The sequence below is a fragment of the Lycorma delicatula genome, chromosome 5 (genome assembly GCF_047948215.1).
Source record: "Lycorma delicatula isolate Av1 chromosome 5, ASM4794821v1, whole genome shotgun sequence".
In the NCBI taxonomy this organism is placed as follows: domain Eukaryota; kingdom Metazoa; phylum Arthropoda; class Insecta; order Hemiptera; family Fulgoridae; genus Lycorma; species Lycorma delicatula.
Genome location: NC_134459.1, coordinates 150,501,449 through 150,573,537, shown reverse-complemented (window position 1 = coordinate 150,573,537; position 72,089 = coordinate 150,501,449). Strand labels below are relative to the sequence as shown.

Genomic DNA, 72,089 nt, shown 5'->3' with positions numbered 1-72,089 from the left:
GCTTAAGCTTGTTAAGCTTGTTTTTTTTTATAGATTTAAATCCCTAAACAAGTCGTTTAATTCACCTTGTGATATGAGATGTGGCTTATTGGAAGATAACCAAAATCATTGTTGTCTTCTTCAGTACTACATGATTCTTCATCACTGTTTTTGAAACATACATTTACAGGTGGCTAAGGAACTGGAATAATTTCACTGTGAGGTACAGGCCTGACTGCAGATTGCAATGAAGGATATTTTACTATATGTTTAGATTGTTTAGAAATTCCAGACACACTTGTTAAACAAAAGTAACAATTGGTTACATGATCCTGTGGCTCATGCTAAACCAACGACAAGGCCTTCTGTGTACCTTTCAGCCATCCTCTTAAATATACAAAACAATTAATGCATATTATATAAGGAGCCCACATCTTACCCTGATCACCAATTTTACAATGAAAGTACAAATGATATGCTTTTTTAATTAAAGGTGTAATGTTTTTTGTATTTGATTTTGTGGTAAACTCACCACATACATAACAAAAGGCATCCACATCATTTACACAATTTAGAGGCATTATGACACTGCACTGTTAACAAACTTAAGACAGTCATAAGACTGAGCAAAATTAATTCATTCCTAAATCCAGTGTTTAATACAAACAACACAGCTTTGTTTTCAGCTACATGTTTTGACCTGCACAGACATGATTAATTCTTTGTCTAGTATTGTTTATTTATAGCTTACAAATTATGTTAACAAAGTTAAACAGTAGAAAATGAGCTAACAAAATACAGTGTAGGAGCTATATAACTATATGTTGAAAAAAGAAAAAATCCTTTAATTAAAAGTTAAAAATTTTTTTAAAAATAGTGGGTGATGGCAAGATTCTGAGTTCTTATTCGTTTTCAGCATCATAAAAAGAAATTAAAATCAAGTATAAGATGTTAGGAAACAATGATTATGTTTGTCAGTGTTATCAGTACAAATAATCACAGTACCATCTGCAGTCATCTATATCTCCATTTTATTTTAATTATTGACCTCAGACCTGAAATGCAGAAAAGTTTTTTTAAAGATTTTTTTCTTATTTGACTTGAATGGCAAAGCCAGTAAAGTCATGCAATAATACTTTTTAGTTTTTTAAATTGAAAATTATACAATTATAACTTTATCAAAGGAGACATAAAATTTTATTAAGATAAAATTCTTAGATTCTTTCTTAAAAATCTTTATTTTAAAATAATAAAACATTGTTTATTAATGTTTAATATATAAAGAATTTTGTAAAACATTTTCAATAGAGAAAAACTTTCTGAACTCCAAAATAGTCTATAAAACTCTTAGTGGAAAAAATTGTGGAATTATATCAATTTTTTTGTATACATCTGGTTCCATTTTTAATTTAAAACATTTATAAAAGTTGATAAAGAGATACTAGCCTAATCAACTCTAAACAATTATACTGCTTAATTTGAACTGTGTACAAAGACTGAGGGAAAAGTGCAAGGAAGCAGTTGAAACTATTAACTTCCAACACATTAAAAAAAAGCAACCATCGATCCAAATAATATTTCTATTATGCTTGTCTGTATGACTAAATTCAAGGGAAATAAATTTTTTAGTAGGAAAATCAGACAGGAAGTAACCTCGAAATAAATTCTGTGCTGCTCAGAGAATGCAATTCTCAGCACCCTTTGAGATGGAGATGATGATGAGCAATTGTATGTCAAGACATGTAAAGCCACCGGTCCAGATGAAATCTATTCTGAATTCTTGAAAAATTGATGGCTAAAACTAGAGAATGATTGAAGGCTTTCTATAATAGCATATTGACATCTGTGAAATTACCATCCTTCATGAAAAATAGGAAGATAATAGCAGCATTAAAATCAGGCAAACCCATGACAGATATTGTTAGCTATCATTGCTGAGCATATGTCATAAATTGTTGGAGAGGCTATTATACAATATTATAAGAACAATAATTTACAATGCTCTGCCAGTTGAGTAGGTTGGCTTTAGAGAAGGTAGGAATTGATGCAGATCAGGTATTTGTGCTTATCTCTAGCGCTGTAGAAGGAATCCAGAAAAGATTAAAAACAGGAACAGCATTCATAGATTATCTTCAGCATATAATACCATTTTGAGGCACAGACTACTAAATTAACTAATAGAGGTAATGAAGTGCAAAACCTTTGCCGGCCTCCATGGCATGAGTGATACCATCACAACCTTTCATCCAGAAGTCCCAGGTTCGTATCCCGGTCAGGCATGGCATTTTCACACATGCTACAAATCATTCATCTCATCCTCTGCAGCAATACCTAACGTTGATCCCAGAGGTCAAAACAAAATAAAAAATGCAAAACCTTTAATAACATCATGAATGAAATGCTGACAAATAGACCATGGTATGGTATATCTTGGTGAGGCTCAGAGTAGGCCAATAATGTTAAACAATGGCTTGTTTCAGGGATCTGTATGTGCACCTTTGTTGTTCAATCTTTACATAAATGACATACCACGTACTAGATCCGAAGTTCATAAATGCAGATGATATAGCTCTCGTTGCACAATGTAAAAGATTCAGGGAGTGTGAGGTTGGGTAGTGATTGAGGAGGATCTGAGATGGCTTGATATGTACTTCGATAATTAGAGTCTGTAATCTAACCCAATTAAAACCGAAATAAGCTGTTTCCATTTAAGCAGTAGAGACTTCAGAAAGTGGCTAAAGGTCTCATTTGTGGGGAAAGAACTGTGATACAATCCAACTCCAAACCATCTCAGCATGATGCTTGACAAAACACCTGCAAGCAACATATGAATATTGCTACAAAATCGAGAAGGTAACATAATTCATAAGCTGGCTGGAAGCACCCGGGGAACAAATGCATGCATAGTTTGAACATCAGCATTAGCCTTGGCCTATTTAGCCTGTGGCTGAGTACTGTGCACCTATATGGCTGAATAGCCACCTTACTGGTAATGTGGATATTGAGTTAAATAAAATCATGAAAACAATTACTGGTACAGTCTGCTGTACTCCAGTTAAATAGCTTCCAATATTAATTAATATACCTCCATTACTTCTCAGGTATCAGAATGTCTTTGTTTACTCTGGAAATAAATTACCGATACAGTGACACCAATCAATATGGCTGTCAGTGGTCAAAACTAATCTTGAAAACCTGCTTGGGAACTGGTCCAAAAGTTTATAGAGGAGGATTTTAATATCAAATAACAGTGGCAGATCTTATGAGATGAAGACTATGGCTGCCAGTAGGTAGAGACAGTCTATGCACAAGTGTAGGCTTTAGTCTACCAAGACAATTGTAGTGCAGACTTAATCGCATAAGAACTGGACATGGGAGATGTCATTACTTTTTTAATAAACGGGGTGTGTCACCTATGGCTGGTTGTGAGTATAGTGAGCCACTCCAAACTGTTGAACATCAATTAAGTACTTTCCACAGTGAGCATACAAGGGAGATTCACAACATGCATATCATGCTACCCCCAGCTGGAGTTGAATGGCTGAAAAAAACTGGATGTCAGTTTGTAGCTATACTGAAATTTATAATTATATCTATATAAATAACTCTGCTGGTATAATTGTTTAAATATTTAGTTGTAATATTTTGGACACAGCATAACTGTGTACTATATGATAAATAAAATGAATAGTGCACATTCATTCTGATGCATTAAATAATGACAAATTATTCTATTTGATAGTGAGATTTTAATTCCCAAAGGTATAGTAATTTAATATAACAAAGGTATAAGTCTCAAATTAATTTCTGTATCTCTTTCTTTTTTTCTGTTCAGCCTACATATATTTCTGTATCTGTTATGTATTAAGATAATGTTGTGTACAGTTAATGTTCATTACAGGATAGTTTCAGTGCAGCTGTGATACCATTAAGTAAAGATACTGCCCTTCAAAATAAATATGTCAATTTCATGGGTTCAGTACGTCTAGGTAGACTAATGGAGGATCTTGATATGTTTGCAGATGAATGTTTTATATAGTTGTTAATTATTTTTTTCTAAGTTGATGTGTTAATCTGTGTATACTGTAACCACCTTGCATGTTTGATGTAAGTAAGTAAAAAAAATGCTATCACCATAACTTGAAATGAAATGTTTCTGGACATAGATATGTTTTTGATTATATTCACATCCCAAATCAGCTTCCAAAATATTCTTGTGAAATTTTGCCTCACTTTATATATTGTATTTTATTACTTTCAATTACAATATTATCAAGTTGTAAAGTACATTAAAAGTTGTAAAAGTTTGTCTTTATAAATTTTTAATACAAAATTCAGGGTGAACATACAGGATGACCTTGAATGAACATGCCGGTATGTAATGATAGTAGGGGATCAGTCAGTTGAGTATTGGCTACCATACAGCAGAAAGGAATGATACTACAGTTTCATGAAAGTGGATCTATTATTACTGTTTGTAAATGTTTTTGTTTAGAGTACGGCCATACCTAATACAGATACTATCAGACCAAACCCTAAAAAAACTCTATTAAAGATTGGTATCAGCTGTTTAAGGATACAGGAAGTGTAGCACATAAAAAAGGTGCTGGCAGACTTCCCATCTCTGAGGAAGTTGTGGATCGAGTAAGAGAAACTTTTCAAAGAGGCTTGGGTAAATTGACTCGTGCAGTCTAGAACTGGGAATTCCGCAATAGACAATTGTGAAAGATCTACTCAACACCTAAAACTTCATGCATACAAAATTCAATTGCTGCATCCAATTTAAGATTATGATAAACCATGCAGTTACAATTTTACCATGGACATTCTTGATAAAGTGAACAAAGATAATGTGTTTTTAGAAAAAGTAATCTTTGATGAAGTTCCATGTTTCTAGTCACATTAACTGTCATGTAATTGTTGGATTTGGGGTAACAAGAACCCTCATTACATTCAATAAACACAGTGTGATAGCCCGAAAATTTACATTTAGTGTGCGTTGATTGCTTATGAAGAGATCAGACAATTCTTATTCGCCGAGCCAATGGTTGCTAGCACAATATATTTAGACATGTTACATGAGTATGCAGTAACACAAAGTCAACATCGGTAACCCAGCATTTACTTCCAACAAGATAGTGCACCACCACATGGGTTTATGTATTAGGGACTATCTACATGAAGAATTTCCTCAACATCGGGTTGGCTGTGATGGACCATTTCCCTGGCCACCTCAATCACATGACGCTATGCCACTCGATTTCTTTCTTTGAGGGTTTGTCAAAGACAGGGTGTATGCAATAAAGGTTGTCAAAATCAGTGAACTAAAAAGAAGAATCAAAAGTGTAATTAATGGAAAGATTCCGGATATTCTTCATAATGTGTAGTGTGAAACTGAATGTTACCTAGACATTTTATACACCACAGAAGGTGCTTATGTGGATCTTGTTTGAAGGTGTTTAAACAAAATTGTTTGAAATGTCTTCAATAAAAAATATGCATGTAGGACCATTGTTATTTTTTAATTAACATCTAAAATTAGCTGAATAATTTATGATCATTCTGTATATTTTATGATAATTGCTGCAAATTGTTAAAAAGTACTCTTTTGCAAGATTGATCTGTGTGAAAATTTTTCTTCTGACTTCGATGAAAAAAAAATACAGCTAACAGGTGGGTTATTCTTTAAAGTATGTATTCTTCAGTTTTTCATTTTGTAATCACATAAAAAATTGAGGATGTACAGTTTAATTTTTTGACTTCTTTTGGCTATATCTCTAGAAATATTTCAGTAATCATTGTATAAGTTATATATGTGAAAGATATTAAAAATTGTACAACTTTTGTGTAAATAATGCTGTTCCATTATGTGTCGAGCTGCCCAGTGCTGCGATGTAGTGGGTACTAACGCTTGCCGGAAAGTTAGCTCGTACTAGCATTCTACGTCATAATCCGATCCAGAGTGGTCTTATGCACTTTCAGTCCGGATGGACATGTTCGGATGAACGTTTAGTTGATTAGCATAAGTTATATGTTATTTAATTTAATTATATACGTAAAGATACTTTATGTTACAATTCATTTCATTAACTGTTAAGACGACAATTCATTAAACCATTATTCAACAAGCAACAAGGCGTTGTCTTCATTCATCACCTATGAACATACAGTCCAGCCTCGCTCTAATAAAATCTACCAAATGCCTTAAATTATTGCAACCTAGTGTGCTGCTTGCCACAAAAAATGAATATATTTATCACTTTTTAGTAATACTGTTCAACTCGGATTTTGAAACTGAAGAGAAAATGGATATTATGAGGGTAAATGAAATTTAAATGGTAATTTTGCTATTCTACACAGCAAGCAGTTCTGAGCTGTATGGCGGAGTAGGGGGTTAATTTTTGGTGTGTTAGAGAGGGGGAACCAGCTTTGTTAGCAACTTCACTCCGTTCTGTTGTTATTACAGTCATGATTGAGCAAGATGTTCCATCGTCTGTTGCACAACATATCAAAACCGCAGAAATTTTAACTTGTTTAAAGATATAGTTTGAGGATGCTACACTGTCCCAGATCCAAGTGTATACATGGGCCAGACAATTTAAGGGCATGCAAGAAAGTGTAGAAAACAAAAGTCATGATGGACACCCCAAGTCAAGTCTCACAGCTGACAACATCTGTGCCGTTCGAGAGCTTATCAAAGGTGATCATTGGTTCACTGTTGAAGAAATCACATCAGAAGTGGGTATCAGCTATGGGAGTGCTCAATCCATTATCACTGATCATCTTGGGTTTAGAAAAATTAGTACTGGATGGGTTTCGAGGTTGTTGACTGAAAATCAAAAACAGATGAAGTTTGAGATCTGTAAGAGACTTCTGAATCAATTTTAGCAAGAAGGGGACAATTTTTTGAGCTGCATCAACAGATGTATTTTCTCCACAATCAACAAACGGTGAATGGGGTTTACTGTTGCCAGTTGTTGCAGTCAACAAAAGTCACCTACTGAAATAAAAGATGGCATATGCCCAACAGAGATGTCATGCTTCCTCATGACAATGCCAGGCCACACACTCCAATTTTGACAAGGGATAAATTGGAAAAAATGGACTGAGAAACCCTCAACCACCCTCCCTACAGTCCAGACTTGTCCCCCTGTGACTATTTTTTTGTTTGTGCCCTTGAAAGAATCACTTGGAGGGGAACAATTTGAAAACAATGAAGCCATTGAGCAGCGCGTGCGCAATTGGTTGACAACTAGTCCTCAAACTTTTTATGAACAAGGAATATTCTAGCTTCTAAATCGTTGGCAAAAGTGTTTAGATATGCAGGAGACTATATAGAGAAATGATGAAGGTATGAATTCTGTATATTATTAATCAATAAATTTATAAAAAACCATTACTGTTTATAGTTGATTCACCCTTGTATATAGAATATTTCATGCTGTTCCAAACCACTCAATCACAACACATTTTTAAGTTATCACTGCGTAAAGTTTATTTGTAATATTATAAAAATTTTAGTACATAAAAAAATACAAATGTATTAGTTTATTCAGGTCTAATTTCCTGTATGACTAATATTGTAGACCTAAGTTGACTAGTAGATATTTTTACATACTTTGTAAAAATAAAGTTGCAGTATCAACTCAACATGTATTGGTAAAACAAAGAGGCATTTTACTTTATTAAATTTCTTTCAGTGTGACTTCAGCTATTAAACTTTTTCATACTGAAAATGTTTTCAGAATTTGTACATTGTAATTTGTATGTGATATATATATGACAGTATTTTTTTTGTATACCAAAGCCAAAGAATTTTATTAAATCTATTCATAAATAATGCAATATATGTAAATTTATTTTACTTTGTTAAAACTTTCAGGAATTTACAATGTAAGTAGAAATGACCTTTATTCTCCTAATATTGTTTGTTATGTTTATAGAAAATTCATCACAAAACAACACAAACTAATATCAATACTGCTGAAGTCTGCTTATAAACTTTAACGTGATTGTCTTTTGGTAGACTAATTTAAAATCTGGTCTCCACATGTAGTATGTGTCAGACATTATGTTAAACTAATCTGCTAGTTACAAGGAAAAAGTGAACATTTGTCTTTTGGAGACTAATGATTTGGCAAGAGCCATTAAAACATTATGATAATTGCTATTTTTATTTAACCGATGTCACTGCTTTTATTTTAAAAAAATTATGTAATATTGTGTATCCAAATTTTCCATCTGCTATGAGACCAGCACTTTGTGGTGAAGACTTAATCAATTCCAACAGCACCAGCATTTTGCAAGAAATTTCTGACTTTTGAAGATATTTCTAATATCATTGCAGAAGCATCAATTGCTGTCATTAATGAGCTGATGTTAACTTAGAGATTATATATGCTGTTGATAATAAGCATTTATTTATAGTCAAAATAAAACTGTTATGTATTTATGAATACTTATGATGAATCTGTGGTGATATGAATGTCATTAGGCTTCTCCTTTATAAAACTACACAGGTAAAACCACAAGCTACCCAAGATAGCTTCATAAAATATCATTTCTTGTGTTTATGGGTAGTCATGCCATCCATTATTACTTAGCTAAAAACTGTCCAAAAAAAAGATAATTTCTCTCTAAGACAGAAATATTTTAAGAACGTCTCTTGTTGACCCTCACAGAATTATTTTACCTATTTACATATAAAACTAAGCCTAAGAATTTTGTGAAAGTATTGAATAAAGATAAGGCTTTATTCAATAAAGCCTTCAGATTGAAGCTCTGATGAATAGAGCTACTGCTGGCGTTAACAAAAAAAGACTTCTGCGCAAAAGAAAAAACTAATTTCTTAGTTGCATGACACTATTTAAATAAAATTCAAGTTAAAATTTACATTTTATTTATTTTTGTGACTTCTGAAATTATGGTTATTACAGACAAATGTTTAAAACGTAATATACTTATTATATGTAATAAGTGATTGAGGTTGTACAGTCATTTTGTATTTTGGTTTATGTTATGTATGAAAGAATACTTGTTTGAGAATTGTTATAATTTTTATGATTGCTTGTATTATATTCCATGTAAAGCTTCTGGAATGGCATTAGTCAGGTTTTCTTTGATAGTATGATGTATATTACATGGCCAATCCCTTTGTTGAACTGAGTAAAGATATCACATGAGGAGCTGAATGTCATCTCATCTTGGTTTGTTTGATATGTTGTTATGCAGCAGTATATTTGGCTTAGGAAAAATGGGAACAGAAAATCACTTTACTAAATTTCCATAGTAAACCTAACATATAATTTTCTTTTTTGTTTGGGAGTGACTTTGTCATGTTGCTGTCTATTATCATTGAAGCTATAACACATAAAATATACACAGTATATACAAATATCTCCTACAAGTAAGCTCCAAAGCAAAAAAGGAGTATTATTTCACGAATAATCACTTTTGAATGCATATTCAAATTAGCCATAATGAAAAATGAGAATTATTATTTGCAAATATTTTTATGCTAGGGTATTACAGTATCTCTTTAGGTTTTCCCATTTCTCCTATTTGTACTGACAATACTTTATTTCATAGCAAAGATGATTGTTTTGTAAATGCTTGACCTAATAAATCTCATAATTTATCCTGTTAATTTAATTTTTTTTTGATATTTGAAGTCTATTTAGTGCAGCACAACTTGTTTGATGAGTTCTTTTCTAGAACTTCTCTTATCTGTGTCCTTTCTGTAGTCTCTGAGTTGTACATAAGGATTTGTATTTATTCATAGGAGGGAGGTGATATGAAAATCTGATTGTTTCTTCAAATCGGCTTGTGGAACAATCACATTATCATACTTCTAATCATTTTAAGGAATTGGAAAACTCATTTATCTGAAAGCTTTCTCATATCCAAAATTTCATGAATAATGTAACCAGCCCATTTTTTAGATATTGCCAGAATTCTTAAATTTATAGTGAATATTTTTTCCAGCTTTCAAATATAAAATCATTGTTATGTATAGTTTTTGGATTATCACTTTAGTTGATTTTCATTTCCAGTAATCATACATCTCAGACAGACTTAAAGATTACAGACATAAATAATGAAATTTAAGTTAAGATACATAAAATCCATAACTGAAAAAATTTATCAGTCAGGGTATGAGCAATTATATGTATCAGTTATATCTATTATAGCCATACAGGATTGTGTTATAAAATCATAAAAACAAAGTTTGGTGTTATGTTTGCTGCCCTCTGTTCATTGTTCATATCACAACCACATTAAGAAGCTTTTTTATATAAAAATGTTGCTTTGGTGAAATTCATTATTTTGATGAGTTAAATAATTGAAACAAATTTCTTCATGCTTTTATTCACTGCATATATCTATCAATCCCCATCCTGATTATTAAAAAATTGACCTCTTTTTCTAAATAAAAGCTCATTAATCTTAGTACATTCTCATCTAAAAACATTTACAGTGTATACATCACTTTTTTCAGTAGTGATTTTATGACTTCACATCACAGCTGAATAAACACTTAAATTCCCTCACTATTAAATTCCCTTGTTTTAAATATAGGGAAATTTAAGATGTCAACCCCATATAGACTTGTAGCTACTAACAAGAAAACAGGATTCAGTGTATGGACTTAAATTTCTAAACCTATGTTTTGATACCAGAAGATTTCTTACCTACCTAAAATCTCTCCTAGCAAATCCCTGACCATATTTTCCATATTCCTTTAAAAATTATATTACTTTTTTATTTGGATATGAGCTTGTACTAATAAGGAAAATATTAAAAATGGTGTTAATATGATTTTAATATTTATAACATCTCTAAAACACTTTCTTTCTCATGAATTTAAAAATATTAAAATAAAACAGAATTTGCATGCACCTTGTAACCAACACTTGCAACCTCAACAACAGCTATTTACTACCAGTGGATTTAGTTGAAGTAAGGTGCTCATGCACTAATCATAGAAACAATGTTTTTTTTTTTTTTTTTTAATTGGGAGTTGTGTCTGTGGTTAGTAGGTGTCAGCAGCAGTGGAGTGTTTGGTAGTAAACATCTGTGATGTGTTGTCTGCTCTTCATATTATTTGTCTGAAAATTTAATTGAAATTGTTTGATTATTAATTAATTATTTGTTATTTAATATTTAGAAACACGGTATGGATGTAATTTTCATAAACTGTTTTTTTTTAGTGAATATAGTCTTCAAACATCTATTGTTACCAAAACAGAAAGGTGAGTGTCTTCTGTTGTAATAGTTACAATACTTGTTGACGAAATATCTTTTGGTTACAAGGCAAAGGTAATGAGACATATAATTATTTATTTATTCTTAATTAGCCTAGTAAAGGGTTTTGATTTGGCCACTTAGTATTTCCTTTTTTCCTTCTGCAATTAATTACATTAATATAGAAAAAAATTGATAAAATATTATCCAAGTTTGCATCCTAGGATTTTATGTATCCTCCTAAGTACATATGTGTTTTTATAAGATTTGCTTAGGATTCTTTTTTAATACTTTACAGCAGTTCTCATAATCAAAGACTCTTCATCCAACACACATAGCTGAAATTCCTTGTTATATGTTCCAATTCATATTGAAGTTTAACTAATGAACTAACAATCCATCAATAAACCTTTATTCTTCTCCACTCGGCTCAGCTTCAATCGGTAAATTAAAATGCATTGTTTTTCCGTTGCAGTTTTATTGTGGTTTCCTTTAGTTTTAAGGATTCAGTATTGTTTTCTTTTTAGCCAAGCATGTAGTGGTGTCACCGTTACATACACTCAGTACAGTTCTTAGGGTGATGGCCCAAAAACCTATTTTGAAATCCTACTTTTCTAATTGATTACAATTTGATTGTTTTCAATATTTATGAAAATAACTCTTTCCATTAAAGAGTAGCAGTTTAAAATATTTTAAAGATCCCACTCTTGTTTAGGCTTAGGTTTATAAGAAGAATAGGATTCTGGGGCTATATTGATAGCACCTCACCACTAGTTTAGCCCTAGAGAAACTCTTGGATGGATATCCAACAACAAGCCCACAGCGAGAATTGCCACCCCACCAAGCTCCATTAATGGAGCTGTTTCACCTATTGTCTTCTTAGGCATGCCTATGTAACTATTGAGTGGTCGACCCAATTCTTGAGACACCTGTTAGAAAAAAAGAAGCAGTCAAAGAAGTGGTAAGGGTGGTAAAAAGTGACATAAGAGATCCATAAGAGACTGCAACCCCAAATAATTGTAGACATATTAAATACCTGTACTAAATATGCCATTTTACAGGGGTGGTCCAAAAATAAGAAACTGATTTTTTCCAGGGAAATTTACCTGCATGCATACAAGTGCCCAAGTCTGATCTACTTCTGTGTCATTTTCAAGTTGATTGTAATTACTGAGTGTCAGTGATCATTTACGTAAAGTGTATTGGGTTATTACTTACCGTGGAAAAGATATCAATCAGAATTATGGGATTCAGTTTTGTGTCGGTTTAAAGAAAAATCAGCTTCCAAATGTATAAAATGTTGAAAGAAGTGTCAATAAGGAGTGTGTGTGATGTGCAACATATTTTTATTGACATACCACATTTTTGGTCAGACAAGAAAGCATGGAAGACATGATGAGAGAAGGTCAACCAAGCATGTATGACATTACAGTGAACACAGCAAGTGTCATCATTTGAGAAGATTGTCTTATTGGTGTGCAGCAGTTGTGGGAACTGTATAAACATCTCAGATCATCGCATACGATATTCTGAGTAAGTGAATGCATACAGAACGTGTTACTTGTCATCGAGTTCCATGGCTCTTAATATCTGACCAAACACTGTGTGTATTCATCAGTGAAGAATTGTTGGCTCACTACAAGAAGGAAGGAACATGCTTTTTGCATAATGTTATAACCTTTGACAAGTCTTGGATGTTCTGTCTGACCTGAGATGAAGTAAAGCTGAGATGTAAACAGAAGTCAACTTCTGTTGACTTTATGGTCTCGGTTCTGTTTCATAGTCTCAGGTCAAATCCCTACTAAACCTAGTAAACGGAAAAATAATTCAGATTCAATATCACTTTTTGTTAGCAATGAACAGCTTTCCTCTCGGTTAGAGTCATTCTGGAGATCAGAAGAGATCGAAGATCATTTACCGACCAAGGAGGAATCTTTCTGCGAAAAACATTTCATGGAAAATATCTTTTGTGATGACAAAGGCAGATTTGTTGTATCTCTTCCTTGTAAGGAAAACTTTGCTTTAGGAGATTCTTATGAAAATGCAAGACATTGTTTCAATTTGATACATCGTAGATTTTAGAAAAAAGCCAAACTTAAAGATGATTACTTCCATTTCATGAAGGAATATCAAGAATTAGATCACATGCAACCTGTAAATTCATCTCGGTGTAAGGCTGCGTCTGAAACCTTTTATTTGCCCCACTACGCAGTATTTCGTGAAGCTTCCACCATTACCAAAACAAGAGTAGTATCTGATGGTAGTGGGAAAACTTCAAATGCCCAATCACTCTTTTCTTCGTCTTGCTACTAGTGCGTTTACATCAAGCCCTATTGCAATCATACTTGTCAATTGCGGTGAGCGATTACTTTGTGATAGGCTAAATCACCTGCTGGCATCTTACTTTGCTCATCGTAAAGGACAACCGAATCACCTGGTTCTTAAAGCAATCCTCGCAAACCCTCATTTCCAGCGGTATGAAAACCATCCTCATAATACAGCACCAGTGGGTGTTGGTACGCAGCGTTTAATGTACCTTTTAAATTTTGACACTTTCTGTTTTCTCATCCTATCTCGATTCGTATCCTCTATAGAGCTCGACCCCCGTAAATATTAATTATGTCCTCACCATATATAATAAAAAATTAATAACAACTCTTGTCTTTCAACAAACATTTTATCATCTTCTATCTGAGATAAACCCAGACGGAGTAGTATACACAGATGGGTCAAAGCAGAATGATACTGTTGGATGCACTTTTGTTGTAAATGGCAGAACTTATGTGTTTGGTCTACCTGGTATTACAAGTGTCTACAATGCTGTACTGTACACCATCAATATGCCTTTGAACATCATTAAGTCAAAACATCGTCACATCCTTATCTGCTGCGATTTGTGTAGTGCTCTTCGGGCTTTATAGCATTTGTATTCTAGACATCCTATTGTCACCGAAATTCATAATGCGATCACGGAATTGAATTGTCACAACACACAAGTGAATTTCTGCTGGATCCCTAGCCATGTGGGAATCCTGGGTAACATATGTGCGGATTGCGCTGCTAAAGATGCATGTAGCCAATGGTCTTTCACCACTTGATTTACAACTATCGATTTTGTCAATTCCATTATACATAGTCTACCAAGAAGGTGGCAAGGTGCTACAGCGGATAATAAACTCTGAGACATCAAAGATACGGTATTACCATGAGACTCTTCATGCAGAAAAATTTGCTAAGAGGAAATGGTTTTATGCCGATTGTGATTAGGACATACCAGAGCTACTCTTGAATACCTGATGTCAGCAGAAAGTGCCCCACTATGCGTATGATGTGACTGTCACTTGACTATTCGCCAGCATCCTCATGAACTGCGTGTGTTATGCAGCCTTACATCACTAATTTAAATTAGCGAGGGACATTTGGTGCATCCAAGGAAATTATAAGAATGTATTAGACTGGGTATTGTTACTTCTAAGAAGAATCAATATACTTATAAGATATTTAAGGATAATCAACCGTAAATTTTATTTTGTTATTTGTGTTCATATTTTATCCTAATGATTACGTTTCTTTTATTATATTAATCCAAACTCCCAAAACAATAAAATTGTTAAGGTTTCAGCAAGAGTTTGCCATCAGTTGAAAACATCAAAAATCGAAAGTCAAAATTCAACAATTTATTTATTTATAGTTCTTTAAAAAGATATTGTCCGAATCAAAAGAGTACAGATATGTGTGAAAGGCGAGATAATAATTGTTATATATTTTTCCTATTTCATTTTCTCAAACACAAAAATATACACCGTTAAATATTTTCTTCCTGCCCTACTAATAATGTAACTAAATGATAGAACTTTGTTAATATAAAGCAAATATGAAATCATTGAGAAATTGGAGATAAACAATTTTTTTATATACTTGTATATATACTTAACACAAATCATACAATAAAAAATTCATCAGATTTTTTCAAATATGTTGATTGAAAATGCAAAAACTCTTGCCAGCCTTATTTCATACTTTTAAGAACGACTTTGAATGAAACTTCAATACTTTACATTTAACATTATTATTTATTGTTCTACATAAATGCATTATGATCTCAACAGTATGTTCAACTTTGTCCATTACAGCGAAAAAATTCTATAATGAATAATTGTCAATTTCTGATTTCAATAAAAAAATCACTTAATGAACAGATCAAGTGTTGATCAAAGATCAACATTAGGGTTAGTATGGGTCGTTGTGACAATTTAAAGTGAATGTTACACATCTTATTGTGTGAACTAATTATCATTCATAGGTTTCTATTGATATATTTATCATATGCATTGTAAATTATTGCCTTTCAAAAGCTAGTAAAGAAGTAGAACACTCACTTATGGATCATGAATTATTAGGATTGATGAAGTTGTTTATGAAGTATGAAATCATTTATTGCGTCTTGAAATAGTTAAGCCCCTGCTATTGGTATAGAATGAGTAATTGAATTAAGAAAAATGATGTTTACTACCATAATCTCAAACCATAACATACAGAAACATCCAAATAAGTTAAAGTACGAGGGTTATTTTTTTTTCAAGGTCCGATCGGTCGCGAAATAAAAACCCGCGCAAAAATCGGATGAACCTTTGCGCATATGTGTTGCGCAGCGTCTCTAGTATGGCCTTCAATCACGCCGCGTCACTTCGTTTAGTTCTGAACACGCAGCAAGCACGTAAATGTAACTATAGTCTACAACAATAGCATCTTCCGCCGAGTGTGAAGTGCGTACGGTAATTCGGTTTCTTCAGGCTGAGGGGTGTAATGCGGCTGAAATTCATAGACGAATAAGTAATGTGTTCGGTGAAACTTCATTGAGCGACAGCAATGTGCGACAATGGTGCAGGAACTTTAAAGCAGGACGAACAGATGTTCATGATGCACGCGGTAAGCGAAGGAAGCGACTGTTAACCGATTATCTCGTTGAGCGAGTGGATGAGGCGATTCGAGAAAATCGTCGGTTCACAATTTCTGTATTGACCGATTGTTTTCTGAAATTTCAAGGTCAGCTCAATACCGTTGTGAGTGAGAGACTTCAGTACCGCAAACTGTGTGCGAGATGGGTTCCCAAGATGCTGTCCGACCAACACAAAACAATAAGAATGGACCCCTCCCTAACGTTTCTCCAGCGCTACCACAATGAAGGAGAAACATTTTTGAAAAAAAATTGTCACAGGGGACGAGACACGAATCCATTTTGAAACTGAAGAAAGAAAAGAACATTCCAGCGTAGAAAATGGCTGAAAACACAGGCAGCTCCGTTCTATGATGAGGGTGTTGGAAAGTTGGTACCGCGCTACGACAAATGTCTAAATCGGAGTGGCGACTATGTAGAGAAATAGCGTAACTATATAAGTACTTGTTACAAATAAAATTTTTTTTATTTTCACTGTGATTTTAATTTCGTGACCGATCGGACCTTGAAAAAAAAATAACCCTCGTATGATGTATGTGTTTGTTTATGAAGTCTATATCTATATTTATGAGGTTTATATAAAAACTGGAATATTCTTCAGACGGTTGGTTAATTTTTTAAAAATGTTTTCTACTGTTCCAAAACGGTGTCCTTTGAGGATTTTTTTTAAAGTTTGGAACAGGAAAAAGTCGCAGGGACTCAAGTCAGGCGAATAAGGTAGTTGAGGAACTACAGGAATGTTTTTCTTTGCCAAAAATTCATTAATTGAGAGTGCAGTGTTACAAGGTAAATTGTCATAATGCAGCATCCAGTTGTCTTTGATGGCTGGTCTCGCACAGGCAAATCTTTTCCACAGCCTTTAAAGAATTTCTTGATAAACATATTGATTTACAGTTTGTCCTGTAGGCAAAAACTATTTTTGGACAATGCCATTACTATTGAAGAAACAAATTAGCGTGGTTTTGATTTGCTCATTTTTGCTTTTTGGGGCGTGATGAGTTTAAAGTGTGCCACTCCTTGCTGTGGCATTTTGTTTCTGGATCGTACTCAAATGTCCAAGATTCAACACCGGTAATAACATTTTTTAGAAAATCCGGATTAGTTTCAATTCGCCCTAGAACATCATGGCACACTTCCACCCTGTTGTTTTTCTGTTCTGTTGGTTTTTTGGGACTAATTTTGCATAAACTGTTAAATGTCCAATTCATTTATCAAAATTTGATGGATAAGAGAATCTTGTAAAGCTGCATGAAACCAGTCAAATGATTGAATTCATATTATTCAAGTAGGCAAGTTTTAGAATATTTAAAACAAATTGTTACAGGCTAAAGATATAAATGGGTTAATTAAATGAAAGATTTGGCATTAGTAAGAGAATCTTGTAAAGCTGCATGAAACCAGTCAAATGATTGAATTCATATTATTCAAGTAGGCAAGTTTTAGAATATTTAAAACAAATTGTTGCGGATGTTTCCGCAGCCATTAAGGCCACAAGGCCCCGGGTGTCGACGGGATCAGCGCCCGTGCATTCCGGAACATACCGGCCTCCGTTATCACAACAATTTCGGTGATATTCACGTCCATTTTGTACGTTGGATATTTCCCGAATTGTTGGAAAACGGCCAAAGTCGTATGTTTACCCAAACCGGGGAAAAGTTCACTTTTCCCACGGAGTTATAGGCCAATCTCCCTGTTACCGGTATTGTCTAAGTTCGAGAGAATTTTCCTCGAAAAACTGAGGCGATACATGGAGGGAGAAGTGCGGCCCGAGCAATTTGGGTTCAGGGAGGGTCACTCAACTACCCTCCAACTGGTAAAAATAATAGATGACCTTGTCGGAGGCCTGAACAGGAAAGCGGTGATTGCAGCCGTTTTTCTGGATGTGGCCAAGGCCTTTGACAAGGTTGGCATAGCGGGCTGCTTTATAAGGTAGCGCGGTCGGCGATCCCTTATCGCTATGTCAGACTGATGCGGTCATATCTGCTAAACCGACATTTTGTCGTGCGCGTAGGGGAAACGATTTCCTCTACCAGAGAAATAGCCGCTGGGGTTCCCCAAGGAGCAGTGCTCTCCCCGTTCTTGTACACTTTGTACGTGAACGATATGCCGCTGTCGGAAGGGGTCAAAACGGCCCTTTACGCAGACGACACGGCATATTTCTACGAATCCGCAAATGTGGATTACGCGGTCCGGAGGCTCCAAAGGCAGCTGGACTTAGTGGAACCGTGGCTCGACATGTGGAGAATCAGGGTCAACGGTGAAAAATCGGTGGCCGTGATGTTCACATGCACGACACGAAAACCGGCCATACAGCTGGAAATCTCAGGGGAGAAAATCCCATTTGAGAAAACAGTTAAGTACCTGGGGGTGGTGTTGGACAGGCGGCTTACCTTCGGCGAACATGTAAATTATGCGACCCGGAGGGCTAAGGCCGCCAGAGCCTCGCTATACCCAGTGCTGAACAGTGCCAGCCCGTACCCACTGGCAACTAAGCTTCTCATTTTTCGGCTGTACGTACTGCCGATTCTACCATATGCTTACCCGGCATGGGGGGCAGTGTTGAGCTCCTCGCTTCAAAAGAAGATCCAGGCCGTCCAAAACATCGCGTTGCAGACGATCTTTGGAGCTCCGTGGTTCGTCAGGAACGCCACTCTTCGATCTGATGATCCGATTTCAATCCGTGTCCGAGGTGGGGGTGGCGCAGGCGCAAAGACTGTTCGGGAGAGCGGCTGTGCCCGAACACAGTCATCTTCGGGACATCTGCCGAGAGGACCCAACCCCGACAGTTGTAAGGAAGCGGCCTCACGCCGTACTGGACGAACCACCGTGATGGTGCGGTGCGGGAGCCAGAATCGACAAACCAGGCTTAGGGGCCTCCATGTCGCATGAGCCATAAACGGAATAGCGCGTCAGACGCGTTTCCGGGGTCGCGAGTGAATAGTTTTCGCGAGGTATACAGTCTGAAGAAAATACAGCAAAATACGATAAGTCGCGCATAAAACAAAAAAGCGGTCAAAATTTTTAATTTTTTTTTTCCGCGGGTGTTTTGTTCTGTTTCTCTTGTTTCAGAAACGGGAGAAACGTGGATGTGGTACGACTCGTCGTGCCGTCTTGGGAAACGGCCTTTCCTTCCTCTCATCCTGCCAGTCCAAAGGAAAGTAAAAATCAAATTTTTATTTATTTATTTTTATTTTTATTTTTTTCTTCGTGTGTGTGCGTTCTGCTTCTTTTGTTGCAGATACCAACAGCCACCACAAAAACAAATGGTTTCTTCACTGCGGCCACGCGGTACCCCCAACCCCTTCTCAGACACACGTGTGTCTGAAGGTTAATAATTACGTGGAGTGAATAATTTCTGTTTACTTCTTCTAAGAAAATCGCCGCCCCAAAACTGCGATCGCGAATAGGTATCACCATTTTGTAAGTTCCCTATTACCTTCCTTTCCTTTCAAGAAAGAAGAAAGAGGGAACGAGCCCAGCAGCCACCTGCCCAGCAGCCACTGACAGCACGGAAGAACGAAGAAACCTGCACTTTCCCCCGTTCAGCCCTTCGGGGCCTCGGGAATTTCAAGGTTAATGGTATGTAACTTCGGTTACTACCAATTCTTGGAAAGTGCAGGCCAAAGAAAAACGAAGAGGTCTTCGGAAGAAGACGATGAAGAAGAAGGAAGACCAACCACTCGTCTCAACATCACGGACTGGAGTCCGGAACAGAGCCCAGCAGAGATGTGTCCTGAAGGGCAGCTATACCAGAAGCGGATGAAGAGCTTCTACACAGCCTCTCCTTTTCAAAACTTACAAGTTAGATAAAATAAACCAGCAATTGCGACTCCTCCGGAGTAGGGATCGCATTGCTCCCTCCTTACAGTTAGTGCCCCGTTGTGCCGTATTCCTGCTAGCCTATTAAGCGTTAGCACCGAAAGGACTTCAGTAGACGGTCTGAAGGGGAATTGCGTCGGGAGGACAGGCTTCATAAGCCTAGCCTTCCGCGGTCGGCCCATAAAATGGGTTCGATAACGCTGATTCAACAACGAATTGGAATGCAATTAAATCCGTCTTAAATTAACTAAATAAAAATAACCAAAACTTGAGAAAATTAGACCCGCTATATAACGTAACCCTTTAAAAAAAACAAGCCCGATTAGAATGACCCAGCAGCAAGGGACTCTGTCCAGGTTCTGCGATAAGTAGGGAGAAGTAAACTCCCGTCAACTTTGCATTCCTAATTCTATTGGCGATGTTGATGTAATCACGCACAATGCAGCATATGAGGCTCTACAATAAGCCGAGGCAACTCCCAGCAAGGCCCTACGATGAACTATAGTAACTCTTTCTAAATTTCTTCTTATTTGCAGCGAAGCACTCCACATTGGAGCTGCATACAAGATAGATAATTAAACTGGTGCTATGTATCTTGACCGACATTATTCTTTTTGAATCTGGTTGTTCCTCAAGTTGAAAATACTCTGAAAGGAATCAACTCCACACCCGCATTAGAAACAAAGAATGTTGATTTGTGCGTCTGTTGAGCTGGAGTACAGAATTCGTGTTAAATCTTGATCAGCAGCTGCAAAAGACATAGGTGATGAACGCTATTAAATCTTATTTCACAAACAATGGCGATGTGAGAAGGGCAGGAGAATCGTCTTTAGTCTACCATGGTGACAACTGTGATGAACTCTTCAGATTTGTCGTCATAAACAAGGAATGAAAGTGATCAGCCCTTGCTTATGATCACCTTGTGTGAGAGGATGGAAATACGGCACGTGGTTTGACAGAGCTCGCAGAACCCTTAAGGGCTCACATTATATTGGTAACCATCAATGCTATTTAGTCTTGAGTTATTAGCAAATGAGGATCAACTACAATATTTTTCCTATTTCTTTGACGCGATGCTCGGTAATAAAACTTATATTTTTGAAAAAGCAGTCGTTTCAAAACTTTACAATTTTAAATAAATTATGTTACCCAAAGTGGTCTTCTAAAGTATAATGTATTAAATGTTAAAAGGGCATCTGATAAACGTATATTTTTAGTTAAAAATCAGTCTTAAAAATGAACCGTACGACTTTAAATTACTTTTTCAAAATGTACATTGAGATTAGTTCAGATAGACTGTGTGCAACACTAAGAATGCGCTTACGTTAGTTTAAATGCACTGAAAATATTATGATTATGTATATTTATTTTAGAAGTTAAAGTGAGTGTTGTCTATTCATTACTGTCACAGTAAACATTTTACTAAGTTGTTACATTGCGGAATGAATTTGAAATACATATTTGTTACGTACTATGAATGTGGTTTACTTGCACGTGGTAGATTGCTCGAATTATAAATAATATGGTATGATATTGAATTAAGGGTACAGTATATGTGCTTTATTTAATAATTTACCAGTGTTATTTTCTAGTATAAAAAATATAATTTCGATGTTGAAGTTGCCAAATAATTTGGTTCCTAACCTAGTGTACAAAAGTTCAAATTCAGCTTGCACCACAACATACCGTACCTTTGCTGGTTAAGTTTTTACTTTAAAGGTATATATTTGTTAAAAACATTAAGTCAGTATCTTTTAAATAATAAAACCTCAAATATTTAGCTTATGTCATAAACTGGCAGTATTTACTTAGTTTTAAGTTTTTCTTCATACAGAATTTTATTATTTTACAGTAGGCAAATTAATTCTTTTTTAATAATTAGACTGTTCACTACATACATTTTAAGTCAATTACTTACTGTCCAGTTTTAGATTTACCTTTACAGACAACTTCCAAATTTTTCATTGTATCAGGAAAACAAAATATACTTTTTTAAAAACAATATTACAATCTTTAACATTGATTGTTCTTTTTTATATTAAATCAAAGCTGCTTAAACTTATTGGTATAGAAGCTGATTTTAGTGTAGTTGAAGACTATCCATATTCAAGTTTTCTGTAACTACTAAATAAAAAGACCTGTTAGATATTATGAGGTCCTTTGTCTACAAAGCGAAAAAGAGCTTAATGCAGTATGTAATTGTATTCCTTTACACAAAGCAGAACAGTTACTGATAAAATTCAAGTTTTGATACCATTATACAAAGATTTAAAAAAAATTAACTGCCAATCTTAGAAAGGAATATATCATTAAAAGATGTTCATGCTCTATAAACTGGATTCTACAGTCTATACTGTTTATATTATTAACTCAAATAGGTCTGCCATAAAGAAATCTAACTTTTAAAATAGAACCTGAATATAGTGATGTAATGCTATGTGCTGAGAGGCAATATGCTTTGCTGGTTTTTGTTGCAAATCTCATACTAGCTGCATATCATTCTTTTTTTTTATGGTTGCTGAAGTGAGTTAATGTTTAGTATTCTTAGTGTTTTTTCTGATCAAAATAATTAAGGGTAATGAAATATGTATATGGACAAGTTAAAATTTTATTATTGAATGGTTCTTGATATATATATATATATATATATATACACACACATGGTGATATTTAAGTATGGAAACAGCTTTATACTGCATATCTAAGAGGTATTTGGGAGGCAGAAAGGAATGGAGTTCTACATTGTTAAAAAAACATCTGCATTATGGAGGGTTTTTAGTATTTGTCTGCCATATTGAATCAAATTTAATTTATTTAAATATGAAGATTAAATGTGAACGCATTCTGCTAATGCGTTCATTATCGAGTTATAAGCATTTAAAGTTGCAATGACAGAAAAAATCATGTTCACAATAAAAGAGGGTAAAACATTCTGCATGAAAAATTTTATTGTATTTTACATTCATGATACCTACAATAACTGACTTTAAACTGTGCTATAATATTAATAATAATAAACAATAACTAATAATTAAAACACACCTAGCTATATCAACCGATATTATTTTTTAAATAAAAATTAACATCCAGTGTTAATATAAGCTGATATTTGTTACTTATCATAAATGAAACTAATCAGCTGGAAATACTTACTTAAAAAATGTTTTACAAATTTATTTGAGTAAAGCATGTGTTAATTTACAACAATGCAGTGATCTTTGTTGGATTACAATTAACCACATATCTCTGGAGTGGTCAGGAGTAGACGACATTTCATTTACATTCATAAATATCATCCTCACTCATCCTCTGAAATAATACATTACAGTGGTTCTGGAGGCTAAACAGAAAAAAGAAAGTTTGTATTACGTTGAAATAATGCAACTTTATTAACTCCTCATTTCTCCTTTTTACCTCAACATACTTGTAATGCTAAAATTTGAGAGTGCTAGTAAAAATTAAGTTGTAGGCCCAGTGGTTCAAATTTTTTATTATTGTTTTTGGTGAAAGTTTTATTATTAGTTTCCTCATTCATTTATTTAGTTGTATTAAATCTTCAAACAACAATACCTTTTTTAAGTTAAACTGAAAGAACAAATCTGTTGATGTATGAGTATGGTGACAGAGTTTGGCCTTTACAAGAGGATTTATTTATTTAATAATAGATTTCCAAACAGAGAACCAATAAGTAAATTGACTGTGATCAAGACAGTACAGGGGTTTCAAGCTGATACTGTAAATAATTGTCCTCGCACCGCTAGACCAAGAACTTTCACAACTGATGCCAAGTCATTAGATGTATTGCATGCAGATCTTTGTTGAAGACCGTCATTCATCAGTTCAGAAAGCTGCTGTCCAACATGACATAACTTATTTGTCAGTTCTAAAAATTCTTAAAACAAATAAATTTCACCCTTAAAGCTACATCTGGTGCAAGTACTTTCAGATCGCTGAGTTGAGTATTGTAATATTATAATGCAAAAATTAGATAAAGACGCAAATTTTTGTAATTCATTAATATTTACTGATGAAGTGTTTTTTAAGTTAAATAGATGGCCATGTGAATAAGCAAAACTGTTGATATTGGAGCAATCATAATCCCAGATGAATATGGAGGCTCATACTTAGTACCCTCAAAAAGCGAATGTTTGGGCAGGAATCTTTGGTCATTGTATTGTAGGATCTTTTATTTTAGATGACAATCCTGCAGGAGATGTTTACTGCAACTTGTAAGCTGATAGGATGTTACCAAACATCCGGGAAAATGTTGGACAAGAATTATTAAATAATACTAATAGTTTCAGAAAGATGGGAAACCACCTCATTATTATGTCAGGGCATGGGAAATTTTAAACAAACAATTTTCAAATCTCTGGATGGGTCGTAGAGGAGCCATAGAATGGCCTGCCAGGTCCTCAAACCTGTCTTCTATGGATTACTTTTTTAGGGATGCCTGAAACATAATGTTTACAAAAAAATCCTGCAGACATTGATGAATTGAAAAGAATAATTGACAAATTTGCTTGTCTACCACCAGACATGATACAACAATTTATAAACTGATATTACTTGAGCTTAGCACATTGCCAAGCTGTAGAGGTAAAGCATTTTGAACGTTTATTGTTGAATGGTATGCTTTCAAAATTTATTTCATCAGTAATTTTCGAAAACATTTATTTAAAATTGTAAAATAAATATTGTAATATGTAAAGTAAATAATATCAGTTTATATAGCCACTTAAATTGTTGTTTTGTTGTTAATTATTAGTTATTGTTTATTATTATCAATATTATAGCACTGTTTAAAGTTCATTATTGTATGCATGATGAATGTAAAATGCAATAAAATTGTTCATGCAGTGCGTTTTACCTCGTTTTTTTGTTAACACTATAAGACAAACAAAAATAATAAGAAAAACATAAGCATTCAACTTTGAATGCTTATAACCCAATAACAAAGGCATAACAGAAAAACAGGTTTCACCATTGTTTTTCTTGTAAAATTTTAAATCAGAATGATGTGTCATTTGTCTACATTCCTATTTAAAAAAGTTAAGTTTGATTCAATATAGTAAATAAAAATTAAAAACGCACCATAACGCAGATTTTTTTTACCTATGTAGAAACCCATTTCTTTCTGACTCCAGATACTTCTCAGTATACAGTATAAAGCTGTTTCCATACTTATCACCCATAGTATCACCCGGTATACGTATATTGCTTATCAGAATATTTTTTTCTTTGTTACTCACAGATAGATTAGCATGGAAAAGAAACGGTTTTTTGTTGGCAATCTGCCACATGAAATTGATGAAGATGTTATAAGAAGTCGCTTTTCTAAATATGGTGAAGTATTATCCGTTGAACTTAAATTTTGTTATAGTGGTTTGGATCAAAATGAGATAATTTCTACGTTTGCTTTTGTAAATCTGCAAGGTTCTCAAGAGTCACTTTCAGCATGTATGTATGTTATAAATTTAATATTATTGACATTAAAACACATTATTGTGTCATATTGTGATCATCCTGTTTTTACTTAAAATTATTCTGCATAATAATTGGCAACAAGCATACTTAGTTGAGAAGTTATCTTATGCAATCATGAACCAACCATCAGCCACAATCTATTTATGAACAGCTCTGTTAATTGGCAAGTGTAAATATTATATTTAACCATACACAATCCTTTTCTGAATACCATTATATAAAACCATTGGTTTTGGCAGAGTTGGTTTTAGAGTTTTGGCATTGTTCTTGTCCAGTTTCTTATAGATAGCTCTTCAAGAGTGTCATTAATCTAATCTCTATATAAAAAATATTGGAAAAATGGAAATCTGAAAATTAGTATTTCAGGTTTCACAGAACAGACTTTGCTTGATCTTACTGATGTTATTATGAGCTAACATAATTTTGTTTATGATTTCTTAAGCTAAATAATGATATTAGCCTTCTCTTTGCTAGTTCCTTAGATATTGAAATGAAGTAGTTAAAAGTAGTCATTTATAGTTATTTTAGTTATATTTCTCTATAAATATTTATTTTTGCTGAAATGAATTCAGAGAAATAAAATGCGATAACAGCATATTTTGCTTTTTTACTTCTGTTTTATAATCTAAAATCTCTGAGAATATTCCAAAAATCATTCGATAATTACAATTATTTTTTTTTTATAAAAGAACTAAGATCAAACAGTTCTATGCAGCAGTTTTAAATCTTTGTTTAGAAAAATTAAATATCCTAATTATATTGTAATTAATAATATTAAATTGTAGTTAATAACAATCTTGATTATTTTATATCCTTTTAAGTAAAATAATGTGAATTATCTACAATTATCATATGAATTTTTTTTAGCCCACAATTTACCTCCCTATTTTTAATCAGGTTTTGAAGGATGGTTATTTTTTCTCTCAGCGTAGCATATTATATTTAATAAAATATTTTTGAAACTGCTTGTTTCAGTGAACAAAGATCCTTTTGAAACTAGCAATTAATGATTTGGTATTATTGCTGTCATATGTCATGACAGCAATATGTCATGACACCAATTTCTGGTTATTGAAGATCTGTATGAAAGTTAAGTACATTTCTAGCAAAATTAAAAATTGTAGTTAATGAAATACAGTTTTTCAATTAATGTGTTAATTGGTTTTTTAATATGTGATAAGTTATTTGTGTGGTAATATTTTAATAGATTTTGTTTCTGAAAGAAAAAATTATCTGTGTCTAAAAGTACATGAGAAGACCAAAATCTGATGTGTGTCATTTTTGTTTCAGGTCTAAAAAAATTACCTAGAAAAAAGTGGCTTGGAAAAGAAATAACCGTAGAATTTGCAAAAGAGAGTATATTGAATAAATTAGAAAATGAAAGAAGAGCTGCTAAGGATAACATTTCTGGAAAGACAAATGATGCAACTAAGATGCCACATAGTTGCTTTGAATCAAATAATGGTGATTTATTTGAAAATAATGAAGAGTCAGTAAAAATAGAAGATATTAAAACTTCTACTTTATCTAAAATTAATTTTAATAGTAAAAGTAACAGTAATATTCTAACAAAACTGGAAAATTTTAGTAATGTTTGGAAAGACTGTGATGAATTTAGTGGAAGAAAAATTACAAAATTTGATGACAGTTCTGATTTTTTAACTACAGTTAATGAAAGACATGAAAATGTCTTCCCTAAAAAAATTATTGGTTCTAAAGAAAAATTTAACTTTCTTGATAGTAACAAATTTTCAGATATAGATAAAAAAAAATAATGGTTCAGAGAGTAAATTTTCAAGAAATTTTATAAACGCTGATGAAAAAAGATTGAAATCTATTAAAGAAATGAAGAAAGCAATTGATCAAAGAAAACAAACTATTAAAAAGGCTCTACCCTCTGTGGTAAGTAATTACGTGTACATTTTCTATGGCTGTTGTTATATTAATGTTTATCTAAAAAGAACTGTTTTAAGTAATAAAATATTTTTTTTAAATTCAGCATGAGGATGCATTTTTGAATTTAATAAGTAAAATTTTAAGGTTTTTTATCCCTCCCAATCTATATTAACATCATAAGATTCAGGAAGCCCTCTCCCACTTTTAAGTAAGATTACATTAATTAACTGTGTTAAATAAGTATTTTTTTCTTGTATATTTTAGACAATTTTTGGTCTGTTGTATTATTTTTAAGATTAAATTATAATTCTTTTTACATAAAAATTTTCTAAAAGATATATATTTTTAATTTTTATAAGCTTTTTACAAATTTGACATAAAAATAATTCAAGGTAACCCTGATTAAAAAAAGTGTTTTTTTTTTTTTTTTTTTTTTTTAAGTGTTGTTTAGGAAAACACAGAAAACTGTTGTTTTCTTTATAGTGCAGTAAAGTACATTTAGATTCATTCTATATTTATCGTGGTAGTTTTAAGAAATTCAATCTTGTATTTACACTAATGTATTATTTTGTATTGTAAAATGACATGGAGTGGTTTGATTCTACTTTCATCTTGTATTCTTGCCAGATCTGCACCTCTAGTTATACTGTAATAGTTCATAGTTAATTAGGAGTCTGATTGGTGGAGTTTTGTAACTGGATTTAATAATTATGTGCTAGACGCACCATCCAGTGCTGCCTGTTGTATAGCAGGCTTAATATTTTTAGTTTTGTATATTTAAATGGTATTTTTGTATAGAGGGGATGCTACTTAAGTTGTATGTGGAAAACGTGCCAGTAACTGCTATGTTAGATAGCACGCTCTGTGAAAAGGGAGGAACTTATCTGACAAGGATGAAAGAAAAAAAGGAAGGGGCGAAACTTGGTGATGTGTGGTACAAGGGAGGTAGCCTCCACGCCTAGGGTATACTGGTTCGCACACACACACACACACACACACAAGAGTGGGAGGGTCGGTGCTTCCCGATGATGGTATGGAGGACCCTCAAGGTGTGAGAAGGTCACAGGGGAGCTCCCGGCATGCAAATTGAAGTCAGGAGCTAATAGGTTACAGATGAGAAGGGTGGCTCCCTAGCGGAGAAACATGTCAGCTGTCCAGAATGGAGGTCGGCGTGCTCCGATGATGCGGGGGGGGACCCCAGTGGGTGAACCTCTAGAACAGAGGCCAGATAGGAAGGGCAGAGACTGCTGCCATGATACTTTGAGGTGACCATGTATGTTATGATTGGTGGTGAAGACCAGTTGGTTGCCTTGTTGGGGCTGTTTAAAAAAAAAAAACAAATTCATGCTCTTTCTATACTAAACCTCAACGGACACAATTATTGAGCAAAATAATTATGGTTTTGTATGATATCTCGCATGAAAAATAGAAATTGTTCCCAGAACTGTATCTGAGAGAATTGTTATACAGCTCAAAAAACTCGAGACAAAATTTATTTCTGAGAAAATTGATTGATGTAATTAAAGTCAATAAAAATCAAATATGAGGTGTGTGAGAAAAGTAATGAGACTGACTTTTTACTTACCAAAGTTTTTATTTTTTTCAAACAATATTATCCCCTTCAAAGTAGTTCCCTTGGGAAGCTATACACCGACGGAGTCATTGTTCCCACTCCTGGTAGCAGCGCTGGAAGGCTTCAACTGGTCGGTCACAGCCTTGAGTGTTCTCCAGAGTTCCAAAAGACGTCCTTTTAAGATATGTTTCAATTTTGGGAAAAGGAAAAAGGCACAAGGACTCAAATCAGGTGAATAGGGGGGTTGAGGAACCGCAGGAATGCATTTTGAGATCAAAAATTCCCTGATGGAAATTGCCATGTGACACGGTGCATTCTCATGATGAAGCATCCACTTGTCTGCAATGTCTGGTCTCACGTGAATAACTCTTTTCCTGAGCCTTTCAAGAACACCTTTGTAAAATACTTGGTTGACAGTTTGTCCTGGAGGAACAAATTTTTTATGCACAGTACCCCTACTGTCAAAAAAGCAAATCAGCATGGTTTTGATCTTTGATTTGGTCATTCAGCATTTTTTCGTCGAGGAGATGCTGGAGTGTGCCACACTGCTTTGCTGCTTTGTTTCAGGATCGTACTCAAATATCCAGGATTCATCACCTGTGATCACAAGATTGAAGAATTCTTGGTCATTGTCAGTCCTCTCAAGCAGATCAACGTACACATTTCTTTGATTGTCCTTCTGTTCTTTTATGAGGTTTTTCGGCACCAATTTCGCACAAACCTTTTACATGTCCAAATCGTCTGTAAAATTTGATGTACGGTGAAAGTGTTTAAATTTAGCTGTTCACTCATCAGATTTTGAAGTTGAAGGTCTCCCTGAGCGAGGTTGATCTTCAACGTGTTCTCGGCCTTCCAAAAATGATTTGTGCCAGCAGAAAACTTGTGCTCTTGATAAGCAATGTTCCCCATAGGCCTGTTTCAATTTTTCAAAGGCCACACTTACTCGCGGATTCCCCAAGTTTAACACAAAACTTGATTGCACAACATTGCTCTAAATTCCGATGCTCCATTTTCGTACCGCACAACAAAAATACAACTTCACTGATGGTTCTGTCAAAAATAATGTGTTGGCTGAATGGCGTTGAAACTCGTACTGAGCATATGGAAGGGATGAACAAACCGGTCTAACAGAGACCAATGGACACAGTGTTGCCAGATCGCTTGCAGTGTTACCAATCTCATTACTTTTCTCACACACCTCGTAAAATGTTTTATATCGATCTTTGTGAAAAACCAAACGAAACCATAAAAAAATTGACTTAAAAACAAAAAAAAAGTTACTCACTTTTCTAAATTATCGTAACCCTCTTGTTTTGGAACTCCTAATTTTGTTCTTTTGTATTAATACATTTTTAAAACCTAAATACATTTTTCCTCTTTTCTGTAAATCATGTTTAGATATTTTGATAAGCTATGAATTAGATACAAAGCAGTCTAATTGTCGATATCCATTTTCTAGCATTGGTTTTGTTTGACTTCATGACTTAATGTTATTTTAAGGTTTGAGTTGAAACTGTTAGTAGTATTAAATACTTTTTTTATTCCGCTTTTTTAATTTTATTAAATCAAGAGTTTTTGCTAACTTACTTGAGGGTTTCTGACTGAACAATTTGTGATTCAGACCTGCATATGGTTTTTTTTCTTAATATATTAGGGAAGTATGTTTTAACATTATTAAGAATATTGTTAACAATAAGCAAACACATACAGATGTACTAACTTATTTGTATTATATTGAACAAATAAATTTAAGGGATTGTAACTTACAAATGTTATGTGATGATTTTTTTCAGAATACATATTCAGATTCAGCATATCAAATACTATATAGAACACCTACTCCCTTTTCAATTCCAAATTTTATGTTGATCAGTATAATCATTGTTGCAAAGCTGTTTCCGATTTGATTTTTTTATTAGAAATAGTGAAAAAAATTAAATTAAAAACATTGGTTGAGAAATTTAAATAATTACTAATGAAAACTTTAAAATAATTATTTTAATCTCAGTAGTGTTTTAAATTTTAATTAGATGAATATCTTGGGAGTATGAAATAATTTTATTATAAGTAATTAAACATCTATATGATCTTTTCTTTAGGATTCTGGAAATTTGAACAAAAAGATTGTTTTTAATGATGATGATGATGATGATGATACTGATTATGATAAAAGTGTTGATAATTTACATAAAACTGAAAAAGTAAATCATTATGATAAGAAAAGCAAATTATTCAATGATGATTCTTGTGATGAAAATGAAGTAAGTTTGATGTAAAACAACAGTTTGAAGGTGATAAAGGAAAAAAAGTAAGTTATTAGCATAGCTATTGAAATAACAAATACAGTGTTAAATTAAGAACATAGTTAATGAATAGAAACATAGAACATAGTGTTTAAATAGGAACATAGTTATTCAATAATTGAGCTGAACAAAAAACTTACTGTAAATTCTTTGTTGAGCTCTAGAATTATTGAATATTTTACTATTATAAATACAATATTTTTTATTCAGTTTTTTTAATTTTAATAAACCAAAGTAATATACTAACTTACTACGTGTATATACTAGAGGGTTTCTAAATGAACAATTTGTAATTCAGACTTGCAAACCTGCATATGGTTCACAATTCCAGGAATAAGCAAGCTTTCTTCTTAATTGCTTAAGTTTACATAGGGTTGTGTAAGTATGGATGAACAAACTTTTAAGTTGTCCATCATAGAGAAGAAGAGGTCTTTACCTTTCCGTTGGATTATTTTGTCTCATATTTTGTTTTCTCCAAGGCTACAGTTTTCTCATACCCCAGTTCGCACTCAATTTTTAGTTCTGTGGGTTTAGGTTTAACCTGCTAGATCCATGCCTAAGATACATGACCTGTAAAGTATACCCTTCCTGTGATCCAGTGGGAACTTGCTATGGGCCAACCCATGGACTGGTTTGTCTGTTTTTTATCCAGTGTTTTTTCATAGTAAGCTAGTTCGGATCCAATTTTTAGTTCTCTGGGTTTAGGTTTAATCTGCTAGATCCATGCTAGAGATACATGACCTCCAAAGCATACCCTTCCTGTGATCCAGTGGAAGGCTTGCTGTGGACCACCAACCCAGCAACTGTTTTGTCTAGTGGCTTCATAGGAAGCCTTGTGACTGAACTGCTTATTAAATAAAGCCTGGCCCCCTAAATTACAAAATACTGTTATCATATCTTGTGTAAACTGATAAATTGAGTTTTTGTTACACTTAGTTTAAAAAAGAATAACTTTCTTTATAAATATTATTTCACCTATATATATTTTTCTAAAAGGTAATAAATATGAACTTCAAATACATTGAATGATATAGTATGTACACTTGCAAATTTTTTGTGATATTCAAACTTTTTTTCTCATTCTTACCTTATGCATTATCTTTTTTATTATAAAAATACAAATGTTTTCTAATAAATATAAATAAATAAAAATGTAAAAACTCCTTTGATATTCGGTATTTGCAATTATGAAAGAGGCTGAAAACAATTACATAGCTTGTTTTGAGTGAATCAGTTGTTTTGTGCTGGCCTCAGAAATGATAAGTATATCTCAACTACTGCAGGATAACTATTGTGTAACTTTAGTGAAGACCTGTAGAGACAGGTGAATCCTTTGCTTGAGAAGTGACTGTATATTACTATGTTATATCGCAGGTTGCCAGGCCAGGATGTATTGCTTGTGGAACTGATCAACAAGTAATGGCTAAAATATCATCTAGATAACTGGATGTATTTTATTTTAACTTTGTTTTTAAATGTTAACCTTAACTACTAGGATTAAAATTTGAAAAACTATGACTAGGCCCTGTTCTGTTGATATTCCACATGGAATGTTAATAAATCAAAGATTAGTAATCTAGTAATGCTAGAAAGTAATCTATTCGTACTATCTTTCTATCTCCTGAGTTTGTGCATTTAAGCTGGTGTGTTTAAATTTATTCTATCATCATTATTATATTTATTAAAGTTTAACTTTTTTTTATTATTTTTAAAAGATACTTGAAAATAATCCAAATTTTTATGTGATTGAATTTTTTAATATCCCATTACAAGGATAATATTTATCTAGTTTTTCCTCAGAGCCTCTACTGTTTTTAAGGATGGATTACTGACTGCAGAGAAAAATTTAACATACCTGATAAACAACACAAAACAAAAATCCTCAAATACTCTTAGGACATAAAGAATAGTTATGATCAGTAGTGTACCCACAATGTTAGAAGAAATAAGAAATTTCCTATGTTTTCATTAATTTGCTTTCTGTTGTACAGAGCAAGTTAAAAGTATGGAAACTCCTTAACAACTTTAAAACCATTCCTGATAGAATACTGTAACTTTCAGTATAAGATATCTGTCGACTACTTTACCTTTTGACATCCATTATGTGATAAATCATTTTAAAGGTCTCTTTTAAAGCAAGAAAAATGGTATAGATAAAAAGTTGATACAATGTCTGTGTTCAAAATTGCAACGAGATAAAGTTTGGATTTTGGAAAAAATTCATTGTTAATTTAAGGAACTATAATCACAAATAAATAAATTTATAAAAATTTGTTTAAATGCATATTATTTAATAAATTTATTTTTAAAAAAAATTATTAAGCATAACATTTCCATATGTACTTAAATCTCATTTTAATAAATGTTCAAAATGACTTCCTGTTGTTTGACATTGTCTCAGTCAGTTGCAAAAGTATAATCCTTCATTATTCAATGATTCCTAGTGATATTTTCTGCTGGTCCTCAAATTCTATTTTGTAAAACATCGATATCTTGTGTCTTATTATGATAAACAATACTTTTTAACAGCCCCATAGAAAGTAATCCAGTGGTGACAAGTCACTAACCCAACAGTCTGGTAGGAAACTCGTCATCGCAAATCAGCTGATTTCGAAGTTGATTGTTCTAAGATTCAAATCCTAGTAAAGGCACTTCTATACAAATTTGAATACTAGATCATGGATACTGGTGTTCTTTGGTGATTGCGTTTCGATTAACCACACATCACAGGAGTTGTCTACCTGAGACTGTACAAGACTAACTTCATTTACATTCATACATATCATCCTCATTCATCCTCTGATGTTAATACCTTACGGTGCTTCTGGAGGCTAGACAGAAAAAGAGAGTGGTGACAACATTTTAATGTTTGAAATGATAGGATCAAAATGATATGTTGTCATATTATTTCTTATTTTAGTGCGTTTAAATTTCCATCAATAAATATAAGCCGTATCAATCGTCCACCAACAATGCCTGCCTATACATTTACTTTGATTTGATACTGTATATAAACCATGATACCAGTGTGAATTAATGTCAGTCCAGTGTCGACAATTATTGTGATTTATATTGCCATTTAAAAAAATGTGACCTAATCCCTAAAGATTATGTTGTTTGATAAATTAGGATCTGCATAAATATTGTTCATCATATTTTCAGAACTCAAGTGTTTGATTGTAGTCATCTTCATTAAGTTCTTGAACCAGACAAATTTTGAAGGGTTTGAAATTTTCAATTCTTAATGTTCAAATTGCTGAACTCTGGCTAATATTATATTCTTGTGCTGCTGTTTGAGTTGAGGAATGAGGATTCTCAGTAAATTCTTGCATAATCTCTTAACGATTTATTATTTATGGTAGATTTAGGCCTCCCTGGTTTTCCGCTATTAATGCTCTCTGTTTCTTTAAATCATTTGATGGTTTTTGGCATTGTACCTTTTGAAATAGAGTTACAATTACTAAATGTTGCATTGAAAAATTCACAACTTCCTTATACAACCTATCACCAAAGCCCCTCATCATTAAAAGTGTGACCCTCTTCTGTTCATTAAGTAACATGTTGATAGTAATATTAACAGGTAGCACAGAAAAAATTAATTCAGTAAAAAAACAATTACAAAAAGGTAAAAAAATTGTAACTAATGAAAGTGGTTTACAAATATGGTAAAATAAAAAAAAATCAATTAGCCAATCGATCACAATAAATTCTCTTAAGAAACTAAAAGTGTAGTAATAAACACACTAAATGCAATATTACACAACAATGAAGTAAGCTTCATTTTTGTAACAATGGCAAGAAACCATCATGATCAGCATGATTACATGACAATATTTTTATTTATTTACTCATTAAAGAGGAACAAAAATAATTTTTTTTTATCTTTTAAAATAAAAATTTACCTTTTAAAATTAATTTTAATTAGATTAGATGTAATTTAATTTCTTTTTGTATAATTTTATTATTTGAACATATTAAATTTAGTAATTTTCAAAATCCAAACTTTAAACTGTTGTCACCATTTTGGTTCCAGACATTATACCAACTTTTTAATTATAACATTTTTCTTGTCTTAAAGAGAACTTTAAAATGATATATCACAAAGATGTTACTGTTTGAAATAAATTTGAAATACAACACCTAGACCAACCCACAAAAAGGGATTGAAATTCTATTTCTTGTCAGCTAAAGTTGACTGATACCTTATCCTTACAGTATTCTGTCTGGAATGGTTTTAAAGTTGACGAGGGATTTCCATACTCAATCTGTATAGCTAATCCTCTGTATTTATGTAATTTTTATTTTTTTATTTTATTGTAAAAAGTTGGTTTATTTGACAGTGATTTTAAGAATTTATAAATATACAAAAAGAAAGTAGTTTATTGGTATAGAAACATATAATATTAATCAGTGCTTCGTACATTCTCATTTTTCTTGCTTATTATAATGTTTTCATTTTTATTGATCGATTTTGAGTTTTTATTTTTTTTATTTTCTTTTTTTTAGCTTTTTGAATTGCAGTCTAGATTTGGTAATGATTCAAGGTTTTATATGGATGAAAAATTTTATGAGAGTGATGAAGAAAAAAATGATAATGAAAAACAAGATATTGAGAGGTTGGAAGATTTTGATGAGAAAGAGGAAACAATAAATGACAAAGTTAAAAAACAATTAAAAATATTACAAAGCATTGTTGGCACAGAATTCTCTGGTCAACAGAAAAAACAAAAACTGTAAGTATGTTATTTTTATCTGTTTTTTTTTTTTCAAAAAAACAAATTCATTTTATCTTCAGCTAGCCCAGGAAATTCATCAGGCCTCTCCAACATCTCTTACACTTTGCCATTTCTCTTCTCCTTCCGCTGATGACTGGCTCTCATCATGATGTCCTTACGTTTGCTTTCCATGTTGTTCGTAAGTGTCGTACAGATCTTCCATCAATTTTCAACTTTTTCAACAATACTGAATATATTTTAACATTTTCTAATAACTTACTACAAAATAAAAGTTGAACTGAAATCTACAAATTCAAAATAACTAACTCTCCATTTTTAAATACTTTTTACTTCTATGTTCATGTTTTTTCACAGTTTCATTTTAGGTACACGTGATAAATTCAAAATGTTAAATTGCATCAATTTATTGATAAAGATAAATCATCCAGATAAATCTTTATAAGCAGTATATCTGGCCAATTTATTTTTACATGTTTAAGACATGCACAGACAGACAATAAATTGGGAAACCGGCTGAATCTAATTCAGCTGACATTTCTGAATTGTCAGCATTATTAACTCCAGGCTCATGTAAATCTTAACAGTTTGTCAAGCGATCTAAACAATTTATCTGCTACAGTTAAAAAAATCTTTGTTAGTGCTCTCAAGCAAAAAATAGGATTGAAAGAAATAGAATTTCAATCCCTTTTTGTTGGGTGACCCAGGTGTTGTAACTCTAATATTTTAAACAGTATCATCTTTGAGTGGTATATCATATTAAAGTTCTCTTTAAAACAAGAAAAATGTTATAAATAAAAAGTTGGTACTATGACATTTCTTCTTAACAGTACCCTTTTTCTGTCTCGAGACTAGGACAGGATGTAGCACCATCGGTTGTAAACATTAGCATATTGAAGTACCACAGCTTAGATACATATACATCTAAGGTAACCACTTCTTTTTATATCTTCTTTTTTTTTTAAATTCTTTCAATTGGTTGTAGACAGAATCTGAAGTTTTCACTAAAAAAAACTTTTTTGAGCATCAGGAAAATATCAATTGCTACAATCAATTCTTTGTATGAGTTAATTTTTAAATTTCTATTTTACAATCAAGATTAGTGGTTCTCCATAGGTATGGATGATCCAGTATATTTCTATAAAACCAATTTTGAATTCTTTTGATGTCATTTCACTGATAAATTTATAATTTCTTACAAAATAAATAACGCAAAAAAAAACCAAACCAAAATAAAACAGTAATACCAAAACTAAAATGCACTAAAAAAGTAAGAATGAAATATGAAATGGTATAAAAAACTAACTAGGCTGATGAAATATGAAAAAATTTTAAATGAACTTTGAAATGATATAAAATTACATCACGGTATGTTAAAAAAATAATAATATATAATAATAATAATAATAATAATACTAACTACCAGCAACAGGTTTAACTGGTGTGGATATCTTTCAAGAATTTATCTGTACTTGTATGATAATGAGAAACCTTACCAATTGATCTCTCAATGTAATATCACTCATCTTTTTTGCTCGAGACCACTAACAAAAATTTTTGTAATTGTGGAATATAACTTGTTTAGATTGCTTGATAAATCTGTATGTCTCACCGTACACCGTATTTCTGCCTATCAAATCTGCAATTTCTTCTCCTTTGTATTGCCCCCATTCTTGTGTATAATTTATGATTTTTAAAAAGAGAGTTCACAATTATTCATTTACACTTGGTATTAAAATTTGAAAAACCATTTTAGGTTTATCTTTTTTTTTTATCTAACTCTTATTACTTCCAACTACTTTTCTTTTTCTTATTTCTCTTAATGTTGTATTCTTCTCCTCTTTTCATATTGCATTTTTATTGATTTTAGGTATTAGACTACATCTTTTCTCTTCATTTTAATTATCTTAATCTTCAATGTAGAAAATGGCCTTCAAATCTTCAGTATTCTTATTGGCTTCAACTTCCTGTGTTCTGACCAATGAAATCCTCTTGGTATGTTGCTTGTAATAGCACACAGTACATGTAATAACCCATACCTTGTTTGTAATTATTCCTATTTTTACCTTTCTTTTATCTGGTTTTTTTTTGTAAGTTATCCTAAAATCTTATTTTCATTTTTTTTTGTCTTCAGTCATTTGATTGGTTTGATACTGGCACAAGATTCCCTGTCTAGTGCCAGTTGTTTCATTCTGGTATATTCCCTACATCTTATATCGATAACAATTTGTTTTACATATTCCAGGTATTGCCTGCCTACACAATTTTTCCCATCTAACTGTCCTCTAACATCAAAGCGACTATTCCAGGATGTCTTAATATGCAGCATATAAGTCTGTCTCTTTTTTTAACTATATTTTTCCAAATGCTTCTGTCTTCAACAATTTGTTGCAACATCTCTTCATTTTTCACTTACCCACCCATTTGATTTTTAACATTCTCCTATAGCACCACATTTCAAAAGTTCTAATTTTTTCTTCTCAGGTACTCAAATTGTCCAAGTTTCACTTCCATATAAAGCCACACTTCAAACATATACTTTCAAAAATGTTTTCCTGACGTTTAAATTAATTTTTGATGTAAGTAAATTATATTTCTGACTCAAAGATAAGCCCTAGACAAAACTACTGTGATTTCTCAAGGAACTTGTAGAACTCTGTGGTTTGATTGTCCTCTTGGTCTACTCCATTAGTTGATATATATATTTTGGTCAGCCACCTTGCTAGGCTCTGAAGTCAATAGACAGCATGGTAAATCTACTGTCTTAGTAGGATGTGTGAGTTGGTGACTTGGCCTGTAAGCTTATCCATGGAACCTGTTTTCTAAGTAGCCATCATTCAAAGTGTCTAGTGGCTGACATCAGTCCAAGATTTCTACTCCGTTATAGTCCAATTCAGAAATCTACGCTGACTTTTTCATCAATCCTTATATCTGTTGAGATTGTTTTTCAGAAGTGTAGTTTTGGATTTATTGGACTATAAAGTAGTTTATCCTTTTTTGATTGTGGTATAGTTTTTAAACTAAATATTAAAATAATAAATCAAAAATTTATTTATTTTTTTTTTGTCAGCAGTAAACATGTTACTTCAGCAACAGGTGTTCGTTATGATCCCTCAGTTCCTGAACATGAGAAATTTATTGTTAAACCTTCATCAATTGATGAAGATGAAGAAGATGTGAAGCAAAAAAAAAGTAAAAAATCAAAAAACAAGCAGAAAGAAGAGGTAAAGGAACAAGAATGTGTGAACAAACCAAGTGTTTCAAATGAAACATATTATAAAGTTGCTGATGAATTAAAACAAAACATTTAAATCAGCTGAAAGACCACATTCAGTTTTACAGAATTATTCAATTCATCTGCAGGTAAATATTAATTAATAATAGTTCATTACTGATTATAAATTTCCTAAGTGATTTTAAAATTATTTTTTGTTTTTTCGTTCCACATTTTCATCATTATGTGGTCCTTCTTCTTGAGCCTTATTCTTTTAACTACTAATTTCTTAGTTATTGTGAATGATTCAAATAGCTTATGGTTATTTAGTATCCAGTTATAGATTTATTTGGCTTTCTGGATCTAAAATGTAGTTTATTACTACTTCTTCATTGTCCTCAACAATGGCTTTTGCAATTTCATTTTTGAAAAATAAGGGGATATTTCACAGTAAAATATAGGTACACATTGTTGTTCACATTCAATAATTTTATTTTAGACAGAGTAGCAGGTTTTTTTTCTGTGATATCATAAATGTTGTTTCCGAATTCTTTAAATGTTGATAAAATTTTTTTTCATTTCTTGTTTGATTGCTTTCTTGAATGAGCAGTCCAGGTAATGCTTTTTTAATGACATTACCACACCTTTACAATAAACTATAGCATGGAAATTATTTTAGGAGGCAAATAGACAACTTTAACATCTGGTTGACAATCATCTAACTGTTATGGATGTCCTGGATCATGTTGAAGCATCATTCATTTTGTATTTCTTCATTTCACAAATAAAATTATGGTGACACCATTAAAGCAGCATAAGTATTTCAAGCTTTAAAAATCTTACTTTTTCAAGTAATAAGCTAAAACTCGTGGAAATGCTGTTTACTGACACTGAGATTTTCATTGCAATCCATTCACTAAAAGGTTTTATTTGTTGTGGCAGATATCCTTTCTTCATTATTCTGTGTGTGTATTTAAACCTACCAAAAGCCATTATAAAAATGTTATTGCATACCAAGAAACGACTATCAGACTACAATACAAAGACAGTACTGCATTATAATATATATATATATTACGTGAGTATCTCGCATCACCAGTTGCTCTGTATATATTTCGTAGTTGCTGTCTTATATATTTTTTGTTTTGTTGATTTATATATATTTCATAGTAGCTCTATATATTTTGTGACGTACTCGCGAAAGCGCTCTTGCTTGGATTATGGAATAAGGTAGGTGTCATCCTATTTTATTTTATTAATTCTGTACTTGGATTGATCGGATTACTATAATTTGTATAGTGCAGAGGAATATGATTCCTGAAAGGATCAATTTTAGAAAAAAAATATATATATATGTATATGTGTGAGTACATTATTTTTATAGTTCTTTGTTTTAATATATCAGATTACTTTTAATCATTTTTTAATTTTTTTTATATTTATATTTTTATTTAGTAAGCAGACTACTCTTATTGGTTGCACATAGCCATAAGATAATTTTAAATCATTAATAAGAGAGAAATTTATTAATAATAAGGATAGTCATTGTACTCCATAGTCTGGATATTTAGCAGCCCAAGCTAAATCAAATGCAATTATTAATAAGGTTTCAAGATACAGGAAGGTTTGTTGCTTCCCGATTTTTCCACAGTGCAAGCATTACCATGATGAATGTGAAAAATAATACATCCATACTGGATTGGAACAGCATTGTGAGGTTAAAGAGGTGGTTTTATTTCTACAATTTTACCTATTAGATTGTAATATCAATCACTTTAAATCAAATGCATTTTGAAATTAAATACATCCCAGTTGCCCTTAATGGTTTGATTAGGAATAGAGGCCTGACTGACATTATCCAGCAGCCACTAGTTTATCATTTTTTGCAACCCAATTGGAAAACGTTTAGCTGATTTGATTCCAATAATTTTACAGGTACATTTTCTAGTCACTAACCCATTAAGTTCCAATAGAGAAGTGGTTACCCTGTTACCTACCGCAAGATGCCCCAGATGGAACCAAGACAGACAGCTGAATCAGCTCTTTTGATACTTGTTTATATCTCAGTCTGTTTTTAGATATAAATTTTTTTGAAAAAACACTAAATGGTGGACAGATTGAAATAGAAGCAAGTAAGAGCATTTTTGATGCCCTGAATCAGTACCCTAAATTTGGCTGACACCTTTCCAGAACACTCCATATAGCTGCTACCAAGGGGAAAAAATCTTTTTAAATGGCAGGTATGGAGAATGAAGCAAAACAGAGGATTTGTCCATATAAACGTTTTTGTTTATTTTGATGTCCTGATCTTGTAGGGAAAATAAAACAAAAAAATATATATATAGTTATGTGATGCCTCTTGGCCCCATGTGGTCGAAAATCAGGCTAAAAGTGGGTTTTATGTATACTGCAATATTTGTACCAAATTTCAACTATTTTAGTTAATAGGTTTCTGAAATACGAGGTGAAAATTGTTTAGAAATAATGTTGAATATCCTCCCATATGTAATTCCAGTTGACTTAAAAACTGATACTTTAAATAAATTAAAAAGTACTTTCATTGTACTAAAGCTCAATTTTCTAAGACTAATATAAAAAAAGTCACAAATTCAAAATGGCAGAAATTACATAAAAGCCATTCTCAAATAACATTTGTTCAGAGAAGTTCAAAATACAAATTAACACACATTCATATATACATCTTCTGGAAATTTCTATAGTTTTATTTTGTTTTTGTTTGCAAAAAAACCAACTTCAAAATTTTTTATCATTCCATTGTACTGGAATATTCCTTCTACTGGTTACTATCCCTTTATAGCAACAATGAAGCTAGATCCAGGAATGTAAAAATGTACTTACTAAATATATATAGAAATACTAGTATGAAAGTGATCGGTACATATATTATTTTTATAATTTGAATTGTTTAATTCTTTGGTGAAAATCAAGTATGGTCATGCTTTGATTGTTTAATAGATATTGAGTAATAATAAATCATGCCGTCTGTTGAAAGATGATGTTTATTAAATTTTTTTCCTTTGATGGTCTTAATAAATTGAGTGTATCTTATATTTTAGAGCAGACTTTACAGAAAAAAGAAGAAAAAGATAGTTTTAAAAATGGAAATCTTAATTCAAAGAAAAAGAATGCAGCTTACAATAATTTCATTGATGATAGATTTGGAGGTGATTTTAGTGCTGAACAAGACACGCCAAAGTTAGATGAACATAAAGAGGTGATCAAAACAGGCAGTTTATGGCATGAAAATTTCTTCTATAAAATTAGTGATCCTAGATTCAAAGGTAATTCATATTTATTTTTATTTATAAATATTTTAATAGTAGACGTAGTTGGACTAATGAAAATTAATTCTGATTGCGTTAATTGTTATTAACTAGTCTAGTTATTACTGGGTAATTGTATTGAAATTTCTTATTTATTTTAAGTTCTTAATATTTTACTCATTTTATTTTATGTTATAACATTAAAGGTTACACAAAAGGGTTAGGGATAAAAACGTTTAACAACCATGTCTGGTATAGTCTTGACATCATGCTGCAATGAACCTATGCCTTCCAATAATAGATTCTGTATTACTCATTTTTCTGTGACTTAAGACATTGAGAAGTTTTGTAAATTAGATCTTTAATCTGAGAGGCTGCCATCCATGTAGTTGTGTAAGATGTTAATACTTCAGGCAAACAAGATTATAAAAACTTTTATAGGTTATCTTGAGGCTTATTTCTGATCAAAGTCAGGGTACAGTGAAGTCATTGAGCCTTGCATAACAAATTATCTAGAATTTGCAAATATATCTGTAAAATTGTTAAAGTAACTTTTATAGATTGTAATGTGAAAATATATATGTGAAAGTATAGATTGTAAATTTTAGAAAAATATTGCCAATTTAAAAAAATAAACAGTTTAACTAATCGGAATCTCCCATTATTTCATCAATTAGGTAATATGGACCAAGTCATTAGTCAGCTTGAAAAAGGTGCAGACTGGAATGGTAAAATCAGCTGGAGATCTAAGAATGGAGAATATATCACATTGCACTGTCGAGTTATGGCGTTCAGTGAAGTTGGAATGTAAGGTGTTATCTAAATATATATGTTTTGTTTATTATATTTAGTGAATAAATTTGTTTACTATTTACTCATTCAAAGTTATTAATGCTATTGACTGCTACTGCAAATAACTGCAATATCTGTTATACCTGCAGATATATCTTATTGCAGATTATATTTGCAGATACTGCAACTCTTAATTTCACTAGTAACCCACGCTTTTCCATTGACTTCGTACTGAATAGGCCAAGATTTAACGTTAGCGAAACAATGTGGTTTTTTCGATTTACCAGTAAAGAGAGGTTTCAACTTTTCTGTCCCCGACATGTTCGCACCTAAAATAACTGTGACACGATCTTTATCACCTTGAAAAGTTTTATCAGGTAAAGATTTTTAAAACTGCCCAGTTTCGTCAACGTTAAAAATGTTCACTGTTTACCCACGTATTACAAACTTCATTTACTAGCACTTTCACCACAAACATCTTTAAAGATTATTCCATGCCTATCTCTAAACTTATTAGACCAACCCACATTAGCTTTGAAATTTGTACAATTGTCTTCACAGTACTCAGCTTTTTCAAGTAAAATTGGTCCACTTACCGTGACTGTTTTTTAATCACTCTAAAACGCTTTTGTCAACATCGGGATACTGACTGACTTTACTCTTTTGATAACGCCCGAGTTACAGATACGATCTTTCAAAAATTTTGTTTATCGTTGAAAGCGTGTTGGGTGATATTGCGAATTTTGTTGCGATCACGTTTTTCTTTTTTTTCCCTCATCTACTTCCATTATGAGCCTTTTTTTATAATCTAACGATTATGTTTCTAATTTCTTTATGACTTTTAAAAAAGAACAAAAAGAGTGTAAAACCAACTATCCAAACTAAATTCAAACTAAACCCGTAAAAATCGGTTGTAAGGAAAGAATAAGAACACCCTTGTTTACAGTACCACACAAACCAAGACAGACGTACGAAAACTTGCATACAAGCTTTTTTTTTGTTTAGCCTCCGGTAACTATCGTTCAGATAATACTTCAGAAGATGAATGAGGATAATATGTATGAGTGTAAATGAAGTGTAGTCTTGTACATTCTCAGTTTGACCATTCCTGAGATGTATGGTTAATTGAAACCCAACCACCAAAGAACACCGGTATCCACGATCTAACATTCAGATCCGTGTAAAAATAACTGGCTTTACTAAGACTTGAATGCTGCAACTCTCGACTTCCAAATCAGCTGATTTGGGAAGACGCGTTCACCACTAGACCAACCCGATGGGTTTTGCGTTCGAGCTGAGATGGTTAAAAAGGCACATTGACCAAGTCTTCTTACGACAAATGAGTTCCGGTGAATACTGACGCGTGATGTGTAAGATTTCGCTTCCTTCTTTACTTATGTTGATTCATTCTTCAGGAAATAAATCACATTTCATGTTTGTGAACTGAAAATAATATCGGTATTGCAGGTTCAATGTTGAACTGGGTTTTTTTTATTTTATTTTTTTGTAATAAACTAATCAAATTTTTTTCTTCGACTTACAGGATTTTTGTTTGAGTTAAAGGAATTACGTTTCACATAACGTAATACAATACGGTCGGGAATTAGAATAAATTTCGAGTTACAGGAATTGTATTCACTATCCTGGAATACAGAATAATTAATATTATTACCACCATTGTTGTTTTTACACATTTAAACAAATTAGCTATCACTTTGTCCATAATGATACACCTAAGATGTTTCTAATAAAACAAAATTAAAAATTCATACAGCTAAAGAGGTATTATTGTTTTAAAAATTAATAGATGCCATTTTGAAATTTGTCTTGTCTCAAAATTTTGAGTCTTTTTGCTGAAAATGGTGATTTCAACACTTATTCATACCAAATTTTATCAAAATATTTCAATCTGTTCTTGAGATATAAATTTTTTATTGCAAAAACAAAATGACTCCCTAAGTTTATCTACATATTTTGGGGTACTCTGCATATTACAAATTGTTGAATGTGTGGGTTGTGTGTCAATGTCATCTTTATAACTATTACCATTTAGCAGAGATACCATGGCAACTACGTATGTGCTGTGTCCCAACAGTAATTTGAAATGTTTGATTTCATTTTAATACAAGGTTTAACATTTTCTCATATTACAGGTAAGCTAGTTAGTTGGCATAACGGTAAAATTCTGCCTTCTTATTCAGTTTTTCCTTGGTTCAATCCTTAGCAAGGTTATAGCTTTCTTTTCCTCATCATTATAAAAAAATTATTTATTATTGTCCATACGTGTTTTGAGTGAATAAATGAGTAAATAATTTCTAAATGGTCTATTTGAAATTTATCATTAACTTATGAATAACCCAATATATGAAACTATTAATTATAAATACACTTCCAAGTATTAAAACCAATAGTCACAACAACCAAATTAAAAATTATTTCATAAGATTCTCATCATATTTGGTGACCAAATCAATATAGATAACAAGTTGAGTAAAAGGTTGTGTACACAAAAAAATGTTCAAAGTGCCGGGTGATTTAAAAGCGTATAAAAATATACTTAGATAACTTACAAATTCAGTTGAGGTCTCATTTCATAGCAAAACACATCAAGTTTTGACTCGCACAGTCAAAAGTCTAATTAGGCAACCAGCGCTGCCACCAGTTTTGTTAAAAATGGATACACTTACTGGTGCAGAACATGCTCACTGTATTTTGATGTCACGGTCTGTAGTCACTAACTGCATTTGTATGTAATTTTCATAGAGAGTACAGTAATGGAGCCTTCTAGTAAGTAGGCATACAATTTATTCTTGGCACCAAACCTTCATTGAGACAAGTTGTTCTGTTAAACATACAAAATCACCAGGATGCCCACACATCCCTGAAACTGTTGTGGAACAACTCAGAGAAAGCTTTTTACGTAATCTGAAGAAATCAACTTGACGTGTGTCATGTGAGACTGCGATACCAGAAACAACTGTTTGGCAAATTTTATGTAAATGATTGCATTTGAAGCCATACAAACTAACCATGGTTCAACACATTGCAGATGATGACAAAACTGCTTGACTGCAGTTTTGTGTGGAAATGATAGATAGAATTGCAGACAACAATATAATTTTTAGTGATGAGTCAATGTTTTACATCAGCGGCAAGGTGAATACCTGTAACTGCCACATATGGGCTAGCGAAAACCCTCATGAAACTGCAGCAAATTCGTGATAGCGTTTTTTGTGTCCAAAGAAAATAAAGATTTTAGGACTGTTCTTCTTCCAGGAGACAACCATAAATGGTATCATAATGGTATTGGATATGCTTCAAAATTTTCTAATTCCTCAGTTAGACGATGATGACCAAGATGGACGCCATTAATACCAGCAAGGCAGGAGCACCATCTCACTACATCCTAGAAGTTCAAGATTTTCTTGATACTCGATTCCCAGGTCAGTGGATTGGTCATGAAAGTCCAATTGTATGGCCACCTTGCTCACCAGATTTGAATCCGTTACATTTTTCTTGTGGAAATTCATTTAAGATCTGGTTTATGTACCACCTTTGCCAGCTGATCTTGTTGAGTTAAGAGGTTTGAATTACGTCATAGCTGCAGGGGTAATGCCCGACTTGCCGGCTACAGTCTGAAATGAAATCAACTTCAGGTGGACTGTAAGACACATTACAAATGGAAGCCATATCGAACCAAAGTGAATATTGAGTGACAAACTTGATGTGTTTTTCTATGCAATGACATCTTAACCGAATCTGTAAGTTTTCTCAATAAATGTTTATATGCTTTTAAAGTTGTGAAGTCCTTTTTGAATTACCTAGTATTATATTAGATATTTTTAATTGATGTTATATAATGTTCAGTGGATGAATCCTTTTCCTCACAACCGTAGTTTAGCTTTGTAATGAATTATTAAAGTATTTAAATAAATTTACTTATATAAATTTGTAAAAAAATTAGTCAAAATTTAATTTAAAAAAATGTTTATATTCATTAAGTTATATTTTATTTATTTGTGTTTTTTTTATGGTAATAGTGACCATATAATTAATTATAATTGTATATTGCATGATAATTTTAAATATTTTACGATTACTTCTTTGAAATCCCTAGAATCTGTTTTTTTTTTAAGTTTCCTGGAAAATGTTTCTTATGAAAGATTTTTGTATTAATATTTTTTATTCATTGACTAAATGTTACTTTAATTTTAATTAAAGTACTATTTTAATTTTTTAAATAAAATATTTTAAACATTTTAATTTTTTTGAACTCTTAATCATATTGATCAAATTATTTTCAGTGAAGCAACACATTATATATACATGCAAGAAAATCCTCATGAGCCTACAATTTGTTCTTGTGGAAGTGTTCCTTCTGTACAAAAAGGATCATATGACGTCAAATCTATCAATAGTGAAGGTTAGTTAACTTTTTTTAAATAGTGTAAACTCACAGAGATTATGCATGGTATTGTATTAGCTCACAAAAATTATGCATGATATAGCTTAGTTGAACTTAGATATATATGGCCAAGGTGAATAAATATAATTTATTTATTTATTAATAATTAGTGAGAAATTTAATTGGATTTTCAATGTATTATCCACCCATGAATAATTTTAAAAAAATATATACATATATATAGTGAAATACAAAAGTAAATGAGGCTTATAAAGGGAGAAAGTTGTATTAAAATCATTTATTGAAATGTCTTTGTCTTTTCATATGATCTAGTTTGGTGATTAATAATTATATTAGCTACAGAATTCTCACCGAAAGCGTTTCTCTGATATTACATTATTGTTTTATGAAATTACATCATTGCTCTGTGCTTTTTCCATGATTCTGTAGCTCCCAGAATTAAATATACATAACAATTTGTAATAGTGATCAGTTTAAAAGTTGGTTAAATCTCATTTCTTGTCTCAGACTTTTTCATCAATGCTGTTGATCAGTACTCATGATGAAGCTGTTTTATATCAGTACCCATGATCTGGCATATTTTTAAACTATTCTTTGATTGTTTTATTATTTGGTTGTAAGCTAATTAAATACTGTTTTTTTGTCCATCTAAAAAGAATAGAATGTTTTTCCTAATATGGTGTATAACATATTAATGAATATTAAATGTAGCCCTAAATTATTACAAAAAAGTTGAAAAATTTTTTTATTTTTTAAATCAAAATTAGTGTAAAAGTACTTGTAATCTTCATCTAGTAAAACAATGAAATACAGCAAAAATTTTGAGAAAAAATTACTCATTTTCTAAAGAAATGAAAAGGTGCTTCTAGAATGTAATTATATTTAGAGAAATTATAATAGATATTGACAGCATCAGTTATATACTTCTTCAAAAAAGACCTTTACTATTTGGTCAATTAGTATATATGATGTGTTTTAAGTTTTTTTTTGTTTTGGTACTATTAGTACCAAGTAGAATGAAAATTTCACTAATATTCAACAAGAAATGTAAAATGTGTTTACTTTAATCTACTGACATTGTTAAATACATACTGCAGATTACAGTACTGTAAAAGTAAAATTGCAAATTTTAATATATAAAAAGGTATTTTTTCTCTAAGCTAAATACAAAGAAAATATTGAAAATAATTCATCAAGAAAATGTAACTTTTATTAAAATTAAGAAAACGTTGCAGTGTAAAAAAAATCCCTTACCTTATTTTTATTGATTTTAAGATAAAGTTTAAAATTATTAAATATCAGGAATTTACACCACGTTGCCTCGGCTCTTTATATCTTGTTTCCATGAACTGGTTTGTAAATGTAAATCCTGTTATGTGTAGTGCTTGTATGTGTATTCTTTGTTACTGTGATTGAATGTGCACCTGGTCTGTACGATGTAATTTTAATTTGATAACTGCAGTTAATTTATGTACCCCTTGTGTGTTGTTTTTATCAACTTCTTTTAAAGTGAATCTATATGACCTTGTTTATTTTTTTTGGTTTTAAGAGTAAGATACATTTTTCCTCTGAGAAAAAATATTCTCTCAAGTAGCTGTCCTTTCCAGTAATTCTGTATGAATGTTACCTATTGGATATTATCATTATGTATTTTTTGACACAATATACTGTATTTTGAAAATGAGACATTGTTATTGTCTTTTTTTTCAAAAGTTTTGTAATATTTTTAAATTATCAAAGCACCATGCATATATCTTCTTGATGGTTGCTCAAACCCTTACTAAGGTTCTTACATTAACTCTTCAGCTTCTGAAATCCTCAATATAGAGTATATCAGGATCATACCTGCACTCATAAAACCAAAAATTGTGAAAGAAGGCTTAGGATAAGGAAAATGGATGGAGGGTGAAAGAGAAAAGCAATCCCTCTGGGGTAGTTTATAATCTTGTACAAGATCTTAAATTTTCCTTAGAATTTATCTACTGACTTTTAACTTGTATATTTGATAGTAGATCTTTTTCGTATGGTGTTGGGATTTTTCTTAGTCGATATTGACAAAAAGCTTCAACTGTATTGCTAAAAAATAACTACTAGAGTATATAATACAATATTTTACAGTAGCATGATGATTATTTAACATAATTGTAAAATTAATTGTTTATTCAAATTTAACAATACTTCTTGTTAATTACACCCAGGTTGAGGTTTCCATGAATACCTTCCCTCCAATTACTCCATAAGTCAGTCCTTTTCTGTTGTAAGTCATTGCATATCTTCTTTATCTCTTTTTATATTACTCTATCACCTTGTTCCTTGTTTATATCATGGACTTTCTCCTTGATAAGGCTTTCCTCAGTTTTTTATTTGAGATGGTACTTCCACACCCCTTAAATACATTTTGGATTTGTACTCTCACATATCACTCCTATTTTATTTCTTTTAATTTTTACAATAATGTTCTCAAAAATATATTTCATTTCTTTTCTTCTAAATGGATTTTAGATTTCTCCTAAAATCTAAAATCCATCCTCCTACATATTTTATAAGAATTGGTGCTGAATAAACTTTAAAAGCATTATTGCTTAAATTTATAAGACACACAAACTTTTTCAATAAAAGATAAAAACAGTTTGGTCCCTGTTTACTTAAATAAACAAATTTACTTAGTACCCTTCACAGACATATAACTCTGGTTTATATGTTGTTATTGTATATGTTTATGTCATTTATAACTTCCTAAATTACTGCTTTCTTTTTTTTATCATTTGGTCAGAATTCTAAAAAAAGCTTTTCTATGAAAAAAATGTTTAAAGATCTTTAATTCATTTTTTGCTAAAATGGATCCATAAAGAAAGTTGAGAGATCTTCCTTCAAGATTTGATTCAGGATTAAGATAAGTTTATAATTTATCCTCAGTTTTTGTTTGAATCAGTTTTATTGTTCTTACATAATTCACAGACTAACTAACTGGATAATGGACACTATTCAGATTGCAGATTAATTTGTTTTCAACTTTACATGAAATGCTGAGATACTGTTAAAAAACTGTTTTGAAAAACGTATCACAAAGATTTAATTTTATAAGATGTAAATTAACTTAAAATCAAAATTAAGTTATTCCCTACTTTCAGATGTTAGTAGTTTTACAAGTTCTAACTGGTAAGATAAGTCTTATCAGGAAAGATTTCATGATTCATGTGAAAAATTATGACCTCAAATTTGAAAAAGTCAAAATAATAACTAACTATATTCAAATATTTTTAATTTTGATCATATTTTGAATGTAGTCTTAATTTTATAATTAAATTATATGAGGGTCATTCAAATATAAACTGGAATTTTAGTAATAGTATAGTAATAGTGGGTATAAGTGTTGGGAGTGTGCATATAACCTTGAACATCAGTCTCTACAATCTAATATTCAGATCTGTATAAAAATATTAACTGCCTTAACTAGAATTAAACCTTAGAATTCTCGACTTCAAAATCAGCTGATTTGCGATGATGAATTCACCAATAGACCAATCTGGTGGATTAGAATGTGTACTCTTGGAATTATTCATGTGAAGGTTGAATCCCAACTGGAATTCATATCTCTTGTAATAAGAAAAAAAATTGCATAAATTATATAAATTTTCCAACATTCCTTCCTTCATATTTTAAATACAGGTATATAAAAACTTTTAAAGAAATATATCTGTACTGCTAAAAAGTATTTTTATGTCGCAGAATTAATGCTCAAGTAAAGGACTAAAGCTACTTGAATTTTGTTAAGTATATAACGAATTATGAAATTTTTCAATTACTGCTGATGGACAAACCTCTTATTGTGAATTTTTTATATCCATTTGCAACCTAAAACCAATACTGATCTTGTATAAGAACTTCTTTCCAAATTAGAAAAAAAACAAATTAATTATATTAGCTTCTTTCAAACTTCAGCTTCTTTCTGATTCTGAAGTGTTAACATAATTTCCCACATAAGTTTGTCAGGGACTCTTAACAATGATGATATTCCTCCATTTCTTATAAAAAGATATACTAAATTTATAACAAATTTATAACAAGTCAAGTGTTTTAATTGCTTATTAATAAACAGTACATTTAAAACAGGAGTTCTTCACATTATTTCAAGTATAGTAAATTAATTCTAGTAAATAAATCTAGTATTCATCATGTCTTTATCTTTAAAGAGGAAAATTGGTTCTCAGTTAGAATTAAAAAATTACCATCCCATATCAATTTTATCATTTCCATGAATTATTTAAAGCAATTAGGAAGTTGATCACTTAGAAGATAATAAAGGAAGTTGATAGCTTAGAAGATAATAAATTATTGTCTGATAGCCAGTTTTAGTTTTTGTGAAAGTAGAAGTACCATTAATGACTTTATATCTTGTGTTGTTAGTGCCTTGGGCAGGTCTTGAAGGGGTCATAGGGTTATTTTGTGATTTCAGTAAGTCCTTTGATGTGTTAAGCATTTTCTCCTGATTTAGAAACCATGCATTATGGGGTGATTGGTGATTGGACTGTAAAAGAGCTTGGGAGTTGATTGGGTTTCATGAGGTACCAACAGTCAGTTTGTTAATATCACTTTCTCCAGATATTAGATAAGATCAGAGGGTGATTCTGGTATTCAAACGGTTGTATTAATGAAAGTATACAAATTATCTTTATTGTATTAGAAGAGGAAGTCAGATTAATTTATTAAAGGTAGCTGAGAAGGAAAAATGTTATCAATTATAAAAATTACTTTTATCAAACCAGCAATTTTTAATTTAAACAATATTTGGAATTCAGTAAAAAATATGACCCTGGTAAATGTATGGAAGAATTTGTTAAGTGATGAAATAGAAAATAAATTACGAAAAATATTTATGTGAAGCAAGTCACCAGACTTTTGTGTAATTTTCTAAAGAAGATGAGGAATTTATGGTATATATGTGCAAAATTGGTTAGAAGATTATTTGATATTAATAGATTAAATTTTGTGAAGATTGTGCTATTCATATTGAAGTATATTTTAAAATGATTTTGTGTTTGGATATTGTGATAATATCGTGCTTGTTATAATAAATTTGTTGTTAAATTTCCTTTTTTTATACTGCTTATATATCTATACTAAATTTTTTTTAAATATTGGAGAGTATTTTTCTTTCATTTTTCAAGCTATTAACTAGAGTGAGCAATGAATTTAGTTAGAAATATTGTTGGCGGTCAGCTTTATTTGAAATAGCTCTTAATAGTAATAATCTTATAATTTTACATTCATTATTTTATTAAAAACTTGAAATGGTTCATTTTATTTAGTTTGTAATGTATTGAACAAAAATTGAATAATTATTTTTTATATAGGTTTATATTATTGTCTTTTACAGGTTTATTAAGAGTTTACCATCTGAAACAAGTAGCCAACTCCTTCTGGCTGAAGAAAATTTAAAAAAAGGGGACCTTACTCCTGCAATGGATATCTTTTCTGCTGGGTAAGGTATTTTTTTAATTTTATTCTTATTATTATTTGAAATAGTAGTAGTATTTTACATGCTTTTTGACAGTCTTATTGGTTGTTAATATTTTTTTTTTTTTTTGTCTTCAGTCATTTGACTGGTTTGATGCAGCTCTCCAAGATTCCCTATCTAGTGCTAGTCGTTTCATTTCAGTATACCCTCTACATCCTACATCCCCAACAATTTGTTTTACATACTCCAAACGTGGCCTGCCTACACAATTTTTCCCTTCTACCTGTCCTTCCAATATTAAAGCGACTATTCCAGGATGCCTTAGTACATGGCCTATAAGTCTGTCTCTTCTTTTTACTATATTTTTCCAAATGCTACTTTCTTCACCTATTTGCCGCAATACCTCTTCATTTGTCACTTTATCCACCCATCTGATTTTTAACATTCTCCTATAGCACCACATTTCAAAAGCTTCTAATCTTTTCTTCTCAGATACTCCGATTGTCCAAGTTTCACTTCCATATAAAGCGACACTCCAAACATACACTTTCAAAAATCTTTTCCTGACATTTAAATTCATTTTTGATGTAAACAAATTATATTTCTTACTGAAGGCTCGTTTAGCTTGTGCTATTCGGCATTTTATATCGCTCCTGCTTCGTCCATCTTTAGTAATTTTACTTCCCAAATAACAAAATTCTTCTACCTCCATAATCTTTTCTCCTCCTATTTTCACATTCAGTGGTCCATCTTTATTATTTCTACTACATTTCATTACTTTTGTTTTGTTCTTGTTTATTTTCATGCGATAGTTTTTGCGTAGGACTTCATCTATGCCGTTCATTGTTTCTTCTAAATCCTTTTTACTCTCGGCTAGAATTACTATATCATCAGCAAATCGTAGCATCTTTATCTTTTCACCTTGTACTGTTACTCCGAATCTAAATTGTTCTTTAACATCATTAACTGCTAGTTCCATGTAAAGATTAAAAAGTAACGGCGATAGGGAACATCCTTGTCGGACTCCCTTTCTTATTAGGGCTTCTTTCTTATGTTCTTCAATTGTTATTGTTGCTGTTTGGTTCCTGTACATGTTAGCAATTGTTCTTCTGTCTCTGTATTTGAACCCTAATTTTTTTAAAATGCTGAACATTTTATTCCAGTCTACGTTATCGAAAGCCTTTTCTAGGTCTATAAACGCCAAGTATGTTGGTTTGTTTTTCATTAATCTTCCTTCTACTATTAATCTGAGGCCTAAAATTGCTTCCCTTGTCCCTATACTTTTCCTGAAACCAAATTGGTCTTCTCCTAACACTTCTTCCACTCTCCTCTCAATTCTTCTGTATAAAATTCTAGTTAAGATTTTTGATGCATGACTAGTTAAACTAATTGTTCTGTATTCTTCACATTTATCTGCCCCTGCTTTCTTTGGTATCATAACTATAACACTTTTTTTGAAGTCTGATGGAAATTCCCCATTTTCATAAATATTACACACCAGTTTGTATAATCTATCAATCGCTTCCTCACCTGCACTGCGCAGTAATTCTACAGGTATTCCGTCTATTCCAGGAGCCTTTCTGCCATTTAAATCTTTTAATGCTCTCTTAAATTCAGATCTCAGTATTGTTTCTCCCATTTCATCCTCCTCAACTTCCTCTTCTTCCTCTATAACACCATTTTCTAATTCATTTCCTCCGTATAACTCTTCAATATATTCCACCCATCTATCGACTTTACCTTTCGTATTATATATTGGTGTTCCATCTTTGTTTAACACATTATTACATTTTAATTTATGTACCCCAAAATTTTCCTTAACTTTCCTGTATGCTCCGTCTATTTTACCAATGTTCATTTCTCTTTCCACTTCTGAACACTTTTCTTTAATCCACTCTTCTTTCACCAGTTTGCACTTCCTGTTTATAGCATTTCTTAATTGCCGATAGTTCCTTTTACTTTCTTCATCACTAGCATTCTTATATTTTCTACGTTCATCCATCAGCTGCAATATATCGTCTGAAACCCAAGGTTTTCTACCAGTTCTCTTTATTCCGCCTAAGTTTGCTTCTGCTGATTTAAGAATTTCCTTTTTAACATTCTCCCATTCTTCTTCTACATTTTCTACCTTATCTTTTTTACTCAGACCTCTTGCGATGTCCTCCTCAAAAATCTTCTTTACCTCCTCTTCCTCAAGCTTCTCTAAATTCCACCGATTCATCTGACACCTTTTCTTCAGGTTTTTAAACCCCAATCTACATTTCATTATCACCAAATTATGGTCGCTATCAATGTCTGCTCCAGGGTAAGTTTTGCAGTCAACGAGTTGATTTCTAAATCTTTGCTTAACCATGATATAATCTATCTGATACCTTCCAGTATCGCCTGGCTTTTTCCAAGTGTATATTCTTCTATTATGATTTTTAAATTGAGTGTTGGCAATTACTAAATTATACTTCGTGCAAAACTCTATAAGTCGGTCCCCTCTTTCATTCCTTTTGCCCAGCCCGTATTCACCCACTATATTTCCTTCCTTGCCTTCTCCAATGCTTGCATTCCAATCTCCAACTATTATTAAATTTTCATCTCCTTTTACGTGTTTAATTGCTTCATTATATTAATTAATTATATTAATTGTTAATATTATATTTTATATAAATTATAATACAATATAAAATTTTGAGAATGACACACACATAAAATGTCAAATTTATAGATTATTTAAAAATATTTTAATTAACATAGATTGCCTACTTAAAGTTACAAAGTTCTAAATAAAGTATAATACAGGTGAGGGGGTTAATTTTCTCTGAGTAGTCAATGAATTTAGAAATCCCAAATAGCAGTACTATAAAGAAACAAAAAAAAAGCTTGATAGATTATTTAAAACATAAAATGGTTCTAATTATCACTAAGATTTAGTTCCAAAAAAATGAATTTGGTTCTTATCAATAGTTTGATTCTGTATTTCACATCATTCTCTTTAATAGAATAACTAACATGTTTACATTAAAATGCTTACACTCATTACAAAAACTTTAAATTTATTGTTTTTATTTAGCTTGTATTATTTAGAATGTTTATCATTTGAAAAAAAAGTGAATATAAAAAAGATGTACAAGTTGGCTGAATTGCTAAGAGCACATGTCTGAGTTTGCATATTTGTTAATAAACAACTGCATGCCATAGCAGAACGATAATCTTCAATACATTCCATGTAATAATATTAAGAGTAGGCTACAAAAACATAAGTAGTGCATTACTCCATACATGTGTTGCTAGCACGAATGATATAATAAAAACTGCAATAAAATTAATGTAATTTTATCTGTATAAATATTTAGTCTGCTTGTGTATGGTTGGTAGTTAGTATGAAACCTTGTCAATATAAAACCTTTGCTAAATGTGAAAAAAGCTTAGTTTCTGTTTAAAAGTGGTACTGTTGTTTCATCAATACAAGACTGTATCTGTTAGTAGACACCAATTTCTTTCTGGTAACCGAGGTCTGTGACTAATTTTACACTATTCAGAAATAGCTTCAAATTTTTGTTAAATTATATTTTGTTATTCTTTATAAATCTTGTATATGTTACCAGTAGAAATCGTATCTCCTTTCTGAATTTAATTTTTCATTCCGTAGACTCAAATAATTCCAGAATTTGGTATTTTAACCTTTTTGTCTATAAAAATATTTCACAATTTAAAAAATATTTAAAACTTCATAATGAATTTTGATCTAAGTGAACTGTTCTCATCTTCATTTTTAAACTTAAAATCACCTGATTGCTGCATTCCTCTGAATCTTGCATTGTGATTCCATATGTTTTTAGTTACAATATCCCTTAATATTGTAAAGTTAAACAATATCAAAGGGATAGATTTCTTGAAATTATTTTAAGTTAATGTTGTGCTAGGGTGATAATTCATTATTATTGAATCTGCTTGGTTCCATTATTCTGTCAATGTTGATGTTTTCAAAAAGAATGTGTAGTGAATGATAATTTAACTGAATTATTTATATTGTGCAATATGCCAACATTTTGACTCCAGTAAAGTTTTACACTAGTTTACTATTATGTTTTATGTTATCAGCACTTCTTTAAACTCTTAATTGGCTTCTTGTACTGATTTGGAGGTTCCATTTATAAGCTGATAGAGGAATCCAATTTTAAATATTACAAATCAGATTTTTCTTTTATTCAGTTTATTACTATTATATTATGCATTAAGAAAGAAAAAGGTTGTCTTTGAAGAATTATACCATATGAATCACAGATTACTTGAAAAATAAAAATTGAGTATTTACTGTACATTAAAGTTAGTTTTTTATGAGTTATTGTTGAGAGTTACAATTTATTTAAATAAAATATACAGGAATTAAAGAAAATTATAATTAAAAATTATATATTTTTCTTCTGTTTCCACATTATTGAACTTTTAGTGTTTTATAACTTTGAAAGATTATATGAAAAATTTAAGTTATGTATATATTAAAGAACAGAGCATATTTTTATTTAAGTATTTGAAAAAAAAACTTTTTATGGTCAGTTTCATTACGGCAAATACTTTCAAAAGAATCCTATTTCAGCTTTCAGTAAAGAGAGTAAATTCATTTTTTTTTGCATTGAACCATATGTTTTACCAACATAGTACATACACAGTTTTATAATTTAATTTAACAGTGGGACTGAAAGATGATTGTGAAGGAAATTATTTCCTTCACAAACGGGAAATTCCTTCAGAACTGCTGAGAATATCAATTATCTGTTTGAAAAGAGTCTGTTGTTTCACACAAGCATAAAATAGATTACAGACCTCATGCTTGTCTGTATAGATATTTTGCTGCGTAGTAGTGTGAAGTAACATCAGAATCCTTTTTTCATCCTGTTGTTAATTGATGTTATGAAACTATGTACATAACATAATAGTGTTAATGTACATGATTAACTCCAAAAATAGATTTGTTACATTTACTGAGAGCCAAAATAGAACTAACATCAAAAAAATAGCTTCCGTATTATAATTCACTGTCATATTTTATTTTAAAGCACTTCCTCTAATTAGCCTAGTGGATTGGACATTGTGGTTGCTGAGACTGGCTAAGCTGTTAGTGATGATTTGTTTCATTCACATTTTTTACATGTGCTTAGTAACAGATGTACAATTATATAAGGAAGTAATGTAATTTTCTGTAAATATACATACATATATATATATATATATATATATATATATATATATATGTATGGTTACTTGTTATTTATTATTTTTTAGATATATTTGTATCATGCATTATTATATCATCTGTATTTTGTTTAATTTGGCACACTTCTACACAACAGTATATTATTTGGTTAAGTGTGATGTTTTAAGTCATCTACATCAGCCGGAAGGGAGAGGCAAAAGCTTTGACTTTTATAAAATCCTACAAAAAAATAGTAACAAGGCATTAAGTTCGTGTATAAACACGTGAAGGCATATTTTGTTTCTCACTTTCTCTTGCAACACTGGTACAAGAAGCTTATTATTCTCGAAAGGGACTGTAAAAGAGCTTGGGAGTTGATTGGGTTTCATGAGGTACCAACAGTCAGTTTGTTAATATCACTTTCTCCAGATATTAGATAAGATCAGAGGGTGATTCTGGTATTCAAACGGTTGTATTAATGAAAGTATACAAATTATCTTTATTGTATTAGAAGAGGAAGTCAGGTTAATTTATTAAAGGTAGCTGAGAAGGAAAAATGTTATCAATTATAAAAATTACTTTTATCAAACCAGCAATTTTTAATTTAAACAATATTTGGAATTCAGTAAAAAATATGACCCTGGTAAATGTATGGAAGAATTTGTTAAGTGATGAAATAGAAAATAAATTACGAAAAATATTTATGTGAAGCAAGTCACCAGACTTTTGTGTAATTTTCTAAAGAAGATGAGGAATTTATGGTATATATGTGCAAAATTGGTTAGAAGATTATTTGATATTAATAGATTAAATTTTGTGAAGATTGTTCTATTCATATTGAAGTATATTTTAAAATGATTTTGTGTTTGGATATTGTGATAATATCGTGCTTGTTATAATAAATTTGTTGTTAAATTTCCTTTTTTTATACTGCTTATATATCTATACTAAATTTTTTTTAAATATTGGAGAGTATTTTTCTTTCATTTTTCAAGCTACTAACTAGAGTGAGCAATGAATTTAGTTAGAAATATTGTTGGCGGTCAGCTTTATTTGAAATAGCTCTTAATAGTAATAATCTTATAATTTTACATTCATTATTTTATTAAAAACTTGAAATGGTTCATTTTATTTAGTTTGTAATGTATTGAACAAAAATTGAATAATTATTTTTATATAGGTTTATATTATTGTCTTTTACAGGTTTATTAACAGTTTACCATCTGAAACAAGTAGCCAACTCCTTCTGGCTGAAGAAAATTTAAAAAAAGGGGACCTTACTCCTGCAATGGATATCTTTTCTGCTGGGTAAGGTATTTTTTTAATTTTATTCTTATTATTATTTGAAATAGTAGTAGTATTTTACATGCTTTTTGACAGTCTTATTGGTTGTTAATATTATATTTTATATAAATTATAATACAATATAAAATTTTGAGAATGACACACACATAAAATGTCAAATTTATAGATTATTTAAAAATATTTTAATTAACATAGATTGCCTACTTAAAGTTACAAAGTTCTAAATAAAGTATAATACAGGTGAGGGGGTTAATTTTCTCTGAGTAGTCAATGAATTTAGAAATCCCAAATAGCAGAACTATAAAGAAACAAAAAAAAAAGGTTGATAGATTATTTAAAACATAAAATGGTTCTAATTATCACTAAGATTTAGTTCCAAAAAAATGAATTTGGTTCTTATCAATAGTTTGATTCTGTATTTCACATCATTCTCTTTAATAGAATAACTAACATGTTTACATTAAAATGCTTACACTCATTACAAAAACTTTAAGTTTATTGTTTTTATTTAGCTTGTATTATTTAGAATGTTTATCATTTGAAAAAAAAGTGAATATAAAAAAGATGTACAAGTTGGCTGAATTGCTAAGAGCACATGTCTGCGTTTGCATATTTGTTAATAAACAACTGCATGCCATAGCAGAATGATAATCTTCAATACATTCCATGTAATAATATTAAGAGTAGGCTACAAAAACATAAGTAGTGCATTACTCCATACATGTGTTGCTAGCATGAATGATATAATAAAAACTGCAATAAAATTAATGTAATTTTATCTGTATAAATATTTAGAGTCTGCTTGTGTATGGTTGGTAGTTAGTATGAAACCTTGTCAATATAAAACCTTTGCTAAATGTGAAAAAAGCTTAGTTTCTGTTTAAAAGTGGTACTGTTGTTTCATCAATACAAGACTGTATCTGTTAGTAGACACCAATTTCTTTCTGGTAACCGAGGTCTGTGACTAATTTTACACTATTCAGAAATAGCTTCAAATTTTTGTTAAATTATATTTTGTTATTCTTTATAAATCTTGTATATGTTACCAGTAGAAATCGTATCTCGTTTCTGAATTTAATTTTTCATTCCGTAGACTCAAATAATTCCAGAATTTGGTATTTTAACCTTTTTGTCTAATAAAAATACTTCACAATTTAAAAAATATTTAAAACTTCATAATGAATTTTGATCTAAGTGAACTGTTCTCATCTTCATTTTTAAACTTAAAATCACCTGATTGCTGCATTCCTCTGAATCTTGCATTGTGATTCCATATGTTTTTAGTTACAATATCCCTTAATATTGTAAAGTTAAACAATATCAAAGGGATAGATTTCTTGAAATTATTTTAAGTTAATGTTGTGCTAGGGTGATAATTCATTATTATTGAATCTACTTGGTTCCATTATTCTGTCAATGTTCATGTTTTCAAAAAGAATGTGTAGTGAATGATAATTTAACTGAATTATTTATATTGTGCAATGAGTTATTGTTGAGATTTACAATTTATTTAAATAAAATATACAGGAATTAAAGAAAATTATAATTAAAAATTATATATTTTTCTTCTTTTTCCACATTATTGAACTTTTAGTGTTTTATAACTTTGAAAGATTATATGAAAAATTTAAGTTATGTATATATTAAAGAACAGAGCATATTTTTATTTAAGTATTTGAAAAAAAAACTTTTTATGGTCAGTTTCATTACGGCAAATACTTTCAAAAGAATCCTATTTCAGCTTTCAGTAAAGAGAGTAAATTCATTTTTTTTTGCATTGAACCATATGTTTTACCAACATAGTACATACACAGTTTTATAATTTAATTTAACAGTGGGACTGAAAGATGATTGTGAAGGAAATTATTTCCTTCACAAACGGGAAATTCCTTCAGAACTGCTGAGAATATCAATTATCTGTTTGAAAAGAGTCTGTTGTTTCACACAAGCATAAAATAGATTACAGACCTCATGCTTGTCTGTATAGATATTTTGCTGCGTAGTAGTGTGAAGTAACATCAGAATCCTTTTGTCATCCTGTTGTTAATTGATGTTATGAAACTATGTACATAACATAATAGTGTTAATGTACATGATTAACTCCAAAAATAGATTTGTTACATTTACTGAGAGCCAAAATAGAACTAACATCAAAAAAATAGCTTCCATATTATAATTCACTGTCATATTTTATTTTAAAGCACTTCCTCTAATTAGCCTAGTGGATTGGACATTGTGGTTGCTGAGACTGGCTAAGCTGTTAGTGATGATTTGTTTCATTCACATTTTTTACATGTGCTTAGTAACAGATGTACAATTATATAAGGAAGTAATGTAATTTTCTGTAAATATACATACACACGCATATATATATATATATATATGTATGGTTACTTGTTATTTATTATTTTTTAGATATATTTGTATCATGCATTATTATATCATCTGTATTTTGTTTAATTTGGCACACTTTTCACAACAGTATATTATTTGGTTAAGTGTGGTGTTTTAAGTCATCTACATCAGCCGGAAGGGAGGGGCAAAAGCTTTGACTTTTATAAAATCCTACAAAAAATAGTAACAAGGCATTAAGTTCGTGTATAAACACGTGAAGGCATATTTTGTTTCTCACTTTCTCTTGCAACACTGGTACAAGAAGCTTATTATTCTCGAAAGGGACTGTAAAAGAGCTTGGGAGTTGATTGGGTTTCATGAGGTACCAACAGTCAGTTTGTTAATATCACTTTCTCCAGATATTAGATAAGATCAGAGGGTGATTCTGGTATTCAAACGGTTGTATTAATGAAAGTATACAAATAATCTTTATTGTATTAGAAGAGGAAGTCAGGTTAATTTATTAAAGGTAGCTGAGAAGGAAAAATGTTATCAATTATAAAAATTACTTTTATCAAACCAGCAATTTTTAATTTAAACAATATTTGGAATTCAGTAAAAAATATGACCCTGGTAAATGTATGGAAGAATTTGTTAAGTGATGAAATAGAAAATAAATTACGAAAAATATTTATGTGAAGCAAGTCACCAGACTTTTGTGTAATTTTCTAAAGAAGATGAGGAATTTATGGTATATATGTGCAAAATTGGTTAGAAGATTATTTGATATTAATAGATTAAATTTTGTGAAGATTGTGCTATTCATATTGAAGTATATTTTAAAATGATTTTGTGTTTGGATATTGTGATAATATCGTGCTTGTTATAATAAATTTGTTGTTAAATTTCCTTTTTTTATACTGCTTATATATCTATACTAAATTTTTTTTAAATATTGGAGAGTATTTTTCTTTCATTTTTCAAGCTATTAACTAGAGTGAGCAATGAATTTAGTTAGAAATATTGTTGGCGGTCAGCTTTATTTGAAATAGCTCTTAATAGTAATAATCTTATAATTTTACATTTATTATTTTATTAAAAACTTGAAATGGTTCATTTTATTTAGTTTGTAATGTATTGAACAAAAATTGAATAATTATTTTTTATATAGGTTTATATTATTGTCTTTTACAGGTTTATTAAGAGTTTACCATCTGAAACAAGTAGCCAACTCCTTCTGGCTGAAGAAAATTTAAAAAAAGTGGACCTTACTCCTGCAATGGATATCTTTTCTGCTGGGTAAGGTATTTTTTTAATTTTATTCTTATTATTATTTGAAATAGTAGTAGTATTTTACATGCTTTTTGACAGTCTTATTGGTTGTTAATATTATATTTTATATAAATTATAATACAATATAAAATTTTGAGAATGACACACACATAAAATGTCAAATTTATAGATTATTTAAAAATATTTTAATTAACATAGATTGCCTACTTAAAGTTACAAAGTTCTAAATAAAGTATAATACAGGTGAGGGGGTTAATTTTCTCTGAGTAGTCAATGAATTTAGAAATCCCAAATAGCAGAACTATAAAGAAACAAAAAAAAAGGTTGATAGATTATTTAAAACATAAAATGGTTCTAATTATCACTAAGATTTAGTTCCAAAAAAATGAATTTGGTTCTTATCAATAGTTTGATTCTGTATTTCACATCATTCTCTTTAATAGAATAACTAACATGTTTACATTAAAATGCTTACACTCATTACAAAAACTTTAAATTTATTGTTTTTATTTAGCTTGTATTATTTAGAATGTTTATCATTTGAAAAAAAAGTGAATATAAAAAAGATGTACAAGTTGGCTGAATTGCTAAGAGCACATGTCTGCGTTTGCATATTTGTTAATAAACAACTGCATGCCATAGCAGAATGATAATCTTCAATACATTCCATGTAATAATATTAAGAGTAGGCTACAAAAACATAAGTAGTGCATTACTCCATACATGTGTTGCTAGCATGAATGATATAATAAAAACTGCAATAAAATTAATGTAATTTTATCTGTATAAATATTTAGAGTCTGCTTGTGTATGGTTGGTAGTTAGTATGAAACCTTGTCAATATAAAACCTTTGCTAAATGTGAAAAAAGCTTAGTTTCTGTTTAAAAGTGGTACTGTTGTTTCATCAATACAAGATTGTATCTGTTAGTAGACACCAATTTCTTTCTGGTAACCGAGGTCTGTGACTAATTTTACACTATTCAGAAATAGCTTCAAATTTTTGTTAAATTATATTTTGTTATTCTTTATAAATCTTGTATATGTTACCAGTAGAAATCGTATCTCCTTTCTGAATTTAATTTTTCATTCCGTAGACTCAAATAATTCCAGAATTTGGTATTTTAACCTTTTTGTCTAATAAAAATATTTCACAATTTAAAAAATATTTAAAACTTCATAATGAATTTTGATCTAAGTGAACTGTTCTCATCTTCATTTTTAAACTTAAAATCACCTGATTGCTGCATTCCTCTGAATCTTGCATTGTGATTCCATATGTTTTTAGTTACAATATCCCTTAATATTGTAAAGTTAAACAATATCAAAGGGATAGATTTCTTGAAATTATTTTAAGTTAATGTTGTGCTAGGGTGATAATTCATTATTATTGAATCTACTTGGTTCCATTATTCTGTCAATGTTCATGTTTTCAAAAAGAATGTGTAGTGAATGATAATTTAACTGAATTATTTATATTGTGCAATGAGTTATTGTTGAGATTTACAATTTATTTAAATAAAATATACAGGAATTAAAGAAAATTATAATTAAAAATTATATATTTTTCTTCTTTTTCCACATTATTGAACTTTTAGTGTTTTATAACTTTGAAAGATTATATGAAAAATTTAAGTTATGTATATATTAAAGAACAGAGCATATTTTTATTTAAGTATTTGAAAAAAAAACTTTTTATGGTCAGTTTCATTACGGCAAATACTTTCAAAAGAATCCTATTTCAGCTTTCAGTAAAGAGAGTAAATTCATTTTTTTTTGCATTGAACCATATGTTTTACCAACATAGTACATACACAGTTTTATAATTTAATTTAACAGTGGGACTGAAAGATGATTGTGAAGGAAATTATTTCCTTCACAAACGGGAAATTCCTTCAGAACTGCTGAGAATATCAGTTATCTGTTAGAAAAGAGTCTGTTGTTTCACACAAGCATAAAATAGATTACAGACCTCATGCTTGTCTGTATAGATATTTTGCTGCGTAGTAGTGTGAAGTAACATCAGAATCCTTTTTTCATCCTGTTGTTAATTGATGTTATGAAACTATGTACATAACATAATAGTGTTAATGTACATGATTAACTCCAAAAATAGATTTGTTACATTTACTGAGAGCCAAAATAGAACTAACATCAAAAAAATAGCTTCCATATTATAATTCACTGTCATATTTTATTTTAAAGCACTTCCTCTAATTAGCCTAGTGGATTGGACATTGTGGTTGCTGAGACTGGCTAAGCTGTTAGTGATGATTTGTTTCATTCACATTTTTTACATGTGCTTAGTAACAGATGTACAATTATATAAGGAAGTAATGTAATTTTCTGTAAATATACATACACACATATATATATATATATATATATGTATGGTTACTTGTTATTTATTATTTTTTAGATATATTTGTATCATGCATTATTATATCATCTGTATTTTGTTTAATTTGGCACACTTCTACACAACAGTATATTATTTGGTTAAGTGTGATGTTTTAAGTCATCTACATCAGCCGGAAGGGAGGGGCAAAAGCTTTGACTTTTATAAAATCCTACAAAAAATAGTAACAAGGCATTAAGTTCGTGTATAAACACGTGAAGGCATATTTTGTTTCTCACTTTCTCTTGCAACACTGGTACAAGAAGCTTATTATTCTCGAAAGGGACGGTAAAAGAGCTTGGGAGTTGATTGGGTTTCATGAGGTACCAACAGTCAGTTTGTTAATATCACTTTCTCCAGATATTAGATAAGATCAGAGGGTGATTCTGGTATTCAAACGGTTGTATTAATGAAAGTATACAAATAATCTTTATTGTATTAGAAGAGGAAGTCAGGTTAATTTATTAAAGGTAGCTGAGAAGGAAAAATGTTATCAATTATAAAAATTACTTTTATCAAACCAGCAATTTTTAATTTAAACAATATTTGGAATTCAGTAAAAAATATGACCCTGGTAAATGTATGGAAGAATTTGTTAAGTGATGAAATAGAAAATAAATTACGAAAAATATTTATGTGAAGCAAGTCACCAGACTTTTGTGTAATTTTCTAAAGAAGATGAGGAATTTATGGTATATATGTGCAAAATTGGTTAGAAGATTATTTGATATTAATAGATTAAATTTTGTGAAGATTGTGCTATTCATATTGAAGTATATTTTAAAATGATTTTGTGTTTGGATATTGTGATAATATCGTGCTTGTTATAATAAATTTGTTGTTAAATTTCCTTTTTTTATACTGCTTATATATCTATACTAAATTTTTTTTAAATATTGGAGAGTATTTTTCTTTCATTTTTCAAGCTATTAACTAGAGTGAGCAATGAATTTAGTTAGAAATATTGTTGGCGGTCAGCTTTATTTGAAATAGCTCTTAATAGTAATAATCTTATAATTTTACATTCATTATTTTATTAAAAACTTGAAATGGTTCATTTTATTTAGTTTGTAATGTATTGAACAAAAATTGAATAATTATTTTTTATATAGGTTTATATTATTGTCTTTTACAGGTTTATTAAGAGTTTACCATCTGAAACAAGTAGCCAACTCCTTCTGGCTGAAGAAAATTTAAAAAAAGTGGACCTTACTCCTGCAATGGATATCTTTTCTGCTGGGTAAGGTATTTTTTTAATTTTATTCTTATTATTATTTGAAATAGTAGTAGTATTTTACATGCTTTTTGACAGTCTTATTGGTTGTTAATATTATATTTTATATAAATTATAATACAATATAAAATTTTGAGAATGACACACACATAAAATGTCAAATTTATAGATTATTTAAAAATATTCTAATTAATATAGATTGCCTACTTAAAGTTACAAAGTTCTAAATAAAGTATAATACAGGTGAGGGGGTTAATTTTCTCTGAGTAGTCAATGAATTTAGAAATCCCAAATAGCAGAACTATAAAGAAACAAAAAAAAAGGTTGATAGATTATTTAAAACATAAAATGGTTCTAATTATCACTAAGATTTAGTTCCAAAAAAATGAATTTGGTTCTTATCAATAGTTTGATTCTGTATTTCACATCATTCTCTTTAATAGAATAACTAACATGTTTACATTAAAATGCTTACACTCATTACAAAAACTTTAAATTTATTGTTTTTATTTAGCTTGTATTATTTAGAATGTTTATCATTTGAAAAAAAAGTGAATATAAAAAAGATGTACAAGTTGGCTGAATTGCTAAGAGCACATGCCTGCGTTTGCATATTTGTTAATAAACAACTGCATGCCATAGCAGAATGATAATCTTCAATACATTCCATGTAATAATATTAAGAGTAGGCTACAAAAACATAAGTAGTGCATTACTCCATACATGTGTTGCTAGCATGAATGATATAATAAAAACTGCAATAAAATTAATGTAATTTTATCTGTATAAATATTTAGAGTCTGCTTGTGTATGGTTGGTAGTTAGTATGAAACCTTGTCAATATAAAACCTTTGCTAAATGTGAAAAAAGCTTAGTTTCTGTTTAAAAGTGGTACTGTTGTTTCATCAATACAAGACTGTATCTGTTAGTAGACACCAATTTCTTTCTGGTAACCGAGGTCTGTGACTAATTTTACACTATTCAGAAATAGCTTCAAATTTTTGTTAAATTATATTTTGTTATTCTTTATAACTCTTGTATATGTTACCAGTAGAAATCGTATCTCCTTTCTGAATTTAATTTTTCATTCCGTAGACTCAAATAATTCCAGAATTTGGTATTTTAACCTTTTTGTCTAATAAAAATACTTCACAATTTAAAAAATATTTAAAACTTCATAATGAATTTTGATCTAAGTGAACTGTTCTCATCTTCATTTTTAAACTTAAAATCACCTGATTGCTGCATTCCTCTGAATCTTGCATTGTGATTCCATATGTTTTTAGTTACAATATCCCTTAATATTGTAAAGTTAAACAATATCAAAGGGATAGATTTCTTGAAATTATTTTAAGTTAATGTTGTGCTAGGGTGATAATTCATTATTATTGAATCTACTTGGTTCCATTATTCTGTCAATGTTCATGTTTTCAAAAAGAATGTGTAGTGAATGATAATTTAACTGAATTATTTATATTGTGCAATGAGTTATTGTTGAGATTTACAATTTATTTAAATAAAATATACAGGAATTAAAGAAAATTATAATTAAAAATTATATATTTTTCTTCTTTTTCCACATTATTGAACTTTTAGTGTTTTATAACTTTGAAAGATTATATGAAAAATTTAAGTTATGTATATATTAAAGAACAGAGCATATTTTTATTTAAGTATTTGAAAAAAAAACATTTTATGGTCAGTTTCATTACGGCAAATACTTTCAAAAGAATCCTATTTCAGCTTTCAGTAAAGAGAGTAAATTCATTTTTTTTTGCATTGAACCATATGTTTTACCAACATAGTACATACACAGTTTTATAATTTAATTTAACAGTGGGACTGAAAGATGATTGTGAAGGAAATTATTTCCTTCACAAACGGGAAATTCCTTCAGAACTGCTGAGAATATCAGTTTTCTGTTTGAAAAGAGTCTGTTGTTTCACACAAGCATAAAATAGATTACAGACCTCATGCTTGTCTGTATAGATATTTTGCTGCGTAGTAGTGTGAAGTAACATCAGAATCCTTTTTTCATCCTGTTGTTAATTGATGTTATGAAACTATGTACATAACATAATAGTGTTAATGTACATGATTAACTCCAAAAATAGATTTGTTACATTTACTGAGAGCCAAAATAGAACTAACATCAAAAAAATAGCTTCCATATTATAATTCACTGTCATATTTTATTTTAAAGCACTTCCTCTAATTAGCCTAGTGGATTGGACATTGTGGTTGCTGAGACTGGCTAAGCTGTTAGTGATGATTTGTTTCATTCACATTTTTTACATGTGCTTAGTAACAGATGTACAATTATATAAGGAAGTAATGTAATTTTCTGTAAATATACATACATATGTATATATATATATAAATATATATATACGTATGGTTACTTGTTATTTATTATTTTTTAGATATATTCGTATCATGCATTATTATATCATCTGTATTTTGTTTAATTTGGCACACTTCTACACAACAGTATATTATTTGGTTAAGTGTGATGTTTTAAGTCATCTACATCAGCCGGAAGGGAGGGGCAAAAGCTTTGACTTTTATAAAATCCTACAAAAAATAGTAACAAGGCATTAAGTTCGTGTATAAACACGTGAAGGCATATTTTGTTTCTCACTTTCTCTTGCAACACTGGTACAAGAAGCTTATTATTCTCGAAAGGGACGGTAAAAGAGCTTGGGAGTTGATTGGGTTTCATGAGGTACCAACAGTCAGTTTGTTAATATCACTTTCTCCAGATATTAGATAAGATCAGAGGGTGATTCTGGTATTCAAACGGTTGTATTAATGAAAGTATACAAATAATCTTTATTGTATTAGAAGAGGAAGTCAGGTTAATTTATTAAAGGTAGCTGAGAAGGAAAAATGTTATCAATTATAAAAATTACTTTTATCAAACCAGCAATTTTTAATTTAAACAATATTTGGAATTCAGTAAAAAATATGACCCTGGTAAATGTATGGAAGAATTTGTTAAGTGATGAAATAGAAAATAAATTACGAAAAATATTTATGTGAAGCAAGTCACCAGACTTTTGTGTAATTTTCTAAAGAAGATGAGGAATTTATGGTATATATGTGCAAAATTGGTTAGAAGATTATTTGATATTAATAGATTAAATTTTGTGAAGATTGTGCTATTCATATTGAAGTATATTTTAAAATGATTTTGTGTTTGGATATTGTGATAATATCGTGCTTGTTATAATAAATTTGTTGTTAAATTTCCTTTTTTTATACTGCTTATATATCTATACTAAATTTTTTTTAAATATTGGAGAGTATTTTTCTTTCATTTTTCAAGCTATTAACTAGAGTGAGCAATGAATTTAGTTAGAAATATTGTTGGCGGTCAGCTTTATTTGAAATAGCTCTTAATAGTAATAATCTTATAATTTTACATTTATTATTTTATTAAAAACTTGAAATGGTTCATTTTATTTAGTTTGTAATGTATTGAACAAAAATTGAATAATTATTTTTTATATAGGTTTATATTATTGTCTTTTACAGGTTTATTAAGAGTTTACCATCTGAAACAAGTAGCCAACTCCTTCTGGCTGAAGAAAATTTAAAAAAAGTGGACCTTACTCCTGCAATGGATATCTTTTCTGCTGGGTAAGGTATTTTTTTAATTTTATTCTTATTATTATTTGAAATAGTAGTAGTATTTTACATGCTTTTTGACAGTCTTATTGGTTGTTAATATTATATTTTATATAAATTATAATACAATATAAAATTTTGAGAATGACACACACATAAAATGTCAAATTTATAGATTATTTAAAAATATTTTAATTAACATAGATTGCCTACTTAAAGTTACAAAGTTCTAAATAAAGTATAATACAGGTGAGGGGGTTAATTTTCTCTGAGTAGTCAATGAATTTAGAAATCCCAAATAGCAGAACTATAAAGAAACAAAAAAAAAGGTTGATAGATTATTTAAAACATAAAATGGTTCTAATTATCACTAAGATTTAGTTCCAAAAAAATGAAAATGGTTCTTATCAATAGTTTGATTCTGTATTTCACATCATTCTCTTTAATAGAATAACTAACATGTTTACATTAAAATGCTTACACTCATTACAAAAACTTTAAATTTATTGTTTTTATTTAGCTTGTATTATTTAGAATGTTTATCATTTGAAAAAAAAGTGAATATAAAAAAGATGTACAAGTTGGCTGAATTGCTAAGAGCACATGTCTGCGTTTGCATATTTGTTAATAAACAACTGCATGCCATAGCAGAATGATAATCTTCAATACATTCCATGTAATAATATTAAGAGTAGGCTACAAAAACATAAGTAGTGCATTACTCCATACATGTGTTGCTAGCATGAATGATATAATAAAAACTGCAATAAAATTAATGTAATTTTATCTGTATAAATATTTAGAGTCTGCTTGTGTATGGTTGGTAGTTAGTATGAAACCTTGTCAATATAAAACCTTTGCTAAATGTGAAAAAAGCTTAGTTTCTGTTTAAAAGTGGTACTGTTGTTTCATCAATACAAGACTGTATCTGTTAGTAGACACCAATTTCTTTCTGGTAACCGAGGTCTGTGACTAATTTTACACTATTCAGAAATAGCTTCAAATTTTTGTTAAATTATATTTTGTTATTCTTTATAACTCTTGTATATGTTACCAGTAGAAATCGTATCTCCTTTCTGAATTTAATTTTTCTTTCCGTAGACTCAAATAATTCCAGAATTTGGTATTTTAACCTTTTTGTCTAATAAAAATACTTCACAATTTAAAAAATATTTAAAACTTCATAATGAATTTTGATCTAAGTGAACTGTTCTCATCTTCATTTTTAAACTTAAAATCACCTGATTGCTGCATTCCTCTGAATCTTGCATTGTGATTCCATATGTTTTTAGTTACAATATCCCTTAATATTGTAAAGTTAAACAATATCAAAGGGATAGATTTCTTGAAATTATTTTAAGTTAATGTTGTGCTAGGGTGATAATTCATTATTATTGAATCTACTTGGTTCCATTATTCTGTCAATGTTCATGTTTTCAAAAAGAATGTGTAGTGAATGATAATTTAATTGAATTATTTATATTGTGCAATGAGTTATTGTTGAGATTTACAATTTATTTAAATAAAATATACAGGAATTAAAGAAA

The 72,089-nt window shown here is 30.6% G+C and overlaps 2 protein-coding genes across 5 annotated transcripts; both read left to right on the top strand.

Moving 5' to 3' along the window:
* Positions 1 to 21,323: 21,323 nt before the first annotated feature.
* Positions 21,324 to 42,507, top strand: LOC142325490 (uncharacterized). 4 transcript variants are annotated; one of them, XM_075367318.1, is made up of 7 exons: positions 21,324 to 21,357; positions 25,254 to 25,459; positions 26,777 to 27,388; positions 31,055 to 31,263; positions 35,765 to 35,991; positions 39,062 to 39,354; positions 42,283 to 42,507. In XM_075367318.1, the coding sequence occupies exons 2-3, from the start codon at positions 25,264 to 25,266 to the stop codon at positions 27,259 to 27,261; spliced, it is 681 nt and encodes a 226-aa protein (XP_075223433.1). In that variant the 5' UTR covers positions 21,324 to 21,357; positions 25,254 to 25,263; the 3' UTR covers positions 27,262 to 27,388; positions 31,055 to 31,263; positions 35,765 to 35,991; positions 39,062 to 39,354; positions 42,283 to 42,507. The 4 variants fall into 4 exon arrangements, with proteins under 4 accessions (XP_075223433.1, XP_075223431.1, XP_075223430.1 ...); XM_075367316.1 differs by lacking the exon at positions 21,324 to 21,357 and adding an exon at positions 21,370 to 21,524 and having other exon boundaries at positions 39,065 to 39,354; XM_075367315.1 differs by lacking the exon at positions 21,324 to 21,357 and adding an exon at positions 21,370 to 21,524.
* A 635-nt stretch (positions 42,508 to 43,142) lies between these two features.
* On the top strand, positions 43,143 to 53,146 carry LOC142325767 (high affinity cAMP-specific and IBMX-insensitive 3',5'-cyclic phosphodiesterase 8-like). The gene is made up of 3 exons (XM_075367799.1): positions 43,143 to 43,296; positions 47,586 to 47,704; positions 53,085 to 53,146. Exons 1-3 carry the CDS (start codon positions 43,172 to 43,174, stop codon positions 53,144 to 53,146), a joined length of 306 nt encoding a protein of 101 aa, XP_075223914.1. The 5' UTR covers positions 43,143 to 43,171.
* Positions 53,147 to 72,089: the final 18,943 nt, after the last annotated feature.

Coding starts and splice junctions, on each gene's coding strand:
- LOC142325490 (XM_075367318.1), top strand. CDS start 25,264: ATGGAAAAGAAACGGTTTTTTGTTGGCAATCTGCCACATGAAATTGAT. Junction 25,460..26,776: donor TCAAGAGTCACTTTCAGCAT/GTATGTATGTTA, acceptor TTTTTGTTTCAG/GTCTAAAAAAATTACCTAGA.
- LOC142325767 (XM_075367799.1), top strand. CDS start 43,172: ATGGACCAAGTCATTAGTCAGCTTGAAAAAGGTGCAGACTGGAATGGT. Junction 43,297..47,585: donor GCGTTCAGTGAAGTTGGAAT/GTAAGGTGTTAT, acceptor AATTATTTTCAG/TGAAGCAACACATTATATAT. Junction 47,705..53,084: donor CAAATCTATCAATAGTGAAG/GTTAGTTAACTT, acceptor TGTCTTTTACAG/GTTTATTAAGAGTTTACCAT.